This window comes from Cataglyphis hispanica, chromosome 1 (genome assembly GCF_021464435.1).
Source record: "Cataglyphis hispanica isolate Lineage 1 chromosome 1, ULB_Chis1_1.0, whole genome shotgun sequence".
NCBI lineage: Eukaryota > Metazoa > Arthropoda > Insecta > Hymenoptera > Formicidae > Cataglyphis > Cataglyphis hispanica.
Genome location: NC_065954.1, coordinates 1,018,881 through 1,090,969, shown reverse-complemented (window position 1 = coordinate 1,090,969; position 72,089 = coordinate 1,018,881). Strand labels below are relative to the sequence as shown.

At 34.5% G+C, this 72,089-nt stretch overlaps 4 protein-coding genes, 1 long non-coding RNA gene and 1 pseudogene across 13 annotated transcripts; 4 read left to right on the top strand and 2 right to left on the bottom strand.

Moving 5' to 3' along the window:
• The first annotated feature begins 11,334 nt into the window (after positions 1–11,334).
• On the top strand, positions 11,335–25,021 carry LOC126854774 (fatty acid synthase-like). Its single transcript, XM_050601815.1, is given in 20 exon segments — positions 11,335–11,355; positions 12,320–12,570; positions 12,739–12,970; positions 13,091–13,509; positions 13,610–13,900; positions 15,891–16,098; positions 16,520–16,680; positions 17,215–17,532; positions 17,630–18,132; positions 18,283–18,338; positions 18,341–18,586; positions 18,837–19,238; positions 19,339–20,354; positions 20,490–20,734; positions 20,993–21,689; positions 21,838–22,666; positions 22,824–23,299; positions 23,430–23,684; positions 24,195–24,443; positions 24,515–25,021. Coding segments are annotated over 19 exon segments (6,936 nt in total). The 5' UTR covers positions 11,335–11,355; positions 12,320–12,330; the 3' UTR covers positions 24,608–25,021.
• Positions 25,022–40,024: 15,003 nt separating this feature from the next.
• Positions 40,025–41,340, top strand: LOC126853539 (uncharacterized; annotated as a pseudogene).
• Positions 41,341–44,691: 3,351 nt separating this feature from the next.
• LOC126853533 (uncharacterized) lies at positions 44,692–45,915 on the top strand. The gene has a single exon (XM_050599368.1). The coding sequence runs from the start codon at positions 44,692–44,694 to the stop codon at positions 45,913–45,915; it is 1,224 nt and encodes a 407-aa protein (XP_050455325.1).
• A 1,916-nt stretch (positions 45,916–47,831) lies between these two features.
• Positions 47,832–48,551, bottom strand: LOC126853524 (uncharacterized). The gene is made up of 3 exons (XM_050599356.1): positions 48,239–48,551; positions 47,886–48,108; positions 47,832–47,837 (listed from the first exon to the last, which is right to left on the bottom strand). The coding sequence occupies exons 1-3, from the start codon at positions 48,433–48,435 to the stop codon at positions 47,832–47,834; spliced, it is 426 nt and encodes a 141-aa protein (XP_050455313.1). The 5' UTR covers positions 48,436–48,551.
• A 1,075-nt stretch (positions 48,552–49,626) lies between these two features.
• LOC126853520 (neutrophil collagenase-like) lies at positions 49,627–51,210 on the top strand. The gene has a single exon (XM_050599343.1). The coding sequence runs from the start codon at positions 49,627–49,629 to the stop codon at positions 51,208–51,210; it is 1,584 nt and encodes a 527-aa protein (XP_050455300.1).
• Positions 51,211–57,521: 6,311 nt separating this feature from the next.
• LOC126854667 (uncharacterized) lies at positions 57,522–60,987 on the bottom strand. 9 transcript variants are annotated; one of them, XR_007688131.1, is made up of 5 exons: positions 60,124–60,520; positions 59,732–59,870; positions 58,893–59,648; positions 58,738–58,816; positions 57,522–58,659 (listed from the first exon to the last, which is right to left on the bottom strand). It is a non-coding gene; the product is annotated as an uncharacterized LOC126854667 (long non-coding RNA). The 9 variants fall into 9 exon arrangements; XR_007688132.1 differs by having other exon boundaries at positions 57,522–58,816; positions 58,893–59,167; positions 59,244–59,648; XR_007688134.1 differs by having other exon boundaries at positions 57,522–58,816; positions 58,893–59,164; positions 59,244–59,648.
• Between the last annotated feature and the right edge of the window lie 11,102 nt (positions 60,988–72,089).

Sequence of the window (72,089 nt, the reverse complement as noted above, 5' to 3'; positions counted from 1 at the left end):
CGCGATTGACGAGAGAATCGAACGAACTGAACAAACGTATAAAAGACTTAAAGAAAGCCGCGAGCGAATCTTCCAAGAGAGTGAGCTCATCGAACTCGCCAACAAGGACTCTTCCGGTATCGAGATCGAACGAGAGAGGAAAGAGAACGTGAAATGATAAAAAGAGAAAGACGTTACTTCGATAAAAAGAGAAAAATATAATGAGTGTTGAGAAACGAGAAACGAAAACTGGTGGAAGAGTTGCATGCGCCCGCAAGAAAAAACTTCCCGCGTCACGATACGCGGATACGACGACTTGTGGCAGGCAGACGTGGTCGAGATGCGACCTTACACGAGACAAAACAAAGGTTATTACTACATTCTTACCGTTATCGACGCGTTAAGTAAAAGTGCGTGAGCCGTATCGTTCAAAAGTAAAAGCGCGAGCGAGGTTGTCCAAGCATTATCTTAAATAGTGCGAGAATCTAAGCGGTGTCCGAAAAATCTGCAGACAAGGGAATAGAATTCTACAACGCCGAAATGCGAAAGTTTGCGGAGAAACATGAATCATTATTTGACGTACTCAGTGATGAAAGCGTCGATCGTCGAGAGATTTAATCGCACGCTCAAGAACTCCATGTGGAAATACTTCACGCTGAATGGAACGTACAAGTAGATCGATGCGTTGCCTCGTCTCGTGAAGCAGTACAACGCACGAAAACATCGCACTACGATATGAAACCTGTCGACGTGACCCCCGCGATCGCTGATAAACTTTTAAAGACGGTATACAGTAACATAAAAATCGCCGTTCCCGCAAAATTTAAAGCGAGCGATTCGCTACGCATCAACAAGTTCAAAACGATCTTCGAGAAAGGTTTCACGCCCAATTGGACCACCGAAATATTCCGAATAGCCAAAATACAACGAACCAATCCCGCGACATTTCTGTTGAAAGACTCGCGCGACGAGCCGATCGCCGGAGGATTCTATCAGCACGAGTTACTTCGTGTCTCCGACCACGACTCATGGGGTGGATATATCTCGTGGAAAAAGTGCTGCGCCGAAGGGGCAACGAGATTTACGTGAAATTGTTGGGAATAGACGAGACGCACAATTCCTGGATAAACAAAGCAGCCGTATTACAACAAAAATATATTTATTTTAAATACATTATATTATTAATAAAATAAAATATATAAACTACATTTTATTATACGCTATATATTTATTACATAACCTTATAAAATATAGGAAACTTTATCGACTTAAAAAATTTATTATAGTGATATTTTATAATGTCCCCATGGTAAAGTATCCGTCTTTCTGGTACGACGTACCACTTATCATCATATGAGCTAAGCGCGATCTTTGACTCCGACACTGTGTATTCCTCGTGTAACTTGGATCTTAAGCAAGATTGCTCGCGCGTCATTTCGATCTCTCGTCGAAGACAGCGCACATAATCGTCGAAGGTTATCGTTCTCACGACAACGACGCTCTTCAATGCCTTTGATCTTCTCCGTCTCGTTCGCAGCGTGTACATCTTCGTTCTAAATCCGACAAATTTTGTCATAATAGAGCCATTGTTCTCATCCTTCATCAAATCCGGCATTCTCCTGTTAACAAGAGCTATACGCATTGTCCGCCGCGTAATTGTTCGTATCGAATCTATCGATATCGCGCTTCATATCCTCGTACACATCCTCGCACTCGACGCGATAGATAAGACTGTCCGTCGGTGTACATTATTCCGTACTTATCTCGATCAGCGGTAACATATACTCTTAGCGAAATATTAATATTATAAGATTCGACAAACGAATCTTCGACACGTCGAGGATACACGTGTCTACATAAATCGGTTTATAAAATTTAACTTCGAGTTTGCGCAAAACAACTACTAGATCCTTCGCGAAGACAATCCTGCTGTGAAAGTTGGGCTTAGCGATCATTGTTTCCGCGCCGTATCGCCCGTTCCGTTGAGTCACTAGCCGAATGTCCAAATGATTACGCACGTTCTCCATAGTTTTACTGAACACGGCATTATTCATTAATTTGTACAGATTTCTCTCAAACTCGTTTTTCGCGCTAATTCGCAATCGCGTATTCAGCTCAATGTATCCGCGCAACCACGGAGATTGTGCGAATCGTAGTATTCTATGCATCCTCGTAATACGTAATCCGTGTATAACGCATTGTTGCAAATTGCGATAGTGCGTTACGTAACAGCGCTTATCGTAGAGCATGGCGAGGAGTTTATCTTGCCGTTTTCCGTGCAGTTTATCGCGCGTCTGGGGCAAATGAACGATGGGCAAACGAACGATGGGCAAATGAACGGTGTCCAAACGAACGGTAGGCAAATGAACGCTGTTCAAATGAACGGTGCGCGTTTTTTTGTGTCCAAACGAACGGTGTTCAAATAAACGATGTCCAAATGAACAGTGTCCAAGTAAACGATGCGTATTTTCTTACGTGTCCAAAAGCTACTATTTCTAAAATTACTGTGTCCAAATGCACTGTGTCCAATTGAACCGTGTGCAAAATCTCGTGTCCATTTGAGATGTGTCCATTTGCGTGTCCAATTGTACTGTGGCCAAGTGAAGGCCACTCGACCTCTGTACCACCCGGTGAGATGACAGTGATCGCGAAAGCGAGCGTCCTTCGATTCGAACGGTTTCTCGCACACATGACAGTGTGTCGCGTCGCGAAATCTCTCCTGCTCTTCCGGCGTAAAAGGCGTCATGGGTACGACGATGTTCAGAACTTCTCTCGCGCGGTGCGCTAAATCGCGTAATTCCCGGACGAACCACAACACGCAGCTCTCGCCGCGATAAGCTCTGTACATCGATTTAGCGTCGTCGAACGCGCACCGAGCGTAATATCCCACGCTGTGGATCTTGTGATGCTGAACGGTAAACGCGTTCGGCGTTGTCCTTTCTTCTTTCTTTTCTAGAGCGTATTCCAAGTCGGCGTACACCACGTACGGAACTCGCTCCTTTCTGTCGTCCTTAAAATTTAATCACTTGTCCTCTTCGATAGGAAGGACGATAGCGCATTCGTTATTTTTTCGCAGTTCTCGCTATGAGCCGATAACTTATCGCTCGTTCGAAAATAGTGCATACATCTGTGAAACGACATTTATCATTACATCACGCGCATTATTCACTCGACAAATTTTTTAGCTTGTACTGATCGCATATATGTGCTTTCTGCAGCCGAGCGCTCAATTGCGAGCCGACGAGACGGAACAGATTCTTGATCTACGCGAAGTGCGTCGCGTTATCTCGTTGCGTCGCTATCGCTGAAATACAGGAAATTCATGTGTTCGTTCTTCTTGCGATCGTTGAGACGCAGAGGAACTATATCTTTTTTCTTATTCTTCTCATTTCGAACGATATACAGATTAATAGATAATATCGTTGAAATCTGGCTCGAATCTGACGATTCCGTTCAAACTCATGGGAAACTCAACGCCCTCCAGACACAACATCGTCGTACAGTGAGGATATCGAGAACTTCTCTCGGCGTGTTTTTCAACCGGATATAAAGTAGCAACTACCGCCCACGCAAAATACGCATCGTCTGTGGATCGTACGTTAACCACCGCTCTTTTCAACTTAATCTCTAACTATATATCGACGCGACATCCAACGCGCATAGGGTTACCTGTTCATATTCACCGTTAGATTCAGTATCCGCGATAACGCCCATTCGCTATCGCGCTCTTGAAACTCCTCCAACGAAACTAGAATCGCATCGATTATGCGCTTCTCGTACCACTCTCGCAGATCGGACGTGGACAGAAGCGGATGATTTTTCGTAACGATGGCCTTAACAGCAATCTTGTCGCCTAAGACGAATTCGCCATTAAACGTATAACGATGCATACATTATTCGGCCATCCACCCGCCGGATATTGCAACCCGACGACCATCGGTCGGACCGAAACGCGCGTAAAATATCACCATCCCACGCCCAACAGTTACGGGACCATAGAGCGAAGGTACTATGTACCTATGAAGGTACCCCATTGTGTAAAACCATTGAGCGAACAGCTATATTTATTTATATTTGTATTTATGCCACCGGTTAGGCACACCGTACCGGAGCACGAGTCGAGCGCTCGGGAAACCACTCTGACCGTTTCCGAATATTCCCGAATCACGAACGGGCTCAACCGAATTGTTAATAAACAATTATCGCACCAAATCACAAAACCGCCGACACGGGATATAAATAAGCGCTCTCAACGCACTAAAAAGACAGAATCTTCTGCGCCGTCTCTGAAGTCGGTAAAACGCTAAGAGCTTCTGAAGAAACCGCACACTTGAAAAGCGTTATCGAGATTGGGAGTACTCCATTTCTGCTGGGCTTTCCCAGTATCCCGCAGCAAAACGTTTCCAAACAAATCTCCGATCGTCCGGCAATATTTCTAGCGATGGGAATTTACCTGTCACCGACGGATATTTCCGTCTGCCGGACGCTCCTATCTAATCGCAAACTGCTTCCGCCGATCTTCCGGACTATCTCAAGATATTCCGCGAATCGTCACCGCCGGCCGAGACTCGCCATTTTTACGGCAACCGCGCATCGAGGACCGTAAGACCGCCCTACGCGCTGAATTGGGAAGTATGCGATTCCCCAGCCGCATGGCACTCACCCCTCGCGGGGACACTGCCGAGTGCCTCGTCGATCCGACGGGTGATATCTATCGATCGCTCGTGTTGTGAATATCGAATCTCGTGCACCGCGTTCTGACACAACACGTAACCGCGTCGTTCTCATGTGCATCCTAGGCACCCTCACTGTACACGCGCTTAACGAACAAACATGCTGCACAAACACACACACACGCGCGCGCGCCCGCACACCGCTTATCCACACCAGCTGCAAATTGTATCTCGCACGGGCATTCGCTCGCAGCGCAAGCGTACACCCGCGTGCCCCGTGCGCCACACGCACACACACACACCCACACATATCCATACATACAATTTATATTTGGACGAACAATGAACCACTATTTATTTATCTAAATTTATTTATTTCCCCGTGTATTTCGTTGCTTGTTCATTGCTCTGGATCTTGATCCCGACCGAGTTATCCCGCGGCGGTCGACGAAAAAAATCGACCGTTACAAACATGGTATTAACTTTAATGCTATTGTATCTACCCATAACATCACATACGGTATTCGATCGAATACCGTATTTCTAGCATCTTCGAGAAACCGCAGAGGTTCGATGTAATCGAAATTGATAACAGCACGTTAAAAGGCGTCTAGCGAAAGCCGTCTCGATCTCGGACGAAAATCTCTCGCGCCTCCCGCCGCCATTCGAGCGCTCGAAGCACCGACGCAGGTCGTCCCTCGAGCAAGTCAATCGAGCGATCAGAGAGTTGATCGTCCCGGTGAACCTTCCTCGACGCTTCCTTCGACACCTCTCCCGCAGAGATACTCGTCGCATTGTCATGACGCTTCGCGCGCTATCGAAAATATCCTTTTCTTCCGTACTTCCATCGATTCCTTAATATATACACAAACCTTTTACTAATTAATCATGTATCTTCCTTATACTCTTTGAGATGAAACAAAGTTCTCGTCTCGCAACTTCTGCACCAATGTTTCTGCGAGTCGAAGACTTCGTCGATGAAATCGAACGCTTCCATCACGTCGCTGATCACTACTTTCTTTAAAAATGTTGGTTCAATCACATCGATCGATTTTTCGTACGCGCAATCGCGCAAAATCTCCCCTATTGGGTAAGTTGACATGTGGATTGACGTGTATTCTTGTCGCTCTGTTTTTGTGAGTCAATTTTTGCCGCTTTTTGCCCTGCGGGGCATTAATTTTTTTTAGAATCTGTCAAGGGCTTCCTCTGCTTGACTTTGTGGTACAAGCAGTTTCTGTACTGGTCAATTGACCAGGCTGTTGGACAATTGCGGGGATTTTCGACTGGATTTTTCTTGGTGTGAGTCTCATCGTTAATATTTTTCGACCTAGGCATATTATTGGTTACGTGTGAAGGATGGAAGCCGGCGTAGGAGTTGGTGGGCAGGTTGACAGTGGCGTAGGAAGGAGGGGACTCACGAGACAGTCTTCGAGCGCGGCATTGTTAAATCTTTCAGGTATGTCAGAGAGAGCAAATAATACCGATACAATGAAGCTCGAGAGTAAATGCACTCAGGGCTACGGTAAATAGACATACTGAGGCTGTGTCTAGGCTGCTCTTGTCCAGTAAGGAAACGCTGGAAAAGAGAGGAATTGTCGAATCGGCTTTTCATGCATGCAGAGATGCTTTCATGGAAGTATCCACGGTTTTGACTGGTTTAATTGAGGAGAAATCAGCATCTGCGAGCTATACGGCGAAGGATTTCAAGGAGGTTATCGTGGAGGTGTTAGAAGACTTCAATAAAAAAGCAATGACTAGTGTGAAGAGTAACGTTAGTTTTGCGAGAGTGAGAAGTGCAAATCATATACGTTTGTCGTTGGTGCTTCAGGATCTGAGGCTTCAGCTTCTATTTCCTCAAATAGTTCCCCGGATTGAGCCCCCTTTTCGCCCCGTCGGGCGAAATTTCGCGACGGGAATCGCCCAGTTATGTTTCAAGCTAAGAATTTCATTGAGGTAAAATTGTCAACTTTAGTAAACATTTTGAAGACTTCTTTTTCGTATCTATCTGTACTTCGTATAATAATCGATTCATAAATTAGAACATGTGTAAATACATGTGTATCTACATGTGTAAATACAAAATATTTTTAGAAACTGTAAATTTATATAACACGTTTGACAATATAAAACTAATTAAAATGTTACAGTTTATTCAAAAATCTTATCAATAAAATTATTAATTAGAATCGCATTTAATTATTATCAGGATAAAACTCTACAAAAAGGGACCTAGCCCCAATGATCTTAACCCCTTGATCTTGACATATGTTGTCAAGGTCATTGTCCTGAGTTACATCCAAGAGGTTTTAACGTCGCTGCTTATTAAAAAGTTGTTAACAAACAAAGATTTGTAAAAATCAAAGTTTGTACGTAATCTGACAATAAAAAACAGTGCAACTTTACCTTTAAAACTGAAATATTTGGGTTAAATTATATTTTCCGGAAGTAGTGGCCTTCGGGGAGGAGGAGGGAGGTCAAGCTCCCTGTGTCTATGCATACATTTTACAAAGCAAAGCGAGGTTCATCCCACAATTGTTCTGTGAATGAGAAAATGTATGCGTGAACACAGTTGGTTTTGCCTTCCTCCTCCCCTACGAGGGGCTCCACTTCAAGAAGATATAACTTAACCCAAACTTATTTCTGATTTAAAACTAAAATTTGGTTTGAGTTAGATTATATCTTCCAGAGATGAAGCCCCGCCATATGGTGGACGGAACTTCCTGTCTCTACGCATATACTTTAGTTCGATATATTATACGAAGTCCACCCCGCAATTGCTCTGTGAATGGGAAAGTGTATGCGTGGACACAATGGGTTTCGCCACCTCTCCACGCCTATGGAGGGGGAGGGCTCCGGGAAATATAACCTAACCCAAACATATTTCTGATTTAAAACTAAAATTTGGTTTAGGTTTTGCAACTTGGGAATTTCAAATAATTCGTAGAAATTCTTTTGTTAATAACTTTTTAATAAACAATGGGCGACGGCTAAAACCTCTTGGATGTAACTCAGAACAGTGACCTTGAAAACATATATCAAAATCAAGGTCATTAGAGCTGGATCTTCTTTTCTAAAGTTTTATCATAAAAAACATTTCTCGTGCTATCCACGACCATGCAGCAATTATTTGTGTAAACATTTAATTTATGAAGAATTGAATCTTTACAAGGTAAGAACAAGTGAACAAGTGAACGAGTGAGAGGGAGAGCGAGCGAATGAGAGAGAGAGTTGTGTATGTGTGAGAACGTTTATGTGTGTGTATGTAGTACACGTACAAATTCTCATACACACATAAACACTCTCTCTCTCTCTCTCTCTCTCTCTCTCTTGCTCTCTCTCTCGCTCTCTCTCTCTCGCTTGCTCGCTCCCTCACTAACTTATTCTTACCTTGTAGAGATTCGATTCTTCATAAATAAAATGTTTACACAAATAATTGCTGCACTGCCGTGAATAGCATGAGAAATGTTTCTTATCAATACTTGTATCGACATTTTTACACTTTTACACTCACGCACTTAATCGATGAATTAGACAATTATTAACCATTATAATGATCACAATTGATAGTAAAACTCTCGAAGTTGGGCCTATACGCCAATGATCTTGACCTTGACATATATTGTCAAGGAGGTTTTTCTGAATAATTTAATGGCGGACAGCATTAGTTTGGAAGATATAGCAAATTAAAGTTTCGTATGTAGAACACCGCTCCCTGCTTACAGTGTGAAAAGAGATATATAATTAAATCAGAAAAAGATTTGGATTAGGTTATATCTTCTGGCATGATTACGATAACGGCCTCCTATTTGAAGAGTCATTTCTAAGGGCATTTCTGACAAAGAACACGGAAAAAATAGTCAAAAAAAATTTTTAACCAATAGTTTTCAAGATATGCGATTTTAAAGTTTTATAGTTTTAATGCTTTTTCTGTTATAAAATAAGAAAAAATAAAGTTTGTTTACGTTGCATTTGTGTAAAGTAGATGTGAAAAAAGCTGTTTACATTTTCAAAAACGAAATTTCTTGGATTTTTTCACTTTCCCCACAAATCGAGATTGAACTCAAATCTTTATATTGATAAGTGTTTTTTATATAATTTTTAGGTAAATATAAAATCGAAAGTTGCAAAAACCATGTAGAATCTCATTTTGCATTAAAAATATGCGTAGAGGCAGTATGTTCCGCCCCTCCTCCCTACGGGGGGCTCCATTATCAGAAAATTAGATACATAGATTTGCTTTGAACCTCGCTTTGCGTGAAAAGTGGAAAAATCCAAGGAATTTTGTCTTTGAAAATGTAAACAAACACATTTTTCCACGTCTACTTTACACAACTACAACGTAAATAAACTTTATTTTTTAACAGAAACTTATTTTATAACAGAAAATGCATTAAAACTGTGAAACTTTAAAATCGCATATCTCGGAAACTATTGGTCGAAATTTTTTTTACGATTTTTACTATTTTGTTTCTCATTAAAAATGCCTTCAGAAACTCTTCAAATAGGGGGCCGTAGTTATCATAATCACCCATATTTTCTGTGGAGCACCTATCCTTGGCGGGGAGGGAGGAGGCGGAACCCACTGTGTCCACGCATGTAGTTTGCAAGACAAAGTGAAGTTCACTCTTTAATGCTTTATAACTTTTGAACAGATCATGACCGCTACGCATCGTCCTAAGTGACTCTGATCTTGATAACATATTTTAAAGTTAAAGTCATACATGAGGGTTATCCTTTTTCTGCATAATTACCGTTATATCTTCTCAACTAATGCCGTCTGCCACTTAATTCTGTGCGGAGAATTACTCAGAAGAATCTCCTTGACAACATATGTCAAGATCAAGATTATCGGTCTACAGGCCCAACTTCAAGAATTTTACTCTATCGATCACTATCGATCACCGATTATTCACAACAGATCACTACCGATTATTCACTTAATTACTTAAAGAATCACCTTAAATTCGCAACGTACGTTACTTGACGCGGAGATCACGCGATGACAACAAGCAGGTTATATCGATACTATTGCTACCGATTGTCGATCGCAAACTGCGAATGTGTGTCAACAAACATCTGATCGAGCGCTATAGCGAGGTGAGTCAGAACAACCGTTCGTCCTTAACAGATCATATTCCTGAATGATTTCTAAGACAATTTTTTCTTTACGAAAATTTCGTCTGAAACTTAGTTTGTAAATTATAAAAGAAAATAGTAAGCGAATTACGGGACGAGTATGCTGTAGCGCGCGATCAGCTGTAGCGAGCACTTCGCATAAGCGCTTGCATCTGATGGTGAATTGCGTTGCCCTTATCTACCTTCTGTACTCGTTCCGTAATTTACTCACTCCTTTTACAATTTAAAAATTAAGGTTCAGACGAAATTTTTGTAAAGGAAAAATCGTTTTAGAATTCATTCAGGAATACGTCCTTTTAAGGACACTATACTTATTCCAGATCATCCTGTATATGCCCGTATACACTCATATACATGCTTTCTTAAGAAAGGGTTAAGATTTATGTTAAAATATATAACAAGAATTATGTAATAGTTAATAACTTTTAAAAAAGCAACAGAAACAGAAAAAATTTTTTTAATATAAAATTTTTAATATGGATTTCTAATATATTGAATAAAAAAGTGAAGGATTTAACAGCAAAAACAAAAAATATGTTAATAGATCAACAAAATTAAATTTATAATATAGAAATAAATGAAAACAGTTGCTTAATGGAATTAAATAATATATATTTATATATATTATTTTTGGTTGTATATATATATATATATATATATATATATATATATGTATATATATATATATTGTATATATATGTGTGTATATATATATATATACACACATATTTATATACAGGGTGTCCTGCAAAGATTGTGCCAACGCTTGTGAGCGGGTAGAGGACAGTAAATTGAACAGAAAAGTCCTTTACCATTTTGCAACTTTGCAATAATTATTGAAGTATTAATTAAAAAATATTGGCGAATGAGCACGCGTTTCGCGCGGCTATTGCACGGATAGACCATGGGACGTACGCGCTAGCCGTGCCAACGGCGAGCTTCATAGTGTCGCACGGCTACGAAAAGTGTTTGGTCTGACGCGTATCCTTCTCGTCTATAATTCAGAAAGTAATTAAAAAAAACACTATTATAGTGTTTTGGGAAGCTCTCAAGATGGGCTACAAAAATGTGCAATAAAAAATATAATATTCCATTTAAAAAATTAAATGTAACCTTTATGTGACCTTCAAATAATTTTTCAAGGTCAAATCAATGGTATCTTCTTATGGCCCCCTCAAAACCATACAACTTTTGTCTAAAACATTTTTGCTGAAAATGCTTCGTTGAAGAATTATCGAAATGCGTTTTCTAAAATAAGACACCTTGTATATATACATGTGAATCGTATATTGTGAGGACACTTTCATTGAACAATTGTATGTTATATAGACCTACCATCATTATGAGGACGGTTCTCATAATATTTTATACGCAACGTATATTGTGTGGTCCGGACCTCGTAATTTCTTTACTGACTTTCGTATATTAGGAGTACCATTTCTGTAATTATACAAAACTACATTATGAGTACATTTTAATTTTTGTATTTTGTATATTGTGATGACCATCCAATTTCGCAGCTGAGATCGTTATGTAGACACGCGCGGATATCAACGCTGGACAAACTGTAATACAATAATACAATTTTCAAAACTAAACTTGGAAAAAATCTAAACATAATCATAAATAAATAAATAAAATTATAGAGTATCTTACAATTTTCGTACAATATTTTATTAATGTGTTCTAGGGGTAAAATAGAGTCAAAAATTCTAACGCAATAATTTTGAGACTGCAATAGTTTTTGAGTTATAAGTGAATTATAAGCAAAGTTAACCAATGATATCGCGTAATACATAGGAAACGATAAAATAAAATTAGTTGTGCAGTAAAAATCAATATCACTTGACTTGAAAAAATCAATAATAAGTGACAGATCGGTATGTATGTAAATGTAATTACGAGCATGAGCGCGCGAGTTTTACGCAATATCTTTGACAAACTTTGATTGCTTTTGATTCAAAAATTATTGCAATTTTTTGTATTAGAATTTTTGACTTTATTTACTGATATTTTAGACGAAAAGTTTATATGTGAAACAAACACATTTGCTTTTAAACAAAAGAATTACTTTAATGAAAAGCCTTAATCGAAGAATAATAAAACAAAAAAATATTTAACACAATGTTCGCATAAAGCTACGTAACGGTTTTTACTAGTCTCGATTGCACGTGTTTTCTCACCGAAGTATTGTTGGCCAGTGTGCTCGTTTCCAGCGCTATCACATTTTCGATCGCTCGCTCGTTAGCACGTTTGCACGTTCGCATATTTCGATCTATCACTTGTGGCGGGTATATTTAATTTGGAATTACAATCTTTCAACATTTACTTATAAAATATGCTAATAAAATATTATGCGGAGATTGTAAGACACTCTGTATATAAAATATGTCTTTAGAAATATTTTAGTCTAACTATCTATCATATAACAATGTGACAATATTACTTATATGATAACATTACTTATTATATGATAATATTACTTATTTTATTATTATTATTTTTATTCAAATTATTTTAAATCTTAACAGATATCTATGAAATGCCTGCTCGAATAGGAAAAATAAACAATATACAAAAATTTGACTCTGAATTCTTTAACATATCGACCGAAGAAGCTCATGTACTTGATCCTGGATGCAGAATGTTACTTGAGCATACCTATGAAGCAATTATTGATGCGGGTGTAAATCCCGCAGAACTACAAGGAACAAATACGAGCGTTATCACAGCAATAAGTGCTTCTGATTCATATTTAGATTTGACATACGAAAAGCTTCAAGTATGTGGTTCACATTGTATGGTTATTTAATAATTTAAGTATTAAAAATCAATAAAAGAAACACGCGTTTCTAAAAGTATTTAAATATACATATACAAAAAGATATTAACACAAAAGATATGGAGAGAAAACATTTTTAATATGAAAACTGTATATAATTGTTAATAGATTGCTGGATTACCCATTCTTGGATGCTCTAAGAATATGATAGCAAGCAGAATTTCTTATTGGCTCGGCGTTACTGGACCAATATATAACATCGATACTGCATGCAGCTCGAGTCATTTCGCAATGGTGGAAGCTTACAGGATGATTCGATCTGGCATTTGCGAAGCGGCTATAGTCGCTAGCATAAATTTGTGCATCAATCCTTTTATCACTCATCAGTTTTTTTGCCTGGGTATATGGAAGATAATATTACTGCGTTCAAAGTTGTTACATTCTTAAATAGTAAAATATTTAAACAAAATACATCAATCATTTATATTGATTGAAACAAATGAACTGCTGATTGTTTTAGGAGTTCTATCTACTGATGGTTATTGTAAACCTTACGATGAAGAAGGTAGTGGTTACATGCGTAGTGACTCAGCTGCAGTATTGTACCTACAAAAAGCAAAAAATGCAAGAAGAATTTATGCGACTTTTGTCTATGGAAAAACCAACTGCGATGGTTTTAAAGAACAAGGAATTACCTTTCCATCATTTGACAAACAAAAAATGTTATTGAAAGAATTTTACGAAGATTGCAATATTTCGCCTCTTGAGTTATTTTACATGGAGGCTCATGCAACTGGTACTCTAGCGGGCGATCCTGTGGAACTTCGAGCCATAGATGAAGCTTTATGCGCTAAAAGACAGCTACCTTTGTTATTGGGTTCAATAAAGTCGAATATTGGACATTCAGAAGCTACTAGCGGTCATTGTCAAATTGCAAAGGTAAATTTACAACAAAATAGGATTGACAAAACTATATAATGTAATGCTATATGTAAGTTAATACATTATTTTCTTATTTAAACGTTATTTTTGAGTAAAGATTTTAATAGCGATGGAAACTGGTATACTAGCACCTACTATACATTTTAAACGTCCACGAAAGAATATGCCTGCTATCATTGAAGGAAGAGTAAAAATAATCACTGAACCGACAGAATATAAGGATGGTTATATCGGTATTAATTCCTTCGGATTTGGCGGTGCTAATTGCCACATATTACTGAAACCAAATCCAAAACTTAAAATCAACAATGAAACAGACAATAATTTACCTAGACTTGTAGCTATTTCTGGATGTACGGAGGAAGCGGTTAAAATTATATTAGATGACGTAAGTACACATTATAATTTATTTCACAAATGATCAAATTTTTCTTATAATTACTTTATATATTAAAATAAACAAAATGTACAGGCTCTATTAAATACAAATTCAAACAAAAATAATTAACAAATAAGAGCCAGCGCTGGAGTTGGTGCGCATGCTTTATTTAAATATTAAATTAATCTAGTGCCGAATTTACGACATTACAAAATTGAACGAACGTTTCGGTCCTTTTTTGGGACCTTCTTCAGCGTGAAAATTAGACGCAAACATATAATTAAATCGGCGGGTCAATCCAAGCGAACTAATCCATATCAATTGTATCTTAATAATATGCATTGATTCGTTATCACCAAGATATCATAGGCGCCTTTTTCTCTGATGTCATGAGAATCTCAATTATTTAAACCTGACGGTTCACATCTCTCCCAAGTTGGCAAACCAGGAAGTGCATGACACGTTATGTTATCAAATCATTTCAATAGCAAACCTCCTGGAATTGACAAGGTGGGTTGAATTTAACCCTACCCGACATGTATATGACCGTCATCGATAAAATGTCAAAACTTTAATATTCAATAACTGTTGTTTGGCGCTCCCAACGTATCGTTCTCAATGTTGAAAATTTGTCAGTACATATTGAGATCCCGATGAAGATGGTCGTTTCGATCCAGTTTGATGTACACCAAGATATGTTAAGGAAATGACATCACACATTAATTATTTCTCGTCAGTTTTCTACCTTAAGAGTGGTCATTGGCAGATTATTGTAATTTTATTGTGTTTATTTATTATCTATGACATACCTTGGTTTAACGTATTATGATTATATTTTATATATCTGACATATTCACTTACCAACATTTAATCAGTTATTTATTTATGTTTATTTATTTCTGACTTATTTATTCATCATTAATTTTTAATTTTATTTACTTTTATTTTTGACAGTTTTTTATGCTTTGTTATTCTTTTTTATTTATTGTTTAATTTTTGAAAGGATAAATGATTGTCTTTGAATAAGAAAATTTAGGGATTTAAGTATTATATCCTCTATGTTAAATTCAACTCACCTTGTCAATTCCAGCAGGTTTGCTATTGAAATGTTTTGATAACATAACGTGTCATGCACTTCCTGGTTTGTCAACTTGGGAGAGATGTGAACCGTCAAGCTTAAATAATTGAGATTCTCATGTCATCAGAGAAAAAAGCGCCTATGATATCTTGGTGATAACGAATCAATGCATATTATTAAGATATAATTGATATGGATTAGTTCGCTTGGATTGACCCGCCGATTTAATTATATGTTTGCGTCTAATTTTCACGCTGATGAAGGTCCCAAAAAAGGACCGAAACGTTCGTTCAATTTTGTAATGTCGTAAATTCGGCACTAGATTAATTTAATATTTAAATAAAGTATGCGCACCAACTCCAGCGCTGGCTCTTATTTGCTAATTATTTTTGTTTGAATTTGACTTTATATATTATTTCTGTTATTTTAAAATATTTACAAAATTGATCTGTTGTTAATAACAAATGATAAAGAATATCTGTATTGTACACAAATATACAAACATATGAAACATATACACGATAAAATGTATTTAATACATAAAATATATAAATAATAGCATATTACAATAAAAAAAGTAAAAAAAGCTACACAATATAATGCTTATATGTAGTACTTTAAAATAACAGTGATATAGTACTATAAAAAATATGTAAATATTAAATAATGAACAAGAATAATAGAATAAAAAATTATTATGAAATGAAAATCAGAAAAAATTTAAGAGAGTGTTTAAATTTATATAAAGAATTTTAAAAAGTCATTATTATATAACTTAAATTATATTTAATTATATTTAATTAAAACACATTAATTTACACACATAAACTTTGAGTTTAAAAAAAATTAATTTTAAGAATAGTTTATTATAAATATAACATAATTGTCGTATACTTACGATTAGTAATAATATTTCTATAGGTACAGAGTCGGTCGATAGATGTAGAATATATCTCTCTGCTACATCGTATTCATAATGACAATATAAAAGGACATTCCTACAGAGGATACATTATTGCTGGATCTAACATATCCGATAATGCAATAATTAAAATAGAACGCAACGTATGTACGAAAAGACCGATTTGTTTCATATTTTCGGGACTTGGATCTCAGTGTTTTAACATGGGTAAATAAATCGCACAAATTTTATATTACAATAATATTACAAAAATATTTAAGAATTATTAAAATATAACATACATAATTGTTTGCAATTAACATTTAATAATTTTTAATTTTTGCATATGTTGACATTCTTAAGTATAATTGAAATATAAAACACAGATATAATATCTCCAGTTTGCAAACTTTGTAATTTTTTGATATATATTTATTAAGTATGATAACTAAATCTGATTAAACTAAAATATACAAAATATAGTAATAATACTGTAGGAAGAAAGTGCAAAATCAAGATAAACAATTTCCCGAGATTTTATTGATACAGTTTTAGATCAATTTTTTAGCAAAAATATTATTTAAGAGAATGTATTACAAAACATTACGAAATAATGTTGAAATTATATTGATTTTTTAAATATTTATAGGTCGAGCTTTAATGAAATTTCCAGCATTTATTAAAGCGATCCAGAAATGCGACACAATTTTAAGACCTTACAATATATCGGTGACAGATATAATAATAAATAAAAACAAAGATATTGTCGACAATGTAGTCCATATATTCGTAGGCCTTATTGGGTTACAGGTATAAACATATATTTATAAATAAAATAATATTTAAATAAATATTTATAAATAAACGAGGATCATTTCATAAGTAATGCTCAATGTTGTAACGCCGCGAATGCATGATGTAATCCCAACGAAATTTTTAGACAATTTAGTGGAGGACTCGAGGAATCAAAACGTCGCTTAAAAACTTCTATAATGCGTGTTCATTGTGAATTGACGAGTGTTAGAAATAGCTTCCGCAAACGCCTTAGGGATATGACGCGTGAAGATCTATGATCGTATATCAAGATCAATACTTTGCAGTCAAAAATTTAACAGACATTCATAGTCATTTGCATTACTTATGAAATGACATATATCTTCTATATAAGCAGGATTTTTTTTATATTGTCTAATTTTTTTTACAAAGAATCTTATATTTAAAGACCAGTATTTTATAAAAAACTAAAGTTATTTGTAAAAAAAAATATATATATAACTGAAATCAAAAAGATCCTATTACTATTATTCAACAAAAGCTTGTAATAAAAAATAATATATATTGCAGATCGGAATAGCTGATCTTTTAACAAGTATTGGTATCACTCCTGATATTATAATGGGTCATTCCATTGGCGAATTAATCTGTGGATATGTCGATGGATGCTTGACGGCTGATGAAACAATCATGTTGGCATATTATGTCGGCTTAGCATTTTTTAAGTCAAAAATAATAGATGGCTTAATGGCTGAAATTAATCTCAATTTCGAAATTATGAAAAATATCTGTCCATCGGATATTGATGTAGCTTGTTACAATAATTTACATAATTCTATTGTAAGTGGACCAAAGAACTCTGTAAGAACATTTCTCGCCAAGTTACAGGTTTGTGAAAACACTCAAATATTATTAAATAATATATTTATATATTTATAATTATATATTAAATTTTAAATAAATGACAAAATTTATTCCTATTTAGAATGAAAATATTTCTGTAAAAGAAATTTCATTCGGAAGTATACCTTTTCATAGTCGTTACGTCGAGCCGGCAAAAGTTAAACTTTTGGAATACTTGAATCAAATATTGCCGCAACAGGTGTCTCCAAGTTCAAAATGGTTGAGTGTGAATGAATCTTATGAATGGTTCAATACATCTCCAAAATTAAGTCTAGCAAAATATTATGCACACCATCTGCTAGCTCCAGTATTATTCTCAAAAAGTCTGCGCTTTATTCCAAACAATGCAGTGACAATTGAGATAGCATCGCACAACATTCTACAATATATTCTTAATGATTCCTTAGAAACAACAGTGACAAATGTCGCGTTAGAACAATTTTCTCACAAACCAAATGTTGAAACATTTTTGCATGGAATTGGAAAACTTTATAATGCAGGATTACAGCCAAAAATCGCAAATTTATATCCGGAAGTTAAATTTCCTGTAAGTCGTGGTACACCAATGATTTCTCATCTTATAAGGTAAATGTAACACAAGTTTCTTCAGTTATGTTCGTTATTAGATAAATGGTGAAATTTTAACAAGCAGAAGATTGAGTTGCCGTATTTTTAATGGTGATGTAAAGACAAATTAATATTTTATACATTGTTGAATTAATGACATTTTTGTAGATGGGATCATTCCAAAGATTGGTATATATTTCGTTATACTGGGAAAAAACAATTGACAAAGGGGAAGTAATTGTTACTATTCATGTTTTCGACGAAGAATTTATATATATGACTGGACATGTCATTAATGGAAAAAATTTATTACCTGCGACGGGTTATCTTTTACTTATATGGCAAATGGTTGGCTGGTTAAAAAAACAATATTATATCGATATACCAATTGTATTTGAAGATGTCAATTTTCTACGTTCTACAATATTACCAAAACAAAGTTCGATCGATTTAACTCTTATGATGCAAAAGGGTAACTTGTACAATTAAATTAATTTTGCAAATTATATATACAAAAAAATAAAAAAATTTATGTAAAATATGAATGAGAGGAAAGATTATATAAAATATAAATTCAGAAAAAAAGCTTGTATTTAACAAATAAACCGTTAGAGCAATCTGTCAATATAGTGACTGCAGATTTGAGCAGAAAATGTACTATTAGCATCAACTGCGTTCTTATAAACTACGTTTACAAAAAATTGATATCGATATTTTTACAGGTAGTAACAAATTCGAAATAATTGAAGGAAACAATACTGTCGTTACTGGAACAGTACGAATTCCAATTAATATTGAAGACGAGAAAATATGTACTACATTTATTGATCGAAATGACAATGATGAAGAGGTGATGAGTACGAAAGATATCTATAAAGAATTGAAGCTTCGTGGTTATCAATATACCGGCGAATTTCGTGGACTAAAAAGCGCGTCAATTAGGGGAAAGAATGGTCACATTGTCTGGACTGACAACTGGGTAACATTTATGGATAACATGTTACAGATGATGATTTTAGGACTGAATTCGAGAAGTCTTTTTGTACCAACAAGAATTCGTAAAGTAGTAATCGATCCAGAATCTCATATAAAACAAATCGAAAAGCTTCCAAATGAAGAGAAACGTATGTTTGCAGTAATTATAAATGAGCACAATATTTAACTTTGTATTATTTTTCGAAAAATGTATCTATATAAAATATGCGCTATTGTTCTATATTGCAGATGTTCTTGTACAAAATTATAAGCATTTAAATGCTTTAATATCCGGAGGAATTGAAATAAGCGGCATTTTGGCTACAGTTATATCTCGCCAACAAAGAGCAATTGATCCCGTTCTTGAAGAGTACAAGTTTGTCGCTCATCAAGATTTAGATGTAATGTCCTTAGAGGATACAACAAGAATGTCCGTGCACATTGCGCTCGAGTGTTACAATATGATAAACGTAAAAATCATGGAATTTGTAGAGGATAGCGATCAAGTGATGCCGGAGAATTTGAATTGTTTATTTGTGAATAAGGTTCTGGAAGATTTACCGCAAATTCAACCCGATATTAAACTGGTAGCAACACACGAGCGATTCAAAGATATCACTTTGTCTGACAATATTTCTACAATAGAATTTGATAAACTGACAAAAAGTGAAAATTGTTTGATGATTATAGGTTACGAAATTTTAACAAAAAATAAACACGAATTATATGAACGATTATTATCTGTCATAATGCCAAAGGGATTTCTTCTAACATTCGAAGAGTTGGATGCTATCTACGACTACTCATGTCTGGATAAGTATGGATTAAAAGTAATTTTGGAGAAACGCACCAACGACAAGATAATTATATTATTAAGAAAAATACATGATATTGAAAGGAGTCAACAGATTGTGCATATAAATAATTATGAATTCTCATGGATAGACAGGCTTAAATCATTCATGAACATTGAAAATGAAACTAGGAGAATTATAGTCGTCGCAGAAGGGGACTTTGAATGCGGACTAATCGGCCTTGTAAATTGTTTGCGAAAAGAACCGGGCGGTAAAATGATTAGAGGTGTATTTATTCAAGATAAAGATGCACCTACTTTTTCATTGCAAGAACCGTTGTATAGAAGCCAGCTACAACTGGATTTACCCATCAATGTTATACGTTCCAGAAGCATTTGGGGTTCTTACAGACATTTTCCATTACCATCACCGCAACCAAAACTCGTAAAGAGTGCTTATGTTTCTCAAATGGTATGTTAAGAAGATTCGGTATTTAGAAAAAATTGTAATAATATTTCGTGATAATTTTATTTTTAAATTAAATAATGATTTAATAGAATTTAATTTTAATAAATTAAAATGATTCATTACATTTATTTAATTTAGGTGCGAGGTGATCTCAGCACTTTTTGTTGGATGCAAAGCATGATACCTTTGGTCAACAATGATGAAGAAAATCTGGTAAGAATAGTCTATGCGTCTATTAATTTTAGAGATGTCATGACAGCTAGCGGTAGACTCATTTCGACTTCCGTCGCATCTTTTGAACAAAATAATAGTTCCTTCATCGGAATGGAATTTGTTGGTTTTAATAAAAATGGACAAAGAATAATGGGAATGTGTCCAAATGGGTAAGATAATGATACGCACACACAAAGAATTTCGATTAATGTATTTTTAATAAATAAATTGTTTAAAATAATTCTTTTATATTTAAATTTAAAATAAACTTTTGATGAAGTAAATAAATAAAAGAATTGTTATATTTTGCATATTTCTTTTTACTTCTTTATATAAAGAATATCATTCAAAATAAAAAAATTTTTTTAAATGTATCTTTAATATAATAAATAATTTATTATATAATCTTTTTTTAAATCTTTTTTTAGCGGATTTACAAATGTTTACATAGCTGATAAATATCTCAGTTGGGTCATACCTGACCAGTGGACGATGGAAGACGCCGCGACAGTCCCTTGCGTATATAGCACGTGCTATTACGCTTTGTATTTGAGAGGTAAAATGAAGAAAGGCGACAAAGTATTAATTCATTCTGGTACAGGAGGCGTTGGGCAAGCAGCAATTCACCTTGCGCTTTACGAAGGTTGCGAAATATTTACAACGGTTGGAAGTAGCGAGAAACGAAATTTTATAAGAGAAACATTTCCCTCTATTCCCGAGGATCATATTGGAAATTCTCGAGACACGAGTTTTGAACAAATGATTATCCAGAAGACAAACGGTCGCGGAGTGGATATCGTATTGAATTCTTTAGCTGAAGAAAAATTGCAAACATCCATCCGTTGTTTAACAAAAGGTGGTCGTTTCCTCGAAATTGGAAAGTTTGATATGATTTCTAATAATTCTTTAGAAATATTTGCATTCTCAAAAGGCATTAGTTTTCATGGTATAGTATTGGATAATTGGATATTTTGTCCAAAAAAAGAGGGTAAAATGATATTGCATAATAAAATAATAGAAGGGATAAAGAAAGGGGCTATCAAACCGTTATGCAGAAAAGTCTTTGAAAGGGATGAAATAGAAACTGCGTTTAGATATATGGCTGCTGGAAAACATATTGGCAAGGTATGATCATATTTTAATATACCTACAATATAAAGATTAATTTGAATTGAAATATTAAATTCTCAAAAAATACAAACAGTTTTTTTTGTGTTATCTTTAATATTATATGTAAATAGAAACTGTGTGTCTTCATCAATATTATTTGCAGATAATAATAAAAATTCAAAAGGAAAATGAACTCTTGGATGCGCCTATACTTGCACATCCCCGGTACTACTGCCTGGAACACAAATGCTATATCGTTTTAGGTGGTCTAGGTGGTTTTGGTTTAGAATTAATTGATTGGTTGATTCTACGTGGTGCAAAAAATCTAGTAGTAACCTCGCGAACTGGAATAAAAAACGGTTATCAGCGATCAAGAGTAACGTTATGGCAATCTTACGGTGTAAATATACAAATCGTTACAGCTGTTGATACTTCGAGATATAGAGACTGTGAATATATATTAAAATTTGCCGAAGAACAAGGTCCTGTAGATGCTATATTCAATCTCGCAGTTGTGTTGAAAGATGATATATTTAAGAATCAATCCCCACAAACATTCGAAGAAACCTTCGTGTCGAAGGCATGGACAACGAAAAAGATGGACGAATTATCGAGAACTATTTGCACTCAACTTCGACATTTTGTCGTTTTCTCTTCCGTTTCATGCGGAAGAGGTAACGCAGGCCAAACAAATTACGGAATGGCAAATTCCGTAATGGAAAGAATTTGTGAAAGAAGAAGAAAAGAAGGTTTACATGGTTTGGCTATACAGTGGGGCGCAATTGGTGAAGTTGGGCTTGTCGCAGATATGCGAGAAGATGACAAAGAACTTGTTATTGGAGGTACATTGCAACAAAAAATATCTTCTTGTTTGGACACATTAGAAGTATTTCTGCTACAAGATCGGTCAATTGTAAGCAGTATGGTTGTTGCTGAGAAAAAAAAATCTAGCCAAGCAATGAATCCACTTGAAGCGGTTGCACATATTATGGGTAAGTTTATGTAGCAACTGTAATATAAAAATTTTATAACGAAACATTATGCATTAAAAATATTACAAGAAATGTAAGATTTAATAATTATTACATTGTTTTAAAATAAAATAATGTTTGATTAAAATCAAATCAAAATATTTCAATTTTAAAATAGGTCTGAAAAATTTAAACATAGTGGCGCCAAATGTACCACTGTCTGAACTAGGCATGGATTCAATGATGGCAGTAGAAATTAAACAGACCTTAGAGAGAGAATTTGATATTTTATTGACAGAACAAGATATTCGAAACCTCAATTTTGCTGCGCTTAGAAAAATGATAAATGCAACCGAGCAAGAAAAGACGTATGATGCTACTGAAGCTGCTACAAATAATTTAGACAGTTTTAACATGTTTACACAAAAACTTAAGGATTCTGATATAAATCCAAATATTTATGTAGAACTTGATACAAAAAGGGAAGTTACTGGAAACATAATATTTCTTATACCAGGAATCGACGGATCTGCAAGCGTATATAAACTGATGGAATCGAAAATTAAATCTATGGCAATGTGTTTGCAACACGGTGCAATTAATATGCCGGATGTTACTCGTTCAGTAATGAAATCAGCTGCATATCTTCTGCCTGTACGAAATTATAAGCTAATCTGTTTGATATTTTTATTTAAATTGTTGTGTATTTAAACAACAGTATTTGATTATACACATTCTAACACTTTTTCTACATATTATCTCATATTCTTATGTTTATTTTTAGTATGTAATGGAGAAAATGAAAGATCAAAAAGAATTTTTAATAGTGGGTTATTCATTTGGATCCTTAATTGCTATCGAATTAGCAAGATTATTAGAAGCTAAGAATTTCATTGGACGGTTAATACTTATAGATGGAGCACCTGATTGGATAAAATTTTTGAGTAAAAAATATTTTAATCATACTTCACAACAAGAATTGCAAAATGATATTTTACTTCATCTTCTAAAACTATATCTCGAATCTGACAATGAAATGGTTAGTCAATTATCAAAACCACATTATGACTTTTTATTATAAAATTTAACTAATTGGGTTTACATACAGTTAATATAAAAGAGTATATAAAATACATTATTAAATTATTTGAATATTGTTCTAAAAGTCTTATATATATTTTTAAATGATAAAATATTTTTTATTATCTTATTTTATATATAATACAGATTACAGAAAGATGTTTTTAACATTTTATTGATAAGTCAAAATGATAATAATAATAACAGTACCTAAGAATTATATAATATTTACGATTGAAATGTAGAGTATATTTCAGAATATATGTAAAATGGGTGTCAATTTATAACAGTAATTCTTGATTACAAGTTATTGCTAATAATTAAAAGATAAAGTAATTTGACTGACGTAGCTCAAAAATATAAAAAAAATAGTTAAGCAATAAGAATATAGACATACAGTATCTCCAGAAAATACAATATAAACTTTCGTATTATTGTAATAAAAATACAATATTTACATTATTTGCAGATTGCGTTAGACCTGAAAAAGTGCAGTACATGGGAGGAAAAATTAGAACTTATTACTCGCTTTTCGGAGATGACTGATATGTTAAGTATTGAAAATCAAAAACTTTTATATACAACGTTTTACGATCATATAATCGCTGTACAAGATTATGATATATCTTCATTGTCACGCTTAAAATCATCTGTAATATTATTAAAACCTACACTTACACCTTTCACTTTTCCTGAAGAGGATTATGGTCTACATAAGGTAACTTTTTTATTAAAGCGTAACACATTTTATCATTTTTAAGATACTTTTTTAAGAGAAATTACTTTTAGGTTACTGAAAGTGCAGTGCAAATTCATTACATAGAAGGTTCTCATATCACAATAATGGACAAAATAGCATCATTTATTAACGAAGCATTCTAAAATAAATAGCTCTGTTGATGCCTCGTCGAACGAATATCGATTAGTTGGAGGAGGTGCAGGAAAGGTGATCCATGGGTAAAATGCGGTATTTTCATATAACGGTTTATTATAACTAAATAATGGAATAAAATATAAAGAAAAAAATGTGCGTCTTTTTATTGCGATGTTAGATCTGGGACTGACTTTGTAGTCGCGCGAAAGAATATCAAGTGCTCCCTCGCCCGATCTACTTGAAGTCAGAGCACGACTCGATATCACCGAAACACTGCTCAAAGATCGAATTTTTTAGAAATTTCGATTGCTTGGGTTAGAAACGTCGATGAACATCGAAAGAGCTCGTCAACGGCCCAACAAGCTCTGTATCAATATTAAATTATTATTTAAATAATATTTATGGAAAAAATATATAATTAATTACTTTATTTTTTTCATTAAAAAAATATGTAAAATAATGAATATCTAAAACCATTTAACATAATAAAAGTTAGATCTATATATATATATATATATATATATATATATATATATATATATATATACTTGGGCACGTTGTGTGTCCGCTAATAACCGTACCACCGTATACAGGTTATTCTAAGATGATAACAGCGAATTATATCTAATAGAAAAGTTTTCTTTTCTATTTTAAAATTTTTGCAATAATTAATGAGAAATCAGTTTAAAAAATCGGCCAATCTATTCAAATGTACGTACGCGGCGAGAAAGAATATTCTACTGTTACGTGATTGTTAGACGTAACACATAATTAAACTTGATTATTAATTAATTATTAATTGCTAAATTATTAATTTCAGTGTGTTTCATTTCACAGAAATTATTGCAAAAATCGCAAAATACAATTTTTATATTCAGTTTAACTTGTTCTACACAACTGCTAGTGATACAGTGCTTATACGCATCAGTGTATGTATGTGTTACGTCCTGTCGACTCCACGATTTCTTCCTTCCACGAAGATGCAGCAATGATTGTCGATTGATGATAAAAATGAATCGTTCAACAAACAGAGCACCTTGCGCCACATCTTAAACACTTATTGTTAGTCACTTGTTGATAAATATGTTTACAATTAATCGTGAGAAAGACGTAAAAAGATTGGTAATGAACGACGCTGGTCTCCTCAAGGTAACAAAAATTCAGTAGATATCTCTTATGGTAAAATTTTCCGGCGAAAAAATCAAAAGATACCGTCAAGATAATAAAATTCTTCTAATAAAATATGCAACAAATACAGCTGCTTAATGATAAGAATTTTCTAACGAAATATTCAACAAACACAGCTGCATTAATAGTAATAAAAATAATAAAAATAATATAAATAATAATAATAATATAAATAATCATAAGAAAATAAGACTTTTTCTAATCTGATCACGTATATGGAAGTTTGCCGGGGAATATAATGTTCAAAGAATCTTTGAACCGATATCGGGTTCATCAATCGACGATCACCACGGATAAAAGTACAAAAAGTAGGAGAAACACTCCGTCTAATAAAGACACTAGCAAAAATTTTAATTTATTAAAGTTGGAGAATCCTTACTTCTGTACAGTTCTAATTTGTTAAAATTTTTGAGGATCCCTACTTCTGAAAAATAGAATACGTCTTCGGAAAAAACTGGGAAAAGGGAACCTATAAAACTCCAATTCATTATTTTGCAAGTTTTGCTCTTACATACATAATTATTTTCACAGTCTTACTTTGTCTTGCTTTTGCACCGTGAGTCGCGAGTTAGTTACTTGTTCAATCAGTGTCCTCACTTGGCATCATCTCCAAAATACCTATATGCAAACACAAATCGAACATCGAGCTACCAACATAAAACTTAGAACGAAACATCACTAATTCGCCATCTCTCCGCCTCCGAATCATTATTTTAAAAAAGTAAGTTATTTGAATAATTTTCCCTTTTCTTCTTTTTGTCTGGTTTCTTATTTAAATCAAAACAATAAGGTTTCAAAAAACGTTTCATTCTTTTAAATCATTAACCTGTTTTGTAATAGCCGTAATAAGCCTTAGAAAATTTTAAAAATTTAATGTTAATCTAGCACATATGCGAGTGACCAATTTTATACTTCCGACCATTCTTAACATATATATCTTTATTTACTTATACATTTTGATTTTGATTTTATTTTTCTTATTCTATAAATAAATTAAAAATACTTTTATATTGTAATAACCAGTCAGAAACTTAATTTTAAAGATAGAATCTTTCCCTTATCACTCTGACTGACTCTGATGTTCTCCATACTTATAACACCTGCAAAGAATAAACACAAATACAATTACACATATACCGATCATTCAATTCTCAATGTCATATTTTATTGACTTTGCTCAAATATTTACAAATAAAATCATTTAATTTGATATGAATAAAATGTTACATTTTTTGTATTAATTTGAATAATTGTTATTAATCTTTATTTATTCTCAATCCAAAGATCGTACTAGGTCCCATTCGCATAAAAGAGATAATCTCTAAAAAAATTATCTTTTTAAGAAAAAGGTAAAAAAGGCGTCAAGTACACATGTGAAAAATGTGAAAAAATATTATATTTAAATAAAAACATTTTAACTAAAAATATTTTTGTATAAAGTAGCTGTTTACATTTCCTACAAAAATAATGATATCAGAAAATTGAGCAAAATAAATAAAAATTTATATTGTAAAATATTTTTGTTTTATTATTTCCAATATTATATATTTCATATATCATATATGAGAGTTTTATTTTATAATTAACTTTATTTTAGCTGTATGCTCTACTAATTTAATTATATTGCGATTTATTAAATATAATTATTTTTTAAATATGTATAAATAAAAGTTCTTAAGAATAAATCAAAAAATGTGTATATAAGGCAATGAGAGCCAAGCGCAGATATTAGTAGCGCATAAAGTTTATTATTGGAGAGTAAATTTTAAAAAAGAAAGAGACTTTGCAAAAGGACTACAGAACGGACGTTTCGGCCATTTTTTAGGCCATCATCAGTGCAGAATAAATTATAATGTTAGTGTACATACGATGTTAACATTTGTTCCGCAAGCGCAAACATTTATAAGCACGCAATCAATAATCGAGAAAAAATACATTTAATGAGCGCCGTTGTAGTTAATATTTAAAATATAAATGTTGAAGAGGTCAATCACCTTTTTGTTCAGTATTATGTTAAGAAAAAATATAATTCTTTGATTATTTCGATAAATAGCATATACAAATATATATATATTTATAACAAGTGAAAAAAGTGCTTTATAAAGGCAATGCCCTTTTTATAAGATTATGATTATCGTATAAATTTACAATAGCATTGTCACTATGTTTCTTTGCTTCTCTACGCAATGCATTCTTTTTACGAATAATGGATGCGAGAACTATCATTGTAATATTGATCGATCACTTTGACAGCTGAAATTGAAACGTTCGCAAAATTTTACTTGAATCATTTTTGAGATGCCTTTAGTTCTCGCATTTATTATTCGTAAAAAGAATATATTAATACAATGCGTAGAGAAGTGGGAACATATAACTACAATGCTATTGTAAATTATAATCATATTATCATAATATTATAGAAAAATCATCCCATTTATAAAGAACTTTTTTCACTTGTTATATCGCCGTGCCTGAGCGCGCGAAATTTTAACTTTCTCATTCGTAAAATATAATTGCTCCTCGTTTAAAAACTATTATAGTCTTGACATTTTTATATTAGGATTTTCGTCTTCAAATGTTCTAAGGGATCAGCCTTTAAAAGAAAGTCCGGTAGTTTTGGGACACCCTGTATATATATATATATATATATATATATATATATATATATATATATATATATATATTTATAATATAAAAAATTCGAGCAACTTCTCTCTCTCTCTCTCTCTTTCTCACTTGGCAACATATTGGGAAGGAAGAGAATACCAGCGTGATTGAGAGCTGACACGATATCTATATCTATGTAATACGAAAAGATGCTAAGAATTATTTTCTCCTTTATCATTAAATTTTAGAGATCTCTGTATTTTTTGTAACAAGTAATTAACTACGATGGAGCCTAAATAGAAAATGCATGTGCACCACACGATGTTAATCAAGCTAACAACACATAGTCTCTTCTACCCAATTCCAATCCTCACCGCCAAGTTGGTGAGCCCTGATAACCTGAATAATCTAGACATTAAGCCAGAGATTGGATAATCAACCCCAATGGAAAGCGAGGTCAGGGAGCGGACGAGAATGAGAGAAATGGTCCTCCGAAACAATCTTACACCATAAAGCCACAGGACAAGAGCCTTGGACAGGATAGACAAACAGGGAAAAACATGGCACAAAAAAGAATTGAAAAAAAATTGAAAATTTGGAACATAGAATGTCAAAATACATCATCTAATCATCTCAATCTCGATCTACCTCGACCTCCTCCTTCTTTATGCCACATCCTCAAAAGTCACCTTTTTGTCGCTCTCCATTTTCATCACGTGGTGTTATATATATGTGGTTTATGTATTATATGTGTAAGGTATTTAATTCTTTTCAAAATTTTATCAATATATCTTATCTTATATATATATATATATATATATATATATATATATATATATATATACACACACACATATATACATATATACATACATATATGTATATATATATATATATATATATATATATATGTATGTATATACATACATACATACATGTATGTATGTATAATACGTATGAAATTTATATACATATGTATTGGTAAAATTTTGAAAGAAATAAAAAATTTTTTTCTCTAGAATTTACAGCAGTCAAAATTATTAATTATCTTTTTTGCGTTGAAAATATTAAATTATGACCTAAATAACATTTTTGATAGAAATTTCATTGTGCATTTAATGCTTTAAGTTGCTTTATACATTTTTGAAAAACATTATATTTTTTTAAATATTTTAGTTTTAAATTATTTTTCAAGTAAGTCTGTCTTGCGACAATACAATCCAAAATTTTATATTCTGAATCAACGTTAAATCATCCGATTAACTATGGTTACGAATTAAAAACTTTTGGACATTCTGTACATTATTGCCAAATTTTGCCGCAGATTGTCCGCAACATTTGCGAGCTTCATCTGTTTTCGTTTAACTTTCAGTTAATAACAAAGATGAAATAATACTGTGAGATCTTTTTATTATTGTATTTCTAAAACTAAACGGTCAATAATTTCAGCTTTTTTTAGAATTCCTAAAATGTCCTTCTACTTTGTATTACTTTTTCATCACTTTCTTGTTATTTTTTCTAATTATTAAAATTCAAAATACGAGATTTACTTATGTTTTGCGTATGCAACATGTATAAGAAGTGCAATTTTTGATAACGATTATTGTATCTCACGTTCGGAACGGTTAATTGCATTTTCAAATTTTTCTTGTTAATTGCCATTCACAATTACCTTAAGGGAAAACATTTGAAAATCATAAAAATATGAAAATTTAAAAGCATTTAAAGATAGATCTATTTGTATGTATATACACATGCAGAGTGTAGACAATAATAACTATATTACCATATATAAGTAAAACAGGTTAGACCAAATAGAAAAGTTTTGTACTATTTTGTACTATTTTTGTAAGAAGATTGAAGAAATTAAAGAAAAATTAATTTTAAAACATCTGCCAATTCGCACAAATATAAGCAGCAATTCCTTACCTTTCTGGTGAGGAAAGATATTTTAGACCTTATTGTACCAATATTACTTTAGGATGTTCTGGATGTACATAGTAGCAAAAAATTGTCAAAATTAAAAAGAAAACATGTTTCTTACGTTTATACTGTTTGAAAAATTAAAAAAAATAAATCCGGTTTATGAAAAAAGTTGAAGTATCACAAAATAATATAGATTTTGATGTCTTTGTAAAAGAAAATAGTTGTAATTAATATTTTTCCTAATTTATTATTTAAAAATTTTTGATCATGAATGCTCTTTGAAATCAACTGCAAAAAGCAATGAGAAACGAGTAATTTGCAGAAGAGAGAAAAGGCAAATTGTTTGAATTCACTTGTTTATCTTTTGGCGTGACTGTGCGTTTTTACAAATCTCTTGAAACCGGTAGTAGCATAGTTGAGAAAAGAAAATTTTGTTTCCATTTTTTATTTGGACGATATTTTAATTATTATGATGTTACGAGAAATGCGTTAATAATATTTAACGAGCGAAACGACTACGTTGTTGCAAGAGCTGAAATTTATAATTAACGAAGAAAAGAATCTTACAGTCACCACTCAACGTTGTAAATATTTACAATTGATTTTTAATTCTGAAAAATTGTCTACAGAGTTGCGGAAGATAAAGTACGACGAACCGTAGATTTATTAAATAAATTTAGTAAAATTACACGTTATATGATAAGAGAATTTGCAGCTTTTGTGAGCATATTAGTTTCTCGTTGTTTAGCTTTGAAGTGCGAGATGATTTATGTAAGATCATTTGAAAAAAAAAAGATCTTGTGCGCTAAAAGTCAACCATAATAACTTTGATGCAATAATGAGTCTCCCAAAAAATTTAGATAAAGATTTTGCATGGTGGAAAACGAATATTCGTTCCGCGAGCGCACCGATGAGCGAATCTGTATATGACATAAAAATTTTTTCTAATGCGTTACTTACCGGATAGGTCTTTTTTGCAGAGATCAACGTAATCATGGTTTATGAAATGCTGAGAATTTGAATTTACATATTAATGTATCACAATAAAAAAACATCACAAAGGTAAAAAAAGGTACGCCAAGTACACAAAAATATTCCTCGTACACAACAGAAAGTTGAAAAGATACTTATATCTGAAAAATAACTAATAAAAAAATTTTTCTCTAAAAAATAAGAAAAAATAAATGAAATCAATAATTAACTGGCCAAGTATTTACAAGTAATTCAGTTTGTAAAGATTTGTAATTTGAAATAGTAGATATAAAATCAACTTTTATAGAAGTATTTTAAACAGATTTTCTCCTTAAAATTAAAACACATTTAATTTTTATTAACAGAATGATTTCCGAAATAAGTTCAATTTTGAATAGTATATCACAAATTACATTACTTTAGAGTTTATTGAAGGTGTTATATGAAACTATAATATGAAATCATATTGTTAATGTTAAGTGCAATTAGAATTCTTTTGATTTACAAAGTATCTTTTATAGGATGTATAATTTGAAAGAAAATTTTTCGTAAACTTTAAGTCGGGGTACGCGTATAAAACAAACTTACAAAGCAGAATATAAAAACTTGGCGTGCCCATCGTAAACATGGAACTAGATTTGTGTTGTCTATCCAATATTGCATGTAATATGAAAATTATTTGCATATTATATCATATATTTATTTATATAATTATATATATTTTATAAAATATATTTTGCAAATCAAATGAATTCTAATATAATTATTATATATATTTTATAAGATATATATTTTGCAAATCAAAGAAATCTTAAAATATAATTATACATATTTTATAAGATATATTTTGCAAATCAAGGAAATCCTAATTGCACTAATAATGATAAATGATGCAAGTAATTTTTACATAATATGAAATATTGTAGAACATGAATTAATTGTATATATTTATGACTCGGGCACGCCAAGCTTTTATATTTTGCTTTGTAAGTATGTTTTATACGCGCGCCTGGACTTAGAGTTTACGAAAAATTTTCTTTCAAGTTATACATCCTGTAAGATATACTTTGTAAATCAAAAGAATTTTAATTGCACTTAACAATATGATTTAATATTATAGTTTCATATAACACCTTTAATAAACTCTAAAGTAATGTAATTTGTAATATACTATTCAAAATTGAACATATTTCGGAAATCATTCTGTTAATAAAAATTAAATGTGTTTTAATTTTAAGGAGAAAATCTATCTAAAACACTTCTATAAAAATTGATTTTATGATATCTACTATTTCAAATTACAAATCTTTACAATTGAATTAGTTTTAAATACTTGGCCAGTTAATTATTGATTTTATTTAGTTTTTCATTTTTTAGAGAAAAATTTTTTTATTAGTTATTTTTCAGATATAAATATCTTTTCAACTCTCTGTTGTGTACAAGGAATATTTTTTATATACTTGGCGTACCTTTTTTTACCTTTGTGAGGTTTTTTTATTGTGATATAACAACAATATTTTTCATATAAAGTGGAATATTGTATGGACAAGTCTGGATCCATATACACTACTAAAAAAAATAGGGAACATTTTTCATATTCTAAAAATTGGATTACTTTCAAACCTAAATTATACATTACTAATAAAAAATAGGAAACATTTTTCATATATGAAAATTGGACTATTTTCAAACAAAGTTGAAACTCGACGAAAAATCATTGTACACAAAATTAAAAAACCATTTTAAAACTACACCAACAGTTTTAACTTTAACGCACTATCAGTAATTTTTAATATTTTTTTTCTTGTTTGTTTCTTGGTTGTACTTTAAAAAAGAACACATTGTTTTGTTCTTTAAAATTACACATTTTTGACACTCTGCAGCTCGATAAAAAAACTCGAAAAATTCAACTTAAATACCTAAATACTTAATTCCATAAACTACAATATTTTGCTTACAAAATGCTATTTTTTAAATTTTTTACAATTTTTTGATCGAATTACACTAGTTTGAAATCTGTATTTTTTAAAAATGAAAAAATGATAAAAATTTTTTTAAAATCATCAATAGAGTTATAGTCAATATTTCAAGCTTTAAAATGCTTTCTTCATTTTTTGTCTACGATGCTTTTTGGCGGAGTATCGATTATTTCTAAGAAATACAGTTTAGCTTCAAAATCGTGTAACTTATAAAAAAAAAGAAAAATTTTTAAAAAAGCATCTTGTAAGCAAAATAGAAATGTAGTTTATGGAACATGGGATAAATTTTTTAAAAGAAATTTTTTTATCGAGTTGCAAAGTGTAAAAATACTTAATTTTAAGAAACAAAACAATGTATTTTTTTTTAAAGAACAGAACAAGGAAAAAATAAAAAAACCATCGATAGCACATTAAAGTTGAAACTTCAAGCTTTAAAATGCTTTTTTAATTTTGTGTACGATGATTTTTCGTCGAGTTTCAACGATTTGAAAATAGCTCAATTTTTAGGATATAAAAAGTGTTACTTATTTTTTTAGCAGTATATTTTCATTCAATCTGTCATGCACATCAAATTTTTATACTTTGCTTCAATATAAGTGTTTTATGCGACATAGAGTTTACGAAAAATTGTCTTTCAAATTATATCTTGTAAGACATACTTTGCAAATTAGAAAAATTCTCCCCCTCCCTCTCCCCCTCTTCCCCCCTCTCACCGCTCTCTCTACCCCCTCCCTCCCTCCCTCTCTCTCTCTCATTTATCATATATAAAAGAGTGTACACAAAAAAATAATCAAACTTAAATAGTGTGAATACTCCTTGATGGACAAAATCGCTTTGCGTGTGTGCGTGCAAGCATACGTACATGAGAGTCTGAAATTTATCTGGGAAAAAAAAGACGTTTGCTATATACGAATATCATTTCTCAGGATTGACAGCACCAATCTTATTCAAACTGATTGCAATCGAAAACTTGCATTCATATTATATGATAAAAGTGCAATTAGATTTTTGATTACGGCTCTAGTTTCTAGACAGTTCCTAGAGAGCTCTAGTTCCTAGAGATATTTTAATCGAAAGTATTATAGACATAAAACTCCGGATAAGCTACTTGGTAGCGCCGCGGTCCTTACATAGGCAAAACTCTTGACAAGCCAGACAGATTTCTTTTATAATTGGCGTTTTTTTATGATCTTCGCGATGCTACCGCGTCGCTTGATATTTTACATCTATATTATTCGGGAACTGCAAAAAAAATTTAGATTAATTACCAATAATTTGTCTTTATTACCTTTATTAAAAGTTGAATTATATAATTTATATTTTTTGCTTTATTTATATATTTAATGATGAACTAGATAAACAGCAACGATTACTTATCAATAGATTTTGAACATGGATTTTAAAATAACATAACGACATTAAAGTAATGGATAATTATAAATGAATGAGAAATATTGTGGATGCAGAGTCTGAATAACTCATTGCCAGTGATAAGTGCAGTCGCTTGGCAAGCGAAAAAGGATTTGAGTCTCGATTTGGGACATTGCCTTGATATTTTTCTCGTTATTGCCTTTTTAGGAAGGTAAAGAGGAATTTATTATAAAAAACTCGAATTGATATTTGTACTTGGTATAAAACTTGTTGAGATGGTTTATCCCGCATTGATAAGTATCCATGTATAAACGCTATATCTGGAAACTTCTGATTGGTAGATATGTGTTTGGTAGTTATGTATCTGTGTATATGTGAAATCATCTTCTGTTATTAGAATCAGTCGAGTGTGCTCTTTTATAAAAACAAAAAATTTGTCTTTGTTATTAAATAATAGATATTTTTCTGCCTGTTATACTTCTCGCTACAAGTTATTTGTTCACAAAATAAAATCTAGAATTAAATCAAAAAATTTAGCAGTCTGTGCACAATAATCAATTCATAGAAAAATTATTTTTTTTGAAAGTGATGTATTACCATCTGCGTTCTTATTAGATAGTAAATATTTAAACTTGTGATTAAAAATAAAGAGTGTCTTCTGAAATGCGTTGAAAGTATTGACAGTACTATTTTTGCATTTCAAAATTGTTTTCAGCATGCTGCAAGAAAATAATAATTTTTTTTAATTACCTTAATACTTTTTTAACTTTTAAAGTAAATACTTTTTAATGAAACTAGATTCTAGGAAATTGCTTATTTCCGGCTAATTTTGCACATACTGAGGTAGTGTGAATTCAGTAATGCATATGGCAGTTTCGTAATATGAGTAAAATAATAAGTTGAAAATACTTTTTTACTTAAAAAAAAAAGAAAATACTTTAGTAATGATATCCATCAAATAAATTACATACATTATAATAATAAAATTAAAATTAAAATAATAATACTAATAATAGAATTATTTATTATTTTATAATTAATAATATAGTATATTAAAAATATAATTATATATATTATTATAGGAGAGGTCTCGTTTGTCTACATTCCGGATTGCCTACAGAGCGATTACCTACAAGCATTATTATAAGTACATGTCGGCTAGTTTCATGTTCTACAATTAAATAATTAATTAAAAATTAATTATAAACTAACAAATAAAAATAAATGCACTACAATCATCTACAAATAAAATACAATTGATTTCACACATAATTATTTAAAAAAAGTGTTAGTCATCGGCTAACATCATACGAATGTGTATAATGTGTATGTGCGCAATAATGTCATGTGTACAAAACGTTAATATGAATTTCTTATATTGTGTGCACAATAATGTTATGTGTACAATGTGTTTGTGCACAATAATGTCATGTGTACAATGTGTTTGTGCACAATAATGTCATGTGTACAGTATGTGAGCACAATAATGTCATGTGTACAATGTGTATGTGCACAATAATATCATGTGTACAATATGTATGTGCACAATAATGACATGTGCACAAACGTACGTTCGTATTTTTTATTTTTATGTGTGTACAATAATGCTTGTAGGCAATCGCTCTGTAAGCAATCGGGAATGTCGGCAATTGAAGCTGTCGGCAAAACGTTGTAGGCAAACGAAGCTGTAGGTAATCGGGAATGTAGGCAAACGAAGCCTCCTCTTATTATATAATGTATTATGTGTATAGTATAAATATTATACATATGTTATACATTAATATTAGAAATATTTATAATATTAATGTACTAATTTACTATTATACATATAATATATTATATATTATACATTAATATTATAAATATTTATAATATTAATGTATTAGTTTACTATATATATATATTATATATTACACATTATATATTATAATTTATTATTATATTATGTTATATATAGCAGGAACATATACAGAATGTCTGATAATAATCTCTCCACTCGTAATGGCCAAATAGAGCGGATTAAATCAGGCAGGAAAGTTTTCACTATTTTTTCGTATAACGCTTAATAAAAAAATTATTGAGTAAAATCTGGCCAATCACCGCCAATCTTTAGCCGCACGCACATCGATGAGCCACGCGTCTGATAGTGTATGAGAACGCTCCACAACTACGGCGGCGCACCACTACTAAGCACGCGGCTCACTGACGTGTGCCCGGCTAAAGATCGTCGATGATTGGCCAGATTTTATTCAATAATAATTCTTTATTAAGCGTTATACAAAAATTATAAAGAATTTTACTGCTTGGTTTAATCCGTTTTATCTGCAAATGACCTTCAAATGACCTTAAAAATGACCTTAAAGGGCAAATCTAAGGTCACTATTAGATAGCCCCCTTTATTCCCTACAACTTTTATCCGAGTCGTTTTCCTTTAAACGTTGATCCTGAAAAGTTATGAGGGTGGAACTTTTAAAATGGGACACCCTGTATACATATATATATATATATATATATATATATATATATATACAGAGTGTCCGGCGTCAATCGCATCACCGGTCGTGTGCAGATAGAACAGGTAAAACTGAAGACAAAAGTCCTGTACCACTTTGCTATTTTTGTAATAATTTTCGAGAAATTAATTAAAAAAGATCGACCAATTCGCGTGCGTAATAAGCGCGCAGTAAGAAGGCACAACCCATTGATGTGTGGTTGCTAAGATGCGAGAATTCATTGTTATGTATCGCTCGTATGTAACCGTTGTCATTTGTAGAGAGATCCTGCCAAAATTTTGTCGCGCGCCTAGCGATCACAAACTTTTGGGTCGTCCTTTCTCGTCGCGCTCTTATATTCACGCAAATTGGTCGATCTTTTTTAATTAATTACTCGACAATTATTATTGCAAAAATAGCAAAGTGTTACAGGACTTTTCTCTTCAGTTTTACCTGCTCTACCTGCACACGACCGGTGATACGATTGACGCCGGACATCCTGTATATATATATATATATATATATATATATATATATATATATATATATATATATATAGGGTGTCCTGCAAAGATTGTGTTAGCGCTCATGAGCAGGTAGAGGAGAGTAAACTGAACAGAAAAGTTCTTTACCATTTTGCAATTTTTGCAATAATTATTGAAATATTAATTAAAAAGTATTGGCGAGTGAGCACGCATTTCGCACGGCTATCAAGCGTCTAGACCATGAAACGTACACTTTAGGCGTGACAGCGGCGGGTTTCATAAAAGACTTTTCTGTTCAATTTACTGTCCTCTACCCGCTTACCAGCGTTGGCACAATCTTTGCAGGACACCCTGTATATATATATAGGGCACGCGTTTCGCGCGGCTACCGCGTGGCTAGACCATGGGATATACGCTTTAGATGTGACAGCGGCGAGTTTCATAGTGTTGCACGGCAACGAAAAGTTTGGCCTCGTTATAAGACCGCTCACGAGCGTTGGCACAATCTTTGCAGGACTCCCTGCATATATGTATATATGTCCCAGATTAATGGGGACAAGACTCGTGTGCAGATAGAGCGGATCAAACTGAGATAGAGCGGATCAAACTGAGTGAAAAATCTTTTATTATTTTTTTGTATAACACTTAATAAAAAAATTATTATTGAGTAAAGTCTGGCCAATCATCGCTGATCTTTAGCCAGGTGCACGTTGGTGAGCCGCGCACCTGGTAGAATGCATGAGCACTCAGCTGTTACACGCGGCTTACAATGGGTGATCCAGAACTACCGTGCGTCCTTAAAATGTATTTTTGAATGAATTCAAAGACGATTTTTTTCTGTACAAAAATTTTGTTTGAAGCTTAGTTTTTAAATTATGAAAAAAATAGTTAGCAAATTACGAGATGAGTACAGAAGGCAAAGGCGCAGCTCACTGTCCGATGCAAGTGCTTACGTGAGGCGCTCTGATCGAGCACTACAGCGCTGCTGCTTTTTCTTTTTATAATTTGAGAACTAAGCTTTAGACAAAATTTGGGTACAGTTCCGAAAACAATAAATCTCCGATTGCGCTGAAATTTTAACCAAAACTTGTTTTTGACTTGAGTATAAAGCATCTTGAGGGTTTTTCACCGATGAGGCCCCGTTTGCCCTCTAAGCCCCCTCAAAGTTTCAAACAGTTTTGCTGCATATATTCGAAAATATTGATTTTAGAAAAAAAAGTTTCAAACAAAAAATGAAGCTATTAAAAAACTGAACAAAAAAGGTTATACAGGTAAAGGTTCCACATGAGTTTACAAGTTTTCATGCTAAGAAAGGTTCAATCCAATCCAATGTGTCTAATTTTAACAGTAGTGGAGAAGGCAGGGGGTAGGACATATTGTTTCCACACATACACGTTTTAATGCGAAAGTTCCACATGGGTTTACAAAAAGAAATTGATTTGGGAATCTACAACTGAAGAAAATCTATTAATATTTCTCTATGAATCAGGTCTGATATATTGTATTAACATGATAGTGTAAAAATTATTATTTTATCACGTAACTTCTAAAATAATGGGTTTATATGATAAATTTAAATAATTTTTTTTGTAGGTTTTTCTAAGGGCTTCATTTTATATTTATAACTTTTTTTTCTAAAATCAATATTTTCGGAGATACACAGTAATAATGTTTGGAACTTTGAGGGAGCATAGGGGACAAACGGGATCTCGTCGGCAAAAAAACTTCAAGAAGCTTTATACTCAAGTCAAGGACAAGCTTTGGTCAAAATTTCAGCATAATTGGAGGTTTATCGTTTTTGGAACTTTATCCTATTTTTTTTACTGTCCAGTCAAGGACTGAAACGTTTAAGAAAATTCTTGATTTTTGTTTATATAATCTTAAAAACTTTTAAGATTTATAATCAAAATATTTGCATGTATATCCGCAAATTGCTCCTTAAAACTTTTTGGTAACATTTTATGCAATTTAATAATATTAGTCAAGCTGATTTAACTTTTCAATGATCAAAATATGATTTGGATTTAGAATTATACGATCAAACGAACTTACCTGTAAATGATGTTCGATCGTGATTATGCTAGACGTCTTGTCCGAATAGATCAATATGTAGTAACGTCAGTTGCTCGATCCGTCACAGTTTTTAAAGTCTGCTTAAAAATTCGTGTTTTCGGCTATAGAGGGCGTGCTTGGTTTCCTCATAGGATTTACTAGATTGACAAAGTTTGCACCGCAATTTTGATTTCAAGAAGATAAAATGGAACGAAAATGATGTCCGATAGTGTAGATAGTGCACACTTTGTGTAGCTATCTATACTAAGTATAATTTTTCTAACCTGAATCTGATCCTATTATGAGATGATAAAAAGCGTATTTGTTCAAAAAAGAAGACAATATCAACAAAAATGCCAGGTTGCTGCGTGGAAAGTTGCAATAATCGTAGCGGGAAAAACTATAGATTATTTAGTTTGCCAACAGGCGAAAAAAAATAGCGAAAGACGTGAAGAATGGCTTAAATTAATCTGAAAAAACACATTGAGAAAAAGAGCTGCAATTTGTGAGGTATAATTAATGAGTTATAATTGTGTGAAATATTATGTATTGCAAGAATAATCATTACATCCATCATTTTATATGTGGATTTTGGAGAAGATCAATTTGAAAAAAATTGAGAAGATAAACAAAAACTTCTTTGCCTATTTGCAGTACCAAATTTATTGTATAAAAACACAGATAACGAAAAGGAAGATAATTCAGAAAAAGCAAAGTTCTCTGATCTCACTGATGTTAAAGATGTAGACTCTTGTAAGTCTTATATAATAAAATAATACTTATTGTTAGATATAAGAAAGGTACAATGCAGGTATTCATTATTTGAATTATTTTGTTATAATCATATGTATTATTATATTATTTATTTTAAACAATATTTGTAGATGGATATGAATACAATGCAAATAAAGTCGTCGGAAACAGTAATGTCAATTTCTGCAGTAATGTCAATGATGACAATGTAAATGAAATAGATATATCAAGATATTCTGAATCGATACGGAAATATCAAAAAAATATATCAAATCATAACATTTATGATGAAGAATATATGACAAAATTAAGGAAAAGTTTGAGAAAGACTTAGAAACAATTTAATATTTGGAAAAAAAGTTGCAAAAATCAAATGCGATACTTAAAACAGTGACAAAAGTTAAGAAAACTTTGAAAAAGACTTAAATGCAAATAATTTTTTGAAAAAAAAGTTATAAAAATCAAATGCAATATTTGAAACAGTATTTAAAAACGATCAAAGAATCTTTATAACACACAGAGAGGAATATCATGGTCTGCAGATACAATTACTAAAACATGAAACTTTATGTGGTTTGTGGACAGAAAGGATACGAAGAAGTGCATTTTTCATTAAAAAAGAAATATAACAATATTGTAAAAGCAGCTGCCAAGAGTAGTAGAAGTGTAGCTATGAAAATATCTGTATCAAAAAAAAAAAAAAACATTAAATAAAACTATGATGAAAACTACTGATTTATATGATTTATGATTTTATTTTCCCTCATTCACAAAAAAATTACATTACAAAATATATTCATAGAAACGCGTCTCGCTCGTCTCGTTCGGCATGTTCGGCGATGCGACGCAGCGGCTCGACGATTGGTTTGAAACGAGTCTCCATAGCGACCTCGCTCTCCATTTTGCCGGTCTTTAACGCTCTATGTTTTTTGCGAATCGAAGCGCGCGTCTTAGCTAACTCCTTCGTCGTTCTCTCTTGTTCATCGATATCCTTCGTAGCCATCGCGAACGAATCGATTTTTTCTTGCTCGCGCGTGTTCAACGTACCCGTGACTACTGATCGCTTTACGGTACGGCGAATTCGTTAAACCTCCACCTGTATCTGCCGTTGCGAAGCGCGCTATCTTTGTCTATTACTAGAAATCCGTATTTGCGTTGCCAACACTCGCAACACAGCGCGTGAAAATCTTCGTACGACATGTCGGTGTTCACGTGGTCGTTGTACGCATGTCGCAAATTAGTGCTGTCTTGTTTAAAAAAAACCAATAAATTCGCATTATCTCGTATTAAGTGTTTCGGTATTTTGGCGTACGTTTGACACAGATAGAAGCAATCGACGTTCGAGTGTCGACCCATAGCGAAATACTCTCTAACAGTGTTCTGTTTGTCGCACGCTACGTCATCGAACACGAATATCGAATTCGGAAGCGCTTCGTTAGGAGGAATAACATCGGAGTTGTTGGAAAATGTAAAATAACCGATATCCTCCATCGGTGCCAATAGGTTTTCTAAATATTTATATTTTGGTTGTTGCAACGATTTTGAGTAAACGTAAACGTTTTCGAAACGTAAGCCATGCGGACTCTCCAGCAGACTTATCAGCGCATTCGTCTTACCGCAATTAGAGGGACCGCAAATGACGCAACGAATATCGTTCGGTAAAAGACGACCGTGTCTGCGCGATCCTGCGTCCGATCGCGCCCTACCGTCTAGATTCGATACTTTTATCGCGATCGACTGCCGCACGAAACGCATCTCTCTCGATAGTCGCGCGTGCGCAATACACTCGCGAGGAGGAACGAGACTCCTATTTATATACGAATCGATCATCGTCGTTCGCGCAGTAGCGAATCGTAAGCGGCCGACAGAGATGTTTATTCTACTACTAGACGGTGACGATATACTCGAGCTCACCGCCGAGCAGTTGCGGTTTATCCCGAAGACGATCCTGCTGCGACATTTTAGTCGTTACGTGGATCGAGTGTGGGAGAAATTGCCCGAATACATAAAAGCGGATACGGAGGTGCGGCGCTACCGTCGATGCCTAGAACACTACAATCGTCCCTGGCAACGAACGCATATCGACGGACCTGCGCCGCTTATTAAAGATTGCGGCGAATGCAATTCTCGAAGCGGAACGACGTAACCAGTGGTATCGGTGGCGCGGGTTTATTGAACAGAGCGATAAACGCGCTGCCCTTTGAATTACATATACCGGGCTATCAATTCTGCGGGCCGGGTACTCGTCTCGCGGAGAGACTCGCGCGAGGAGATCGAGGCGTCAATCCATTAGATGCGGCTTGTCGCGAACACGACATCGCGTACTCGCAAAGCGACGATCTCGCCGATCGACACGTTGCTGATCGAGCGCTTGCCGAGAGAGCGCGCGAGCGTATCATGGCGAGCAACTCGACCTTAGGCGAGAGAGCCGCTGCGACGGCCGTATGGGCAGCTATGAAGACAAAGACGAAGTTCGGAATGGGCGCGCCCACGAGAACGAGAAGAAAGAAGAGCGGGAGAAGAATGACCGCTACGAGGAAACGAACGCTTCCCGTGGCGAAACGCGGCGGCTTCTTACCCCTGTTACCGTTACTGGGGATTCTCGGTTCCTTGGCTGGAGGAGCGGCAGGAATCGCGAAAGCGGTGAACGATGGCAAAGCAACGCGACGACAACTGGAAGAGCTGCAGCGTCACAATCGCGCGATGGAAGGTCGCGGTTTGTACCTCGCGCCTTACAAACGTGGAAGCGGTGCGTCTTCGACGAGAAAAAGAGCGAGCGTTAAAAAAAAACTTCGCGGAAGACGCTAGAGATTCTTCCATCCGTTGGTGTAACAACGGACGAACAGCTGAATCGCGCCGCGATACTCTCGCGCGTACCTCATTTCAGAGGCGTGTTCATGCGCGACGCTCTTCCGATGCGAGTGCGTCGTAACGAGAGCGGTATCGTTAATTTAGACGACGCGTCAAGGCCGGGTACTCATTGGGTAGCGTACGCGAAGAAGAGCGACAACGCGATTTACTACGACAGTTTCGGCAATCTTCGTCCGCCGCGCGAACTCGAGCGATATCTCGGACGCAATACGACTATTCGATACAATCGTAACTCTCAACAGACGAGCGATCAAAATATCTGCGGACAATTGTGCCTGAAGTTTCTTCGAGGAATCGATTGAAAAAATTTTCGGCTGTAACATCGGATCTTTTATCGATTGAGGGCAGTTCGTTCGCGCTCGACGATTATGTCGTTGACTCTCACGCTATCCGGACGAAACAGCGAACTCACGGCGAGTTATTTTCCACCTCTAGATCTGAACGACGGAAATTACGAATTAGGTCTCACTAATTTCGAGACCTACAACACGATACCGAATGTAAATTCTACGAACAATAAATTTTACTTCGACGACAATGACGAGGTTATCGCGATTCCCGTCGGATCTTACGAGTTAAACGCTATAAACGCGTATCTAAAGGCCGCAATTCGTCGCAAGCGGCCAACGAAAAAAGAGGAGCGAAAGCGCGACGAAGGCGTGAGGAAGCCGAGGACGAGACACGATGACCACGATTATGCATACAGCGTCGACGATCGCGACGAGGACTTCTTCGACGAGGACCTCTTCGACGATGAAAACGGCGAGAAAAGCGAACGCGTCATAATACTTCGCGGAAACGATAACACCATGAAAAGCGAGATCAAGTGCGCGTATCGTGTAAATTTTACTAAACCTAACAATATCGGTTCGTTATTAGGTTTTTCGTCTCGTATATTACAACCGAATAGATGGTACGCTTCCGATAAACCGGTAAATATTATGAGCGTTAACATTATTCGTGTAGAGTGCAACGTCACGACAGGAGCGTATCACAACGACAAGTCCGCGCACACCATACACGAGTTCGCGCCGAATGTTCCACCCGGATATAAATTGTCGGAAATTCCCACGCGGATCATTTACCTCCCGATCATCGCGCGAATCATAACCGACATAACCGTGCGCGTTGTGGACCAAAACGGAAAGTCGATCGATTTTCGAGGCGAGGAGATAACGATTCGTCTGCACGCGCGACGAAGAAAATAGATAGACGCGCGCGATGCTCGTCGTGAACGAGTCGAACGCGAGAAAAGCGTCCATCGTCGCCGTAGCGTCGTCCCTAGACGCGAAAAGAAGGAAGGGAAAGAGAAGCGGAAAATTAACTGTCGCTAACGCGACTTTCCTACGCTCCTTGGGTTTCATCGTTCCGAAAACGGCTTATGTGTAAGAGCGAAATGAGTGACATCTTGAGTATCACAGGAGAACCGGTCTTCGACGATCGCATCGTCAAGATCGAAACTCACACATACAATCCTTACGCTAATACTACATTTGGAAATAGCGACGAGATACGAATTCCTATACAACAACAAGATCTGTACACGTTACCTTGCGAGAGTTTCCTCTATATCGAGGGCAGACTCGAGTCGAAGAAACCATCGAGCGCGGAAAGCGCAGAGGGCGAAAGCTCGACGAGACTGGTGAACAATTGCGCGGCGTTTATGTTCGAGGAGATTCGCTACGAGCTCGATGGAGTGGAGATCGATCGAAGCAGAAACGTAGGAATAACGAGCACGATTAAGAATTACGCGTCGCTGACGGTCGAGAGAAGCAATATATTGCAAAACGCCGGATGGGACTTTGCGTCGAAGAGTAAATTAGTCGATGATTTTAACTTTTGCGTACCTCTCAGCGTGTTACTAGGTTTCTGCGAGGATTACAAGCGCGTCGTGATTAACGCGCGACATGAACTCATCTTGATACGAGCGCGCAACGATAACAATTGCCTGGTATCACGCGAATCGTACGAACCTAAGATCATTCTATTGAAGATACAATGGCGAATGCCTCATGTAGTGTTAAATGATATTAATAAATTGGCGCTATTACGCACATTGGATAGCGGAAGATATCTGAGTATCGCTTTTCGTTCATGGGATCTATACGAGTTTCCGCTTTTGCAGAGCACGACTAAACATTCGTGGGCGGTCAAAGCGGCGACACAGCTCGAGAAACCGCGATACGTTATCTTCGCGCTGCAATCCGGAAGGAAGAACGTTCTACTTCAGGATCCTTCTATGTTCGACGATTGTAAACTAACCAATGTCAAACTTTATCTTAATTCAGATTTTTATCCCTATGACGATATGAATCTGAATTTCGAAAAAAATAAAATCGCGGTACTGTATGACATGTATTCGAAATTTCGAAAAACGTACTACGGATGCGACAAAGACGAAGCGCTTTTTAATTTGGCTAAATTTAAAACGCTCGGTCCAATAGTAGTTATCGATTGTTCTCGACAGAACGAATCAATCAAAAGCGCCACCGTGGACGTTCGTATAGAGTTCGATTGCAAAGAGAACGTTCCCTCTAACACTACAGCTTATTGTCTCATTATTCACGATCGAGTAGTAGAATATAATCCGCTTACTAATGTCGTGCGCAGAATCGTGTAGAATAATCTAGTATAATGATAAAAAATATGGAGGAAGAATAATCTAGTATAATGATAAAAAATATGGAGGGAGAATAATCTAGTATAACGATAAAAATATGGAGGGAGAATAAAGCGTTTAAAGAGAAGGAATCTAGGGAAACGCGTATTCTAATTTCAACTCGCGACGATGATGGATACACCGATCTTCGCTGACCTCCAAGGTTTTATCGTCAACGAAAAATTTATTGCGAAGGAAATAGCCGTATTGAGAGACGGCAAAGAAATAACGCATCACATTTTCCGCGCTCCAATGTCGTGGGATCTGTTAACGAAAACGGAGAAGACGCAAGCTTGTTGGTTGGTCACCAATCACCATCAATTGAAATGGAATAGCGGACATGTCAATTACGGGTCAATGAGAAGACTCGTTCGAGAAGCCATTTGTCGTGGAACTAGCCCCGATTTCATGATACGCGTATACGTCAAAGGATGCGAGAAGAAAAAGTGGCTCGCCGAGATCTTGGAGAACGTCGAGGATCGCGACATCGTCATTGAGACCATCGACGCCGATTTCGAGGACATCGGTCGGCTAGAAATATTGAACGCTTCGCGGGCCCTTCGCTGCGGATATCACGTGAAGAATTGCGCGTTGGAAAACGTTTGCAAATTGCACGACTGGTGGTTGCAGCGAAATAACGGTTTAAATAATATTTAATTTTAATATATTATAAACTATATTACAAACTATATTTTATATATTATCAAATTACTAATTATAAACTATATTATAAACTATATTATAAACTATATTTTATATATTATCAAATTACTAATTATATATTATCAAATTACTAATTATATATTATATTTATAAATATTATATTTTTAAGTACTTTAAATATTTTATATAGAATAAAAAATAAAAAATAAAAATAAAAAATATTTTCCTTACCATTACACTCATTCATAATGTCATAAAATGAATCTTTTATATTTATCGCGACCGCGATAAGAACGATGCGAGCGGTCGCCGCGTTTTACATTTCTCGTGCATCGCGCGATAAAGATATATTTATAAAATTACGCGTATCATCACGCGTTTAATTTTAACATATTATAAACTATATTAGAAACTACATTTTATATATTATCAAATTATTAATTAAATACATTATATTTATAAACATTATATTTTTAAATACTTTAAATATTTTATGTAGAATAAAAAATAAAAAGAAAAAATAAAAAATAAAAAAATAAAAAAATTTATAAAAAATAAAAAATTTATAAAATTACGCGTACCATCGCGATATTCTCGAGAAACGAAGCGAGAGAGACGGACGCATCGTCGACGAATATTCCTCGCTTATCGCGACCGCGATAAGGACGAGACGTAGCGCGAGACAGAAGCGAGACTAATTAAAAAAGGATAGCTTATGTGTAGAAAAGAAAGAGAAGTCGCGAGGAATCAAATCTTATCGTTTGCAATTACAAATGATTTTATTTTGTAGCAATTTAATATCATTTATAGTATTAATATATAATAAATAAGTGTATACAATAAGTGTATACAATAAGTGTATACAATAAATGTATATAATAAATGTATATAATAAATGTATATAATAAATGTATATAATATATAATAAATGTATATAATAAATGTATATAACATATAATAAATGTATATAATAAATGTATATAATATATAATAAATGTATATAATAAATAAGTGCATACAATAAGTGTATACAATAAGTGTATACAATAAATGTATACAATAAATGTATACAATAAATGTATATAATAAATGTATATAATAAATGTATATAATAAATGTATATAATAAATGTATACAATAAATGTATATAATAAATGTATACAATAAATGTATATAAAAATACACGCGAACGCGTACGAAAAATTCTTCATCGATCATTCCTGCAAATAAACAAATTATTAGCGAATAAATTTTTAAAAAAACTTTACAAATCGCAAGATCGCGCGAACACTCACTGTGTTCTCGTCGTCACTCGCAACGTTCTCGCCGCTCACCCACAGTTCGGTCCCCACGGGACTCGTCGGCGGTTCAGCCTCTTCATCGCGCAATGCTCCGCGAATCCTCTTCGCCTGCACCGCTATCAATCTCAATTTGGGGATTAAATCAAAAAGCGCCTCTCGCGCGATCTTCACCGAATTTTCTATCTTGTTTCTAAAAACGGAAAAAGTGAATAGATAAAAAGGATAAAAAATAAAAAGATGATAAAAAATGATAAAAAAATAAAAAGATAGAAAAATAAAAAGATGATAAAAAGATGATTTCTCGAGCGTTCGATACTCACATCTGTTCCAGGATCTCATCGCGTCTCTCCACGCGAAATTCAATTTTTAAAAAATCAGAACTCTGTCCCAACACCCCTTCCGCTTCCTCGCGTAGATCGGTCGCGATGTCTTGCAAAATATTAGATTCGATCGCTATTAAATCTGCATTCAACGTCACGTACTCGGTCGATTTCACTATACGATCTATTAAATCCATCGCGTATCGAGCGCTTCTTAACAGTTTCACGAATAATAACACTCTCGATGTTCTTAACTATGATCGCGCATTTTATAAAGGCTAGCGAGCGGATATCGCGATATGACTCAAACTGCGTTTTCTTTAATATAATAAAAATAAAAAATTACGAAAATAAAAAGACTCGAGAGTCTTCTAAATATTCAAATCGTCGCGAAGAAGAAAGATAAATTTAACAAAAAAGATTTCGCTAGATATACGTCTCAATCGTATTTATTTAAAATCGATACACATTTTTCCTCGCGATTAAACGCGAGCGATCGACGAGTACGAGAATCCGCGTCTCTGAAAAAACGATGATTATCTAAAAATTACTCTCCACGCGTCGCAACTCGCAAGATACTCACCGCGTCACTCCTTCTCGTCCTTCGACGATTCGCCGACCTCTCTACTCGCCCTCATCAAAAATTCGAGATAGGTCTTCTCCGTAGCTCCGAAAGACTCGCAGATCGAATCGATCTCCCTCATCGTTCTCGCGTCGAGTGGCTCCTTCGCTCTCTTTCTCTCCAACGAACGATTGTATTCCGCTAATTTCCTCTTCGCCGTATCCACAGCGGCGCAGATCTCTCTCATCGCGTCGAGCGTGTCAGCGTCGAACGGTTCGCCGGTCCGCTCACCCCCAGACAATCGGGAGCGTTTCGCGAGCGTCTCCCGCGCGACCTTTACGGATTCGTCAATCCTCGCCATCCGCTCGAGCAAATCCATATTAAACGCGCTTCTTATCGCGTTCTTCTTTCGAGATAATCGTCAACTACGACTATTCCCATTTAAACCTCAATACCACATTTTTCTTCCGAAATAATCGTTAATTACGACTATTCTTCTTTAATATTTTTTCTTAAATCTTTAATATTTTTTCTTAAAAATAAAATAATAAAAATAGAAACGGCAAAAAAAACCCGACGATTTCTCGGAAGAGGCGTATCTCAAATATCCAATCGACCTTCGTCGCCGTCGAGGAAATCCTCCTTCCTCGAACGAATCATCGACGCTTCCGTTCCCATCTCTCTTCCCGCTGTAATATCCCCTCTCCTCTTATCTCGTACTCAAATTCGAAGAGAATAAAAATAGACGTATTCTCCGAAACGCGAATCAATCGCGTCCGGTATCTCGCGATCGATCGTTTCCCGCGCATCCCTCTCGACTCGCGCGATGACCGCGAAGACAGCTCTTCTAGTCCTAGTGACGACGCTCGTCGCCGCGACGATCGCGACGCCGGTCGATCCGGAAAGGACGGAAGTGTTCCGCTTCCTACGAGCGTACGGTTTTCTGAGGGACGGCGGAGGATCATTGTCTTCCGACAACGCGACGTCTTTGCGTCGCGCGTTATCGCTGTTTCAAGAATATTATCGATTACCTGGTAACGGCGTGCTAAATATCGATACGCTCAATCTCATGCGCAAACCGCGATGCGGACTAGCGGACATTCCCGATCGCGCGTACAGTCCGTTCGCGAAGAGATGGCCGAAAACGAGTCTCACGTGGAATTTTCAAGTGGCTAGCGAGGAACTCCTACGAACTACCGAAGCAGCATTCGCGCTATGGGCGGCGAATTCGTCGTTAAAATTTGTACGCGATTCGCTACGTCCCGATATATTAATATCATATCGAACAGGCGCTCACACTTATGCGAATCGCGAGAACGGCGACGTTTGCCCAGCGGCTTTCGAAGGTCCGGGAGGAGCCCTCGCTCACGCGTTCTTTCCCACCGGAACAGCCGATTTCGCCTCGGAGGTGCACGTCGACGACGAGGAACCGTGGCACGTGTACCTGAACAAGAATCCTTCTAACAAGTATCATCTACTTTTAACGCTAACTCATGAGGTCGGTCACACCTTAGGTCTGCAACACAGTATGCGCAACGACTCGGTGATGTTTCCGTATATACCCGACAACGAGCTTCAATATCCGGTCAAGCTAAGCGTGGAGGATATTCTCGCTATACAGAATCTGTACGGATCTCACGACGACGGGGATTACACCGCGATTCCCGCGACGCCCGCTACCACCGCGGCACCCGCGACGACCGACCTCGCGCCGACCGATCCGTCGCACGCGGATCTTTGCGCCTTACGGCGCTTAGACGTAGCCTTAATAATGAATCGGCGTTTATATATATCCAATCGACGCAACTTATGGTCGATCGACCTAATCGAGAAACGTTACGGCAAGCCTATGATGCTAACAGAATACGCGACGTTTCTCCCAAGCAACTTTACGCATCTATCCGCCGCGTATCAAAGACCCTCCGGCGATCTCGCGCTATTCGCTGATGACAAAATCTATCTCGCGGAATATCCTAGTCTTAGATTGAAACCAGGTTGGCCCAGATTCCTTCACAGCATCGGATTTCCTCGAAACGCTAGAATCAACGCCGTGATAAACGCGCACTCGGGACGAACCTACGCTATTTACGACGACGACAAAGTAGCGGAAATCGACGAGTGTCGCTCACTGATTATTAAACACGCTCCGTTAAAAGATATATTTCCCGGAATACCATCCGCGATAACGTCGGCTCTCCGGTATGTCGACGGTAATCTGTATTTTTTCGCTAAGCGCCAATTTTACGCGTTCAATGAATTTAAAAATATCGTAACCTCGGCGGGTCCCTTCGACCCGCGCGTTCTCGGCATCGAGTGCCCCACGGACGGACTCCTGCGCCAATTGCGCGATCTCCTCGGTCGCATCTATCGCCTCGACGACGCGACAGAGAGCGTGGACGAGGACGATTGAGACCACTTCTTGCAATCTCTTTAAAAATAGAATACAAAGACGCGAAGAAGGGGGGCAATTTCAACGCGAATATATAAAGACCATCCCGCTCTTAAGAGCTTCATTGTCAACGACGACCGTTGAAACTCGCGAACGAAACGAGAATGTACGCGACGACGGGACAGTCGCAACAGCGACGCTCCTTCGAGGATCAATCGAGACTCTCCGAGAGGAACCGCGAGGACGACGCGGGATATTCCAAGAAACCTCGAACGAACAACGGGTAAGAACATCGAGAATCTTCCCCACGAATATCTCTCACTGCCTCAACGACTCTTCCTCTATCATTCGCATCCGCCTTCTTTCAGACGAGACAGCGACCGCACGCCGAGACGCGGCACTAGCGACGCGATCGCGCGGCCTCTCAGAATCTTGGGAAGACGCTACTCATTAACGAAAACGGGATACAAGCATCTCGAAGTCTGCATCAACGTCAGTCGATCCTCGTTCGTGGAAATCATTCTCGGAGATAATCAGGGCAGAGAAATCTCTCTAACACCAGATAAGTGGAAGGAGCTGCTCGATCTACGATCCGTACTCGGGTCGTACTTTCTCCCCGACGAGCGCGAGGAGACGCGTCCTCCAGCGCCGATATACATCGGGCAATTGACGCTTCGATTCGGTAGACTGAACAATCTCCGAATCCTCCGTCTCGAAACGGCCAACGCTCGTCTGGCTATATCGAGAAACACCGTCTTATACGTATTGCGTCTGGAGCATTGCGTCAACTGCCTCATTACGTCCTTAAACTGTTTAACCGTTTACACCGACAACAAACTGGCTCGTTTTCTCGACGTAGCGGCGGGAGTTCGAGATCCCGCGCTCGTTCCCGCGACGATACGCGATGACGAGAACTTCGATCGCAACGAGCTGATCGATTGCGAGCTGCAGGCTCTGTTCTTCAGAGATTCGTAACGCGTTTATGTACTCGCGCTTTTATACTATTTTATAAAAATATATTCTATATTCTATATTAGTATTAAAATAATATATATTAGTATTAAAATACTATATATTAGTATTAAAATAACAAATATATTATGTATTAGTATTCAAATAATAAATATATCTTAAAAGAAAGTATACGCGCGAATTATTTTTCTAACACATCTATCCGCTTAATCACCGTCGCAAAAGCGGTGCCGACAAGAAAACCACTCGTCACCGGACGCTCTCCTTATCGCCGAACGATGAAAGAGACCGAACGAGGCGATTATCGAGAGCGTCCCGCTATCCTCGCTCCCGAGAATTACATCGCGCTAAAAGAATAATCGCGACGCGTCATCCTCGCTCCTTAAAACTCGCCCGACGCCGCGACGCCTATCGATAAGCGGCGCACTCGAAGCGGCGCTCGTAAAAGAAACCGCGATCGACGCATCGCCCACTAATTAGACGCATCGCGCTCGAAGCGGCGCCGACAAAGAAACCGCGAATCGGAGCGTCCCGCTATTCTCGCTCCTAAGAGTTATATCGCGCGCTAAAAGAATAAATATAAACGCGTCCATCCGCGTAGTCGCATCGTCGATACGTCGCAAAAGCGGCGCCGATAAGAAATTATCAAAATAATAAACATATCCTAAAAGAGAGTACGCGCGCTCGAAGCGGCGCCCGTAAAAGAAACCGCTATCGACGCATCGCCCTCTAATTAGACGCATCGCGCTCTAAGCCGCGCCGATAAGAAAACCGCGAATCGTCCCTCGATACCAAACCCCCCTCGTCCCTCCACCACCCTTCGCCTACGACGGCGCGCGCGCGACACCCCCCGTCCCACGCCTCCCTCGCCATACGTACCCCGCCTCTCTTTCCGCCGTGCCGTCTCCTCACCTCCGAGATATCATTCTATCTTACTTTTTTATATACCCATCTCTCTTACTCTTACAGCGGTTCTTAAGAGTGAAGTGGGTTAGAAGCGGCCTAGACTACCTACTGTAATTAAATGATATTAGGGGTTGTCAGTTAATTCAAATAAAGTTTCTAATATTTATAGAAAGATGGGGGTTTATAATAATTGTAAGTACTTACCGTGATGTGGCAGGAAAATCCTTCCTTCTGCTCAAGTTCTGGTCGTACTCTGTTAGGCCCTTCTCTCGTCCTTTAAGACCTCGGTCGTGGATGAAGTAGGCCGGATAAAAGTACACAGATGTATGCACAAAGTTTTTTATTATTTCCCTGGTTTTACACAACTTAACACTGAATCGACAGTAATAATAATTAATATATTAATTGAAATGGTATGGTGAATAGTACGCGAACAATGAACGAATAATACGGAGCGAATACTTGTACGAAATAGTAAGGAATTAGTAATGAATAATGTTAGCTAAGAATAAATGATTCGAATGCTTGAAGATCTCTTAATTGACTGACCGAACTGAATTGAATGCTTAAACTGAATTGAATGCAATGCCCCGAAGGTTCGAAATCACCGGTTTATATACTGTCGAAACAAAGGGTCTTCGGGCCGTGTGCAGATCACGCGTTGCGCTCTGGAAGGTTCTTAGAATGATTCAGTGGAGGACTTCCGAGAAGAAAGATTTTTAACAACAATTCTTCTGAGAATTGTCGATCGATATGTTTATCTGCCTATTAAGTTTCGGCGCTCGTGGTCGTAGCCGTCGCGAGTCCGTTCGACTTATCGCTCGCAATATCAGGTTTCACTGATATGAGGCCTCTTATGCGCATTCTCTTCGGCTTAATTAATATTTTATAATATAAAATCCTTAATAATATGGTTAATATTTATGCTTATTAATTTATGGAATCATTTGTTCTATTTATTTCAGTTCTGATAATAAGTTGGCAATTTATATAAAGTTATGGCATTCTATAGTTTAAAAAATAGATATTTTAGATAACTTATATGTGTTATATGTAATGTATATAATTTATGATTCCATAGAATATAAGCCTCTTAAATTTATATTTATGGTCGCTTGATCGATATTACAATAAAGCATATTAATTTTATTAAGATCATTTCTTTATGGAAGCATTCGCATTATATAATAACCTGTTTTAATTAATATGATTTTAATTATTTATAAAGTATAATTGTATTGAATATAGTATTGAAAGTTTAATATGTGTTGTTTTGGATAAAATAATTATAAATATTGTCAACAAATTATTATTATATACGTTTTATTATATACGATTCCATAAAGTACGGCGCATTTACTCCTCAATTTAAGAGTGAGTAATTATTATATATATATTTGTCTGTACGGTTAAATATTAAAATTTTAAAAGTTAGATATTAGTATCGATATTATCGAGTGTAAAACTCGCTCGCAAGTCCGTTCTTAAAGTAATCAGCAGGTTAGTTCTAGAAAGTCACTGCTGTACAGTTAGCTAGTTCTAAATAATGCTTCCTGATTCGTCGATCTAAGGAATTCTCAATTCCTTGCGTCGTTGATTATTATTACTAAAAGGATTAAAATATATTCAGGTTTTAGGCTAAATAACCATATGGAATTAAAGCGATTAATGAAATTAGTTAACAATTAAAATAAAAGCAAATGGATTACATAATTATTCTATAGGTATTTTACAGGGATAAAAGCGGTACTTAATTACTAGCTAAAATATAGTTTTTAAAATTGGCAGGACGTTACACATGAGTCAAAACGATGACATGAGTCAAAATGATGATAAAGTCATTGATGATGTCAGTAATCGTAATAATAAAAAGTGGTAAACAACATGGTAATTTCTGAAACTTAAAAAAAATTGTGAAAAAATATTTTACATTATCTTACTATATATATTATACTATACATATGTGTATGTAATATATATATTCTTTTAGAAAAAATTCTTCACGATTATCCCAACAAAAAAATACGATTCTTTACAAACTATACAACAGAATGAATATCACGAAATGACCTTATTTCCAATGATTCTTGGAAGAGATTTATCAGATTTTATAATTATATATCATAAATGATTAATTAATAATAATCATCAAAAAATACGCACAAGAAAAAAGCAAATTATTAAGAAAGAACAAGAATGTAAAGAATAAAAACAAATGGATAGATCTAAATATTTGCAGGTTTTTATTTTGTGACTTAATTAATTAATTAATGAGAATTGGCTTTATTTATCAACTTTATATTGACAGAATAGAAATCATTTGTAAATATGTATACACAATCAATATGTATACACTAATCAATTTATATAGAGTGTGTGTGTGTATATATACATGAATATTATATTGTCTTATTAGCTTAACATTTTCAATTTTTATAGGCACAATTTTTTAGGATTTTTTTTTTAGGATAACAAATATCAATCATGTTGTGAAAATGCACTCAGTTATATTGTGCATTTCCACATTTTTTCTTTTTTTTATATCAATTTGTTTTTACAATTTTTCTTAGGATTTACTAATACATTTGTAACAGTTAATACATCGAATGAAAAAAGCCTACCATTTCTTTTCATGAACATTTAAAAAGTTTTGCAAGAACTCTTCACTTCCACTCTCCATCTGCTTACAAATATGTCCGTGAAACATTTTTAAAACGTTTATCATGTATATACATTTTAAATAGTTGGATTTGTTCAAAAACTATAAGCCAAGTATTTCAATAGAAATGGTTAAACATGTGTGTCTAATATAGTGAGAGATCAATTAGATCAAATAACAAATTAATATTTAATTTAACATTTGATGAAATGCACATAAAAAAGAGCGTGAACTAAAATAAAATTATTAAAGAATGAGTACTGTTGATACGGGTGGTCAATTGTCGGAAAAAAATGAGAATAATCGTTTCCTTCCAGCAACAAAAGCTTTAATTTTTATGATAGTAAATATCAATGGACATTTTAAAACCCCAGTTGCATATTATCTTGTAAATTTTCTAAATGAAAAAGCCATTCTTTTGAAAGATCTATTAATAAACCTCAATAGAGATGGTATCGATGTAGTCAGTACTACTTTTGATGGCGATAGTGCTCATAAAACTGCTTGTGAATTATTAGAAGCAAATTTTGATTTAGATGACAATGAGAAATTTAAATCATATAAAGACTATCCGTCTACAGGAAAACCTATATTTTTTTCAACCCAGCTCACATGTTAAAATTATTGAGAAATTATCTAGCATCAAGGAATAAGCGTTTAATATATGATAAAACAGAAATAATACATTGGAAATATATAGAAAAGTTACATGAAAATCAAATTAATGAGGGCTTGCAATTGTGCTAGTAAAATTAGGAAACTTCATATTAATTTTGAAAATGAAAAAATAAGAGTCTTGCAGCCCAGGTTTTAAGTAATAATGTTGCAAATGCATTACATTTTCTTGAATTCAATTTGCAAAATCCAGATTTTAAAAATGCTTCCGGCACAGTTAAATTTTGTAAAATGTTTAATGACATGGTTAGTTTGTTAAATACAAGAAATAAATTTTGTAAAACTCCATCACGAAAAGATATAACAATAGAAGACTTAGCAGAAATAAAACAAAAAATTGATAAATATATTGATTATATAAATAAATTAGTAGAGATTACAAGATACGAGTTCGTAAAAAAAAAGTAACACTGAATTGAATAAATGAAATTAAATAAAAATGAAGGAACAAAAAATAATAACGAATTTGAGATAGTAATTGTACGTGAAAAAACAACACAAAGTAAATATGTTAAAGTGGGGTTTCTTGGCTTCATTGTTTCTTCAAAAAGTCTGTACAATCTATGTAATCAATTATTTTGAGAAAAAATATGTGACTATATATTGTCATATAAAATTTCACAAGATCATATTGAATGTTGTATGCGTTAGTTAGAGGTATACGGATATTGCAATAATCCTAGTTCTGTACAAGAATGCGAAACAATAAGATAACAATATTTAGCGGACAATAAAAATATATATTTTTAGTTTGATAAGAAATTAATATAGTTCTTCATAAATAAACATTTATTTACATTTTCAATTTTAAATATATATGTTTTTTTATAACAGCTAAGTTTTTATAGCAATAAATTTGTTGCAATAACAATCTAACTGAAATATATTTTTTGTATTACTTTATTATTTGAATCATATGCAAATCGTTTATTGAATTTAATTATATATTTTACTTGTACAGTAATATAAACAAAATTTTTATGATTTCTTTAAAGATTAAAATATATCGAAATTGATAATTTGATCATTAAGAAACTAATTTATTTGTAAAATAATTTGTGAATGTAAATTATAATTTATTAATGCTTAAAATTATAATTATTACATTTATTTATGGTTTAATTTTTATCTACTTATATATTGCAAAATACGTTTTTTAATAAATTTTATTTAATTTTCTGTTATAACAAAACATTTATTAGGTTTTTAAAAATCTGTATTAATTTTTTTTAAATATAACTTTATAATAGTTTTTACTATGCTAATGTCCGGACTTTGTACGCTCTCATGCGTTAACAGATAAGGACAGTTAGGTCTTTAGACTTCATCTCTTTTTAATTGACTGATATTCTTTTAGCTGACACCCGCCCTCTATTATATCTTTTATCTGAGGGCGGTTTAGAGACTGACATTTGGACTTCCGTTTATTCCCCAGTGAATGAACTTCGTCTCCGAGTTGTTGATTCTTTGGTGTTTGCATCATCGAATAATTTCGCGAGTTTTGAGTTGAACTCCAACATCGTTCTATCCAAAGTGTTTCATCTCTGCTTGCTGCCTGTGTGCGGCATAATCTACTTTTATCGGCCCCTTGTGCCATTCTATACGTCGCCACGTAAGTGTGGTCTGGACCATATTGTCCTTCCTGAACACATATTACGTATCATTTTTACGTCTTTTGCGCAAAACGTGCAATCGTTCCTAATTATGGATTTCTCATCTGTCGGAGCTCCTGAGAGCGCATCCAAGACATTGCTTCAAATTTGTCTAATGATGAATATGGTAACAGTGGGGATATTGCGGAAAAAGTTCAAGAGATTATCTATAGGAATTATCTATAGGAATCGCAAAAGGAGCCTGTCTTCTGCATTGAGAAGTCCGCTGCCTCCTAAAAGATCTTCACTGGATTCTCTCCAAAAAAAAGACTCTCGACTACAAAACAAATACAGTTTAAACATTAAATCCCCATTCATTGTCCATATTGAAAAAATCTCATGCAATCCTTCTTCCTTTACTCAGGTGCAAAACTCTGAGGTCCAAGAAAACAAACAACAACACAAACATAGGTATTAACGATCTTGATTTTATTTTCTCTGATTCTTTTCTCTTATTTCCTCTAAGTCAAAGATCCAATTTGGGCACCTACGGTATTATAGCATTCGAAAACTGTATCACCAAATATATTGAGAATTTCTTGTCTGCCTATGACCTCAAAACAATAGGGAGGAATAAATTCACGGTCACCTTTGTTGACAGTAACTCTGCAAATAAGTTTTGTAATATCTTCAATGAGAAATCTAATATTATCTTTCCTAGAGATAAATGGATATCATCCGTACCCAATACCCCTGAGAAAATTATCAAGAATATCCGCCCTCCTCCGGACTGGAATATCTTGTGGCAGCCCCCTTTTGATGCCTGTAGAATTAAAAAACCTATCCGTCAAAATAAGGACAATTCTCATATCATCAAATATGTCGACTCTGACTCTTACATAATTCGTTTTAGGACTATCACTATACTGCCTAGTATCATCTATATGGGGAAAAGGCTCTATCTTGTTCCCTTTATTGAAAAGGTTAGGAGATGCCAAAAATGTCAAAGATTCGGCCATATTGCTAGGATTTGTCGAATTCTGGACAGGAATGCAGTTTAACTAAATGCAGTTAACGCTGGCAAGCTCGTATTTTTTCACAGTAAGGTTAGAGCCATACACAGCTGAAAAACCGTCGTGTATAAACTGCAAAAGACATAAATTGCCAGACTCTGCTGCGGAGCATGAAGCCTCCTGTAATTTCTGTCCGATCTTTCAAAAACAGAGAAAGATAAAAAAATTATGGCATACCACAATGTCTCGCATTCAGAAGCCTCTTATGGCTGGAAAACAACCTCCAGCAGTACTCTGCGGGTCTCATTTCTCTTCATATCTCTCCAATAGAGTCCCTCTTTCACCCTAGAAGATTATGTTTTGTATGCAATTCCCAAATCACATGCGGAGACTGTTAACAGAAACACGAATTCAGCTTTCTTAATCCTACCCTAATGGTGAAAGCAAAAAAATAACTTTCCTAATCTAGACGAATCTCTACCTTCCAAAGATGATTGGCTTAAAATGTTAGCTACTAAAAAAAAAAAACCCATAATCAAATCCATACAGAAGATCTATGATCCTTGTCAAACTAAAGCAAGCAAAGATATCCTCACTGTCAATCACCCTCATCCATCTTCTGACTTGCCTATGATCACCCACCTTAATAATTCATATAGTAAACATAATCTGCCTCTCAATTAAAATATATCTCAATTAGAAATTTTAAATGATTAGATACAAACCTGTCAAAGTAAATTAACAATGATTAAACTGTAAAGTCTCAATAATTAAATCTATTTACACCGACATACTATCTCAAATGGGAATTCTTCTTTGTCTCCTTTCCGGGAGATCCTTTGCGGTCCATCTTCATAATATTACCTGAAAAAAAAATAAAAAATTTTTACTATTCCATGTCTATTAACATTTTACAATGGAACTGCCGTTCACTAACTAGGAAAATTCCCAAACTTGCTTTTCTATTCGTCAAGTACAAGATTAATATTACTATTTTATGAGATTAGACTCGACGAATCATTTCGCCCCAACATCAACAATTTTGATGTATTTTCATGCGACCGTAATAGAGGGGTGGCGAAGTTGTAATACTAGTCTCTAAGAAACTCAGACTTACCCAAATCACGGATGACAATATTATGATTATTTGAGATCGCAATAATATATGTAGAATTCATATTGGGCAAGGTTTGACTTGACTCTGCTAATTTATTTACATATGTTTGCTTTACAGTCCTCACGGCGATAATTGTTCACATATGGATTCTCAAGCAGGGAACACACACTTTTGCATAAGCGCATAACCATAAACATAAAGAAATTGATTGGTCCACAAATGTATGCATAAGAAAATGAACCAATCAATTTCCTTATACTTATGGTTATGCGCTTATGCAAAAGTGTGTGCTCCCCGCTTCAGGCTTGACTGAATAAGTCTCGATTGCGCACATTACCGATCGGACACGATAAAATTTCCCGATCGGACACAGGCTCGATCGAACACCGGCCCGATCGGACACAGTCCCAATCCGTCACCGGCCCGATCCGGCACCGGCCCGATCGGACACGGGCTCGATCGGACACAGGCCCGATCGAACACAGACGCTATATCACATGCATAGACAGGAAGCACACGCGCGCGCGCGCATACACATACACATATAGGGGGATGCAAGGGGGGCCTTCGGCCCCCCTCCTGCATCCACCCCGCCGGTAGGCAGAGAGGACCTCGCTTTACAACTTACAAAGTTACATGCTACAGTGTCCGATAGGGCCGGTGTCCAATCGAAGGCCATAAATTGGAGAGCGCTATATCTCAACTTAATCTTTTATGCCTCAATGATAATAATTTCACCTGGTCGTCGGTTGATTTCTCAGTCACTTCCGCTCTGAATATAACTCTTGCCTCTCCGCTTTTGGCCTCTAAATGCTCTTGGGCGTCCTCGGGGAAAATTATGGAAGCGATCAGTTCCCCATTGTTGTCTCTGTCGCTTATGACTGTACTGGTCCTTCAGTCATCTTTCTTTTTCATTGGCTAAGGTTAATTGGCATATATTACAGAGTGAATGCTATAGGTTCGTGAATCAGGTTCATAGGTTTAATAATGACTTTAACTGTGATTACAACAATTTAATTGATACCATACTTAGATCTCTCTTATTGGCAGGTGCTAGAAAACAACCCTCTAATGTAATTAGGAAAAAGCCTCCCACATTCTGGTAGGACGACAAATGTAAAGATATCATTTTAAAAAAAAACCAAATCTTTCACAAATTTAAATAGTCTGCCTCTTTTGCTAGCTTATCTGCTTATCTGGAATTCAGAAAATATTCAATAAAATTTTTCGCTGATAAAAAGAAACTCGTCTTTCGTGAATTCTGTTCATCTTTAAATATAAACACTCCCATTTCCACTGTTTGGAAATATATCAGATCTTTCTCTAACAACTCTCCACACACAATTATATCTGAGATCGCTCTTAATTGAAGCCTTCAATAAATTATCTCCTGCGACCCTCATACCTGCCCCTGACTTCCAGGATGTTCTAAATTAATACAGATGTTAATACCAATGCCAACAAAGAATTCCTGCTCACTCCTTTTTCCAAACAGGAGTATAAAGAAGCTACTGCCACGCTAAAAACCAAATCTTCGAGTTCTGATCTTATCTCTAACAAGATAATTAAAAACTTTCCGGCGGAATTGCATAATTTTATATTAAAATTATTTAACTTTTATATTAAAATTATTTAAATGTTCAACAAAAGTTTATATCCTCAGCAATGGTCTGACTATTTTGTTATTTTTATCCCCAAACCAGGCCGCAAGGATTCTCTTAGATCCATTTCACTCGCCAATAATCTATTAAAAATTTTCGAAAAACTTATTCATAAGAGAATCGAATGGTAGGTGAAAAACAGCTCGATAATGCCAAACACTCAATTTGATTTTAGGAAAGGATTATCCTGTGTGGACAGCATTGCCAGCCTGACTACGGACATTCAAATATCCAATAAGTCCAATAAATACACGAGCGTCGTATTTTTAGATATAATTAGCGCATTTGATAGGATTATACCAGAGTCATTTTTCGCCCTTCTTGATAAATACGATCTTCCTCCAAAAATATTAAAGTTTATCAAAGCTTTGTTGCTTGCAGAAATCTTACTGGTTTCGCCTGACATTAATTTGCAAAATTGTACCACAACTATAAAGTCTATCTTCTTCAAGATTCTATATTGAGCCTTATCCTTTTTAACTTATATATAGCCCTTTCTTACATTGTCTTACCAAGAGAAGTGAAGATACTTTATTATACGGATAATATCGCGATTTATTGCTCAGACATTCAATTCTATTAAAGACCTCCTAAACAATGTTCTTGATAATTTACATCAATTCCTTTTGTGCTTTGGACTTGAGATATATCTCTCTCTAAATCCAACTTTATGATTTTCTCTACTCTTGAATCGCACAACCTCCGCATATTGTTGAAGAGACATAAATTTTCTCTGAAAATTGCGAGAATTGAGCGAGAACATTCCGTTCTCTCCTGCATCCAGATTTCTAAGTCTTGTCCTTGACTCAAAACTTAATTGGAAGGCACATATTAATCACTTAAAAAATCGCCTAATGCCTAAAACATCTTAAAAGCTATATCAAGTATTTGTTGGGGCGCTCATCCTTCAAACTTGATTACCATCTACAAAGAATATATAAGGTCTTTACCGGATTGGAGATGTCAAGTCTTTATTCCATTAAACAAACAATCTTATTTAAAGGCTTGCTGCCTACAATATGCAGTCCTTCGCGTGGTTACTGGTCTAATGATAACCACCCCCACCAATGTCTTGTCAATGTTAGACATCAATGGCGAATACCCGCTTGAATCACACTGGCTCGATCTCACCTTGACATTCCTTCCAAAAATTAAGACTAGGCAATCTCACCCACTTAACTCAATAATTGCTGATATTTCCTGATAATGAGAAAAACAATATATGTTACTTAAGGGGTCTAATCATCCTGACCGCTCAAAAAATGAGCTTATTTTTAAAAATCTGTAAATTCGAAAGTATAAAACAAAATTTATTTATTTTTGACCACATAATAGATTAAGGTTTTAGCGATGAGCACACACTTTTGCATAAGCGCATAACTATAAACATAAAGAAATTGATTGGTCCACAAATATATGCATAAGGAAATGAACCAATCAATTTCCTTATGCTTATATATTTCCTTATGCACTTATGCAAAAGTGTGTGCTCCCCGCTTTTAAGAATGTCTCTTATAAGTTTTAACAAAAAAATATTTCAAAATGGCGACGCTGCAACTGTTGCCGTGGAGATCCACGCGCGTAGCTGGCGGTAAGTTTATCTCAGTTATAATAAATCTGGAAAAAAAAATTGCTTATTTGTGAATAGTGTGACTACAATGTAGCGTCTGCTCAGACCGGTGATCGTTCTAGTATCGAGACTTAAATCATATCATGTCTGTATCAACACACCTAACAGAGAAAAACATTATTTCTAACCTTACCAGCGCATGCAGACACGAAAACCAGACAGTAATTCATGTATATTTTGACTGCCCTCTTCTCGCGGAGCATTCTAAGTGCCTTAATTTTGGATCTGTACCGCATTGATCCGATGGTGGACTTGGACATCTCATCGATAGCATTTTCCAAGAATACAAAATTATTTTTGGCTCTATATAAATTTGTTACTAATTCTCAGCTCAACATATAAATCTATTCTAACGAAGAAATAATTTTAATTTATATATTACACCGACACTCAGGAACTCATTAGGTACCTTCAAGGACTGATAATTCTACTCCGACTTTAAGATTCTTGAAGATTCATAAAGAAAAGAAAAAAAAAAGATATTTCATCGAGTAATTTTATGGCTGTCAGGCAATTTGAACACCGATTGGTATGGGCGGATCCTTTGGGTGCCCAAGTGCCACAAAGAAGAAAGAAAGAAAAGGCTATTCTTCCTTATTATATAGTAATATTTGCGCAAATTGGCCAATCTTTTTAATTTCTCATTAATTATTGCGAAAACCGCAAAACGATAGAGGACTTTTCTGCCTGCACATTACGGATGAAGCGATTATTGTCAGATACTCTGTAAATATAATCTTTTTGGTTTATGTATACTTCACCGTCTGCCACTTGTTCGTAAGACACTTTACCGTCGCCATTTTACCATCTGACATTTCATCGTCCGCAACATTTCATCATCCGCAACATTTCACCGTCCAACATTTCATCGTCCGCAACATTTCATTGTCCGACATTTCATCGTTTGCGACATTTTATCGTTCGACGTCCACAACATTCCATCGTCCAATCTATTCGCGTCCGAAACACAAGATGATATAAGATAGATTTCGCTTTGCACAAAAAGTTACAAATAAAAACGCATAATTATAGAGTAGTCTTCATTTGGACACAATACATTTGGACACGGTGCAAATGGACACGGTGCAAATGGACACGTTACAAATGGACACGAAATTTTGCACACGGTTCATTGGACACAGTGCATTTGGATACATTAATTTTGGATACAGTAGCTTTTGGACACAAGAAAATACGCATATTAACAAAAAAAAAGTTAATATGTAATAAAAGTTTAAAATATACTAAAATACATGCATGGACAGAAAGCACGCGCGCGCGCGTGCACACACACACACACACACACACACACATGGGGAAGGGGAGGTACAAGGGAAGACTTTCGCACCCCTCCCTCACTCGCCTCACTGGTAGGCAAGGTGGATCCCGCTTTACAATACAAAATACATGCTACATTGTGTATGTCAACGTCGAAACGTCGGACGATAAAATGTCGGACGATGAAATGTCGTAGACGATGCAATGTCGGACAATGAAATATCGTGGACGGTGCAATGTAGACGATGAAATGTCGGACGATAAAATGTCGCAAACGATGAAATGTCGGACAGTAATATACAGCGACGCTAAAGTATCTTATGAACAAGTGGCAGACGGTGATGTGGCCTATCAATTTTTAGTGGATTGATGGATATCAATTTTTTTTTTGTTTTTCATAAAAATAAGAATCTTGACATCACAGATAAAACATTTTTTTAAATTAAACATAAATTATTTTAGATTTTCTGCGTTTGAAACAAGTGCATATTTAGATTTCACAGAATGAATAAAGAAAAAGAAATTTCTGAAAAAGTATATTGCAAGTGTAATTAAAAAAAACAGATCTTTTTTTTATATGTGTGTGTATATTCCTTCATTCCTTTTTGTTACTTTGCTCATTTATTTTTATTACTTTTGTTTCGAAGTCGGATTACGCATCTATTTTATTTTAAATGCATACAATGCAAACCTGCCATTTATGTAATTATGTATATGTATATAATTGCAAAAATGGATATAGAGGCGCTGCTGAGTCGGCAAAAAAAGATCTGAAAAGATTCGATGGCCGCTCTCAGGCTTATTTCTGTTGTATTATGTTTAAATATACCGCAATTGAATAATAATGAATTTTTGCGACCATGTGAGATTGATAAATCGGCTAATATAATCGATATAATCGATATTAAATCCGAATTCTGTCAGATAAAATTGCGGATCGATAAGACGAAAAAAAAACTCAACGTCGCAGTGCCTATATCTATGTCGTAGGTAAATAGTTATTTTAGAAAAATAATTTTTGACTAGACAAATGCTATCTGCCTGGTCAAATAGTTTTCGCATGTTTATTTTTGTGTTGAGATGCTATTTTCTTAGGCAAATGTATTTTGACTGAACCGCTGTTAGGCAAATATTCGTTATAATTATTAATAAGGTAATTACTTAGTCAGGCTTGGGAAGTAACGCGCGTTACTTGTAACGTCGTTATCGTTACAGTTACTTTTTTTCGGTAACAATCGTTACTTTTTTTGTCTGTAACGGTAACGGTAACGAATTAGTCGTTACTTTTATCGTTAGTTTTAGGATTTCTATTATCTTATATTTTTTCAATAAATTGCGCGCTGATCACGCGCATTATTCTTCATTGGATAAAATTATTTCGATATAAAAGCGCTGAAAGCATAGAGCTTATACTAATGGAGAAGTCATAGCGCACGCAAGGAAGATCGACAAAAAGAGATATATTTTTCTGTCCTGACTGTGACCATAGAAAATAACGAATCGTTACCTTTTTAAATAATGGTAACGGTAACGCATTACTTTTTAAAATCAGTAACGAATAACGGTAACGAGTTACTTTTTACAAATGTAACGTCCTGCCAATTTTAAAAACTATATTTTAGCTATAATTAAGTACCGCTTTTATCTCTGCAAAATACCTATGGAATATAGAACAATTATTTAATCCATTTACTTTTATTTCAGTTGTTAACTAATTTCATTAATCGCTTATCGTTCCAGTTCCATATGGTTATTTAACTTAAAAACCGAATATATTTTAATTCTTTTAGTAATAATAATCGATGGCCCAAGGAATTGAGAATTCCTTAGATCGACGAATCAGGAAGCATTATTTAGAACTAGCTAGCTGCACAGCAGTGATTTTCTAAAACTAACCTGCTGATTACTTTAAGAACAGACTTGTGAGCGAGCTTCACATTCGATAATATCGATACTAATATTTAACTTTTAAGATTTTAATATTTAATCATACAGACAAATGCATAATAATTACTCACTTTATTAAATTGAGAAATAAATGCGCCGCACTTTATGGAATCATAAAACGTATATAATAATAACTTGTTGAAAATTTTATAATTCTTTTATGTTATATATTTATCCAAAACATCACATACAAAATTTCAATACTATATTCAATACAATTTAACCTTATAAATAATTAAAATTATAACAATTAAAGCAGATTATTATATAATGCTTCCATAAAGAAATGATCTTTATAAATTTAATATGCTTTATTGTAGTATCGATCAAGCGACCATAAATATAAATTTAAGAAGCTTATATTCTGGCTTATAATATGGAATCATAAATTATGTACATTACATATAATAGTTATCTAAAATAACTATTTTTTAAATTATAGAATGCTATAACTTTATAATTTTCAACTTATTATCAGAACTGAAATAAATAGAACAAATGATTTCATAAATTAATAAGCATAAATATTAACCATATTATTAAGAATTTTATATTATAAAATATTAATTAAGCTGAAAAAATGCGCATAAAAGATCTCATATCACCTGATATTGCGAGCGATAACGGATTCGCGACGGCTACAACCAAGCGCCGAAACTTAAATGGCAGATAAGCATATCGATCGACAATTCTCAGAAGAATTGTTGCTAAAAATCCTATTCTCGGAAGTTCTCCACTGAATCATCCTAAGAACATTCCAGAGCGGAATGCGTGATCTGCACACGGCCCGAAAACCCTTTGTTTCGACAGTACATAAGCCGGCGATTTCGAACCTCAGGGCATTCATAATCATTCATAATCAGCATTTAGCACAGTATTTTATAAGCATTATTTCGCGAGCATTCAGTAGTCGCGCTTTGTTACTATTTCATTACTATTTCGTACATTATTGTTCAAATATTCGCTCCTTATTATTCGTTCATTATTAAACTCATTCACTCACGAACTCATTTTCGAATCATTCATCCGCTCTGCACCTGGTCATTGTTCGCGTATTCGTTATTATTCGCTATACAATTTTGATTAACACATTAATTGTTATTACTGTCGATTCAGTGTTTAAGTTGTGTAAAAACGAAGGAAATAATAAAAAACTTTGAGCATACGTCTGTATACTTTTATCCAGCCTACCTCATTCACGACCGAGGTCTTAAAGGACGAGAGAAGGAGTACAACCTAATAGAGTACGACCAGGACTTGAACAGAAGAAAAGATTTCCCTGCCACATCACGGTATTTACAATTACTATAAACCCCCGTCTTTCCATAAATATTAGAAACTTTACTTCAATTGACTGACAATCCTTAATATCATTCTATTACTTTTTCATCCTCTAAATAATAAGAAATCCCCTGTCAAGCATTAGCAAGTTGCTGACAGTTTTCAGTCAGTCAACTTTAATCTATTATCCTACTATTATTTGAAACACCCCCATAATATCAATACTAAGTAAGATTTATAAATTCCATGCAAAATATACTACTGTTGTCATTTCAACCTTACTTATTCTTGCAACATTTTGTCCTTTTCCTCCGAAAATCCATCGTTGCCGAGCGCTTATGGTGCTCCTGGCGATCCCCCCTTTCCTTCTGAATTCTTGATATAACCATTAAACTCAGAATGCGTTCCGTTTCACGCATTGAGCGCATAGATAGCCTGCAAAATCTATAGTTCACGTAACATATATTATAGATTTTCAAGCGATTTATGCGCTCTATGCGTGAAACGGAACGCAACCCTAGTTGCCGAGCGCTGATCAAGGTGCCCTGGCGACGCTTCCTATTGATTTAAAAAACTTCCCACAAGAAATGACAACAGGAGATTAAATTGAAATCAAAATTTATTATCTAATTTTCTGAACACAACCCAATCTTTGAACCTAGTTGCCGAGCGCTGATTATGGTGTTCTGGCGACATTCGACCTCTTTTCTAAATCTTTTCTTTCTATCAGAAATTTAAAGTCATAATATAATCAAGTATTGATATTAAATAGAAGACTTTATTCCTTAAACAATTCTCATAATAAATTAATTCGATCTAATTAATATTCCATTAATTAGTCTTCACAAATTTATTTACTCTTAATTTTTATTATAATATTCTTTTTCAAATCTTAAAGGTCATTACACGTTAGAGGATGAAAAGGTAATTGAATGATATTAGGGGTTGTCAGTCAATTAAAATAAAGTTTCTAATATTTATAAAAAGACGAGGGTTTATAGTAATTGTAAGTACTTATCGTGATGTGGCAGGAAAATCCTTCCTTCTGCTCAAGTTCTGGTCGTACTCTGTTAGGCTCTTCTCTCGTCCTTTAAGACCTCGGTCGTGGATGAGGTAAGCCGGATAAAAGTACACAGACGTTAGCACAAGGTTTTTATTATTTCCTTAGTTTTACACAACTTAAACACTGAATCGACAGTAATAACAATTAATATGTTAACCGAAATTGTATAGCGAATAGTAACGAATACGCGAACAATGACCAAATGCAGAGCGGATGAATGATTCGAAAATGAGTTTGTGAGTGAATGAGTTTAATATTGAACGAATAATACGGAGCGAATATTTGAACAATAATGTACGAAATAGTAATGAAATAGTAATAAAGCGCGACTACTGAATGCTCGTGAAATAATGCTTATGAAATATTGCACTGAATGCTGATTATGAATGAATGCCCTGAGATTCGAAATCGCCGGCTTATGTACTGTCGAAACGAAGGGTTTTCGGGCCGTGAGCAGATCACGCATTGCGCTCTTGTTGCGCGAATGTTCTTAGAATGATTCAGTAGAGAACTTCCGAGAATAAGAATTTTTAGCAACAATTCTGAGAATTGTCGATCGATATGCTTATCTGCCATTTAAGTTTCGGCGCTCGTGGTAGCCGTCGCGAATCCGTTTGATTTATCGCTCGCAATATCAAGTGTCACCGATATGAGGCCTCTTATACGCATTCTCTTCGGCTTAATTAATATTTTAGAATATAAAGTCCTTAATAATATGGTTAATATTTACGCTTATTAATTTATGAGATCATTTGTTCTATTTATTTCAATTCTGGTAATAAGTTGGAAATTATAAATTTATAGCATTCTATAATTTAAAAAATAGTTATTTTAGATAACTATTATATGTAATGTACATAATTTATGATTCCATAAAATATAAGCCTCTTAAATTTATATTTATAGTCGCTTGATCGATACTACAATAAAGCATATTAAATTTATAAAGATCATTTCTTTATGGAAGCATTATATAATAATCTGCTTTAATTGTTATAATTTTAATTATTTATAAGGTTAAATTGTATTGAATATAGTATTGAAATTTTGTATGTGATGTTTTGGATAAATATATAACATAAAAGAATTATAAAATTTTCAACAAGTTATTATTATATACGTTTTATGATTCCATAAAGTGCGGCGCATTTATTCCTCAATTTAAAAGTGAGTAATTATTATATATATATTTGTCTGTACGATTAAATATTAAAATCTTAAAAGTTAGATATTAGTATCGATATTATCGAATGTGAAGCTCGCTCGCAAGTCTGTTCTTAAAGTAATCAGCAGTGTTACGTCTCAGCGACGCTTTTTTTCTCTCTATACCTCAGTTAGTGAGAAAAAGATTGCTCTCTACTTTTATAGGGCAACCTGCTTTCACCGGCTATACCCCAGGGACGCCGAGAGCTAGGACTAACCTAATGGATCTAGGAGAATGATGTAGGCGCGGAACTAGTTGGTTACTAGAAAGTTTCACTAGGTATTTTAGGGATATGGACGCAACTAGGTATATGTAATTCGAAGGTTAATCAGGTTTAAAGAAAAGAATTTTAATATTATAATAAAAGAAATATATCAATTATGTATCTAAATATCTAATATATTCATCTATGTTCAAATGATTTTCAGTTAATTGATATTTTAATTGGGAGCTTAGATCACGAAAAGGAATTGTTAAATTATGTTGATAACTTTCCTTAACATGTGTTATATTTTGATATAATTGGTTTAGTAATATAAATTCTGGCGTATACGTAAATAGGCCAGTAGAGTCACTTATTAGATAGAGACCGTTATTAGTTAAGTCGATTTTATTACGAAGTTTTATTCGTGAATGTTTTTGAATGTCTTTATGAAATCTATGAGAGAATTTCAGGCGATTTATAAGGGCTAAAGAGAAAAAAACTCTTTTACAAGATATTATACAAGGTTTTGATTTATTAGTAGAATGTTTAAACTGAGATAGATTAGAAATGCATTTGACGCGTTTCTTTATGCCGGATCTATGGTTCCGTTTTTTACGGCAAGCCCGCTTGTATTGCGGGTTCACCATATGCAAGGGGCTTATTACATAAGATATATATATATATATATATATATATATATATATATATATACAGGGTGTCCGATAATTCGCGGATTACCCTTTAAGGGAAGATAGAGGGTATTATTCTGAATAGAAAAGTCCTGTACCATTTTGTGATTTTCTCAATATTTAAGAAAATATTAATTTTAAAAGATCAGCCAACGAAGTGCCGCGAAAACCTCTCGGCGCGAAGATGCTTCCCACTGTCAATTGATACTCGATCCGCGGCGAAGCAATGGGAGGAGCAGTTTGCGAGCATGCTTCGCTATGGCAACCGAAAAAAATATACACATAATGAAAAGATCACATACATAAAACGGAGCACGCATTATGTGTGTATTTTTTTCAGTTGCCATAGCGAAGCATGCTCGCAAACTGCTCCTCACATTGCTTCGCCGCGGATCGAGTATCAATTGACAGTGGGAGACATCTTCGCGCCGCGAGCTTTTCGCGGCACTTCGTTGGCTGATCTTTTAAAATTAATATTTTCATAAATATTGAGAAAATTACAAAATGGTACAGGACTTTTCTATTCAGAATAACACCCTCTATCTTCCTTAAAGGTAATCCACGAATATCGAACACCTGTATATAAAATATATATATATATATATATATATATATATATATATATATACATATATATTATTTAGAAACAGTACAAGAGTTAGGAAATTAAGATTAGGAAAGGAATATTATAATAGAAATTAAGAATAATTAATAAATTGTGGACACTAAATAATAGAGAGTTAGATCGAATTAATTTATTATGAGAATTGTCTAAGGAATAAAGTCTTTTATTTAATATTAATACTTGATTATATTATGACTCTAAATTTCTGATAAAAAAAGAAGGTTTTAGAAAAGAGGTCGAATGTTGCCAGGAGCACCGTAATAAGCGCTCGGCAACGATGGAATCTTAGGGAGAATGGGTAATGTCGCCAGGGCACCGTAATCAGCGCTCGGCAACTAGGTTCAAAGATTGGGTTGTGTTCAGAAAATTAGATAATAAATTTG

Coding starts and splice junctions, on each gene's coding strand:
- LOC126853524 (XM_050599356.1), bottom strand. CDS start 48,435: ATGGATTTAATAGATCGTATAGTGAAATCGACCGAGTACGTGACGTTG. Junction 48,109..48,238: donor GATGAGATCCTGGAACAGAT/GTGAGTATCGAA, acceptor TTCCGTTTTTAG/AAACAAGATAGAAAATTCGG.
- LOC126853520 (XM_050599343.1), top strand. CDS start 49,627: ATGACCGCGAAGACAGCTCTTCTAGTCCTAGTGACGACGCTCGTCGCC.
- LOC126853533 (XM_050599368.1), top strand. CDS start 44,692: ATGAGTGACATCTTGAGTATCACAGGAGAACCGGTCTTCGACGATCGC.